This window comes from Myotis yumanensis, unplaced genomic scaffold (assembly GCF_028538775.1).
Source record: "Myotis yumanensis isolate MYYU_CA2020_CCGP unplaced genomic scaffold, mMyoYum1.0.hap1 SCAF_2, whole genome shotgun sequence".
NCBI lineage: Eukaryota > Metazoa > Chordata > Mammalia > Chiroptera > Vespertilionidae > Myotis > Myotis yumanensis.
The window spans coordinates 205640943-205713031 of NW_027223753.1; the positions used below are offsets into that span (position 1 = coordinate 205640943).

At 40.5% G+C, this 72089-nt stretch overlaps 2 pseudogenes; one reads left to right on the plus strand and one right to left on the minus strand.

The window, feature by feature from the left end:
- Positions 1-23457: 23457 nt before the first annotated feature.
- LOC139002304 (elongation factor 1-alpha 1 pseudogene) lies at positions 23458-24853 on the plus strand (annotated as a pseudogene).
- A 20858-nt stretch (positions 24854-45711) lies between these two features.
- Positions 45712-46001, minus strand: LOC139002305 (ATP synthase membrane subunit K, mitochondrial pseudogene; annotated as a pseudogene).
- Positions 46002-72089: the final 26088 nt, after the last annotated feature.

Genomic DNA, 72089 nt, shown 5'->3' on the forward strand with positions numbered 1-72089 from the left:
CTATGTTGATCTTGTGCTTACCCAACTAAATTTTCTCTTGTAAAAGTTTATTAGTAGAATCTCTTGGGTGTTCTAGATGAACACTCACATCGTTTGATAATAATAATAGCTTTATTTTTTTCTTTCTAATATTATACCTAGTTTTAAAAAATATTTAAACATTTTTTTTAGTAAAAATCTTTTCCTAGTAATGAGTACAGAGTGTGTCTTTTGTGGTGTTATAGCCCTTAAATGCTTAGTGTTTCTTGCTTGCTCTTATTTGTGGTTGAGGTTCTAGATGGAACTGCTCATTGCTTTTGCAGTGTATTTTTTCAGCCCAAATGAGGATCCCTGTTTGTCTGGCAGTGGATGCAAACTCTTATCATCTTCAGTGAGTCTATAGGAGGAGTGGTCCACAGCATGGCTAGGAGGGCATGAAGAAGGCTTTTATTCTGAGAAGACGGGTCCTGGTAGGTCCCTCCTGGCAGACAGAAACTCTCCCTTTCTTTTTGCTCATTAGCCATCCCAGTGGTCTTGCCTGTCAGACTTCTTAGGAGGGGGCACTCATAATTCTGTTTGCTGTGTTTTCTGCGCCACTCTCCAGGGAGTTACTGAAAACTCTGCCACACTCTCTCCCCTGCCTCCACTGCTTCTGATGGTGGCATTATCTGCAGTTCTGCTCTGAAGAGCACTATTTTGGGATGTTTTATTTGGGACATGCTGCCAATCTCTGCTGTTGCTCTGTTACTTCTAGAAACCCCTATTTTTACAGTCTGGTGGTGACTTTTGTTTCTAATGTTGTTATGAATTTGCTAACTGGATTCCTTTTTGGGGGGAAGCATTGGATTGTATTTAGGCACAGACTTCATTTTAGATCCTTTTTGATTAATTTTAATTCTCGATTAGGGATGGTGTCATCCAGGCTTGCTATTTGTCCAAGAGCTGAGAGGAGAGGGAACAGGGAGTGACTGGGAGCGGCACCTTCCTTATTCACTATTTAAAAGAATAAAAAAATTTTTTCTTATTGTAATAAGGGTCACTATATAGCATAGAAAACACAGAAAAATAAAAGGAAGAAAAAAAATCATTCACAATCTTATAATTACTGTTGATGTTTAGCTATATTAACTTTCAGTCTTTTCCTTATGCATATTTTAACATTCTTGTGATTATATTCTTTATAGTATTTTATATTTATTTTTCAATTTACGTAGTAAAAAATATTTTCTATATGATTAAAAACACTTGTGATTAAATCCTTACTTTAATAACATCAGAAGATATAATCAAATGAATCCTACAAAGGGAATATGTCCCTGTGTTGGGCCATTTGGGTTAATTTGGTAGTTGGCTGTTTTATATTTAAGAAGGAAATCTAATTTATATATATATATATTTATTGTTTACTTTTTTAAGATGTAATTTACAGGGCAATGTACAGATCCTAAGTGAATGATTTGATGGGTTTTGATCAATGTTTACATCCAAGTAACCATCACCCCAATCAGATAGAGAATATTAGCTGGACTCATTTTAATAATGCAGTAACGAATGCCTATAAAAAGCCTCGCCATATTTGGATTATTTATTTAGGCTATGATCCTAGAAGTGAAATACTGTGGCCTCATTTTATGAAAAACTTAAAGGACATTTTACCTTCAAAAGCTTTCCAGGGGGTTGGATCAATCCCAATCCCTGCCAGGCAGCAGGAGCACCAGCCTTCCTCAGGCCTTTCTCTGAGATCCCCGTGACACGTTGTGACTGGCTCCCAGCAGGGAGGCTCCACTGTTTATCCCTGAAAGCAAATTGCGACTCGGTCATGTCAATACCTGTTTCCACCGACTGTGGCTTTGTGTGTATGTGTGTGCATATTAGCGTGTGAACACTTGCGATTTCTGCTTCCAGTGGCCTCGCAACACTCTCCCCACAGGCAATGGTTACCGTAGCCCAGCCGTCTTATCCCTGGCACCACTCATTCACGCCACATCTTCCTGATGGGATCACTCGGTGGCGTTTCTTGGTCTTCTATGGAAGAAGCTGAGCCCCAGTTAACTTCTCTCCTGCCCCAACTGATGCCAACACCTGCCCAGTCTGCTTTCCTAGCCCTTCTTTTCCCGTTTCCATTTCCATTCTCACTGCCATATGTTGGCCCTTTATGATCACTTACGTAAACAGTTTCGGTTGGTTCCTTCCTCCCTATGCTAATCTGTCTGCCCCATGGCTGCCACATCTGTCACACCCAGACATTTGATTATATTACACTGCTGCTCAAAATAAGATTCTATTGAGTGAGGCTATCTATCTATTATCTATCTACCTACCTATCATCTATCAATCATCTATCACATTTTTTCGTCCACTCGTCTGTGGAAGGACACAATGGCTGTTGTCCATGCCTTGGCTATTGTGAATAATGTCCATGGCAGTAGAGATACCTCTTTGAGATAGCAATTTTGTTTTCTTTGTACATATACCTGGAAATGGAAGTGCTGGGTCATATGGTAGTTCTATTTTTAATTTTTTGCGGAGTCTCCCTACTGTTTTCCGTAGTGGCTTCACCAAATTACATTCCCACCCACAGTGCACAAGGGTTTCCTTTTCTCTACATCAAGCATATCAAACTTGTGGCCCATGGGCTGCATGCCTTGTTTATTTGGCCCGTGTTAGCCTTTGAGTTTGACATGCTTGCTCTACATCCTTGCCAACAATTGTTATCTCTTGTCTTCCTTATGGGAGAATTCCTAACAGGTGTGAAGAGAGATGTTTATTGTGGTTTGATCTGCTTTTCGCTTATGATGCAAGCAATAGCTGGGAAAGTACAGAATACAGTCCCTCTCCATGCTGGAGACACAGGAGGAACAGGGAGAGACAGGGAGGTGGGCACTGTTGCCCCCTCCCTCTGCTTTGCACCCAGGTGTGTAACTGCAGGGGCTGGGGAGTGTGTGTTCCTGCACTCATTTAAAAAATGCTTCTTTGTTTGCTACAGTCCTGGGGGATGTGGGAATGCAGGCCCTGCTGGCTCTCAGACTGGTCCCTTTGAGCCTCCCTTGGTGGCTGAGCTGAGGGTTGGAGCACTAGCTATGTGGACAAGCTCCTTCCAAGGGGATGCTGGAGAAGCTCCTTCCAAGGAGATGCTAGAGCAGTGATGGCAAACCTATGACACATGTGTCAGAGGTGACACGCGAACTCATTTTTTTGGTTGATTTTTCTTTGTTAAATGGCATTTAAATATATAAAATAAATATCAAAAATATAAGTCTTTGTTTTACCATGGTTGCAAATATCAAAAAATTTCTATATGTGACACGGCACCAGAGTGAAGTTAGGGTTTTTCAAAATGCTGACACGCTGAGCTCAAAAGGTTTGCCATCACTGTGCTAGAGACTTGTTTTTTAATTTTTTTTATTGATTAAGGTATTACATATGTGTCCTTATACCCTCACCATATACCCCCCCACCCCACTCCTGTTTATGCCCTCACCCCCCTCGTGTCTGTGTCCATCGGTTAGGCTTATATGAATTCATACAAGTCCTTTGGTTGACCTCTACCCCTTACCCCCACCCTCCCCTACCTTCCCTCTGAGGTTTGAGCATCTGATTGATGCTTCTCTGTCTCTGGATTTGTTTTTGTTCATCAGTTTATGATGTTTATTATAATCTGCAAATGAGTGCGATCATGTGATATTTATCTTTCTCTGACAGACAATGAGGTACCATCTCACACCTGTCAGAATGACTATCATCAACAAATCAACAAATGACAAGTGCTGGTCTGCTGGTGGGAATGCAGACTGGTGCAGCCACTATGGAAGGCAGTATGGAGGTTCCTCAAAAAATTGGAAATGGAACTCCCATTTGACCCTGTGATCCCACTTCTAGGAATATATCCCAAGAAACCAGAAACACCAATCAGAAAGGATATATGCACCCAGATGTTCATAGCAGCACAATTCACCATAGCTAAGATCTGGAAACAGCCGAAGTGCCCATCAGTAGATGAATGGATTAGAAAACTGTGGTACATCTACACGATGGAATACTATGCTGCTGTTAAAAAGAAGGAACTCCTACCATTTGCAACAGCATGGATGGAACTGGAGAGCATTATGCTAAGTGAAACAAGCCAGTCAATGAAGGAAAAATACCACATGATCTCACTCATTCATGGATAATAAAGAACATTACAAACTTTTGAACAATAATAGATACAGAGGCAGAGCTGCCTCAAACTGATTGTCAAACTGCAGTGGGAAGGCCAGAGAGAGTTGGGGGGCAGGAGGGAGGGGAGTAAGAGATCAACCGAAGGACTTGTATGCATGCATATAAGCATAACTAATGGACATAAGACACTGGGGGGTAAGGGAGGGTAGGGGTTTGTCAAGGGCGGGGGGGAAAAAAGGACACTTATGTAATACCCTTTGTAATACTTTAAGCGAAAAAAAAATAAAAAAAATAAAAAAATATTAAAAAAAAATCCTACTATAGAGTAAAAGGAAAAAAAAAAAAAATGACAAGTGCTGGAGAGGATGCAGAGAAAAAGGAACCCTCGTGCACTGCTGGTGGGAATGCAGACTGGTGCAGCCACTGTGGAGAACAGTATGGAGTTTCCTCAAAAAACTAAAAATGGAACTCCCATTTGACCCAGTGATCCCACTTTCAGGGATATATCCTAAGAAACTAGAAACACCAATCAGAAAGGATATATGCACCCCTATTTTCATAGCCGCACAGTTTACAAGAGCTAAGATTTGGAAACAGCCTAAGAGCCCATCAGCACATGAGTGGATTAGAAAACTGTGGTACATCTACACAATGGAATACTACGCTGCTGTAAAAAGGAAGGAACTCCTACCATTTGCAACAGCATGGATGGAGCTGGAGAGCATTATGCTAAGTGAAATAAGCCAGTCAGAGACTTGGTTTTCTTGTTGGAGTGAGGAAGAGGGGGCAGTGCCCACGGCCTCATTCAGGCTCTGGGAGGATCACAGTCATCACCTCCAGGCAGGCTCATTAGAAGCTGAACTCTCTGGTTGCAGCTTGCAAAGGATGCATCAAACCCCTTTTAGGGAAAGACTAGGAGATGGGCGTTTCTGCCTCTCTCTCTGCTTTGGACCCTGAGGAGATGGCCCATAGTAACAGCCACTTTGTTTGCTATAGTCCTGTGGGACTTGTGGTTGAAAGCCCCGATGGCTGTCAGAGCTAAGAGATTTAGGGAGGCCATCCCTCCGGCGGGAGTCTGAAAAGTCAGGGAGCTAGGTGTACAGTGCACACCCCCTTCTCCCCAGGGAGAAGCTGGAAGTTTGGGGTACCCTCCTGAGTGTATGTCCTGTGTGGGGGTGGGGTGGGGTATATGGCGAGAAGGTATCTTAGCCTTTCCTACCAGTTTTGATGTGGGCATTTTCTCAATCATCCCATGTGTGGGCGTCCCTCATGAGTTTCTGAGTTTCTCTCGGGGGAATCACTTCCTGTGAAGCTATACATTTGGTGCATCTCTGGAAGGAGATAAATTCAGGAGCCTCCTGTGTCGCCATCTTGGTCTGGAATCTTAACTAAATGTTTATTGACGAAGTGAGCCATATGGGGAGAGGAGTTGGGATCTGGACTAAAACATTCAACTTATTTTAATTATCAGGAAAACACCTCAGTTTAGCATTTGTCCTTTTAAGAAAGTACTTACCATTTGAGACAAATGGCAAGCTGTTTAAGAAGTCCGAGGACTGAGACATTTCTGTGGGAGACTCTGGCTGGGCCTCTACCTCACCTCTAGGACAAGACCCTGGAGGTAGTTTAGAGCTTAAAACAGACATACAGAGATCAGTAGAGAGGTCTATTTTCTCTTATTGCCGAAAATGTACAGGAAAATGGAATTAGCTTCTGCCTGTAGTATTTCAGCCATGTCTAAAGGTAAGCTCCCTGTCCGTAACCTTTTCTCACCATGGGTAGTCATTTTAAGTAAATATTTGTTAAAATATCTCTCAGCTCAATCTCTTCAGCTGCTAAAATAGTAGATTTAAAGATAGATTTCCTTTTCTATGGTGGTCTAATATTTGCTAAACTTGTGTGTGTGTGTGTGTGTGTGTGTGTGTGTATGTTCTTACATCTTATACAATCTTGGCAACACTTGTAGTTTTTGTTTATTTATTTTGAAACTTCTTTTCCACTATCACAATTTAAATAGACTTAAAACTTACATTGTATGCCAACTATATTTAAAAAGAAATTAAAAAAATGAACATATTAGAAAAATAAAATTATTGATCTGGAAAATAAATATACAAAGCTCCCTGTGTGAGAGATGGCCATTATGTTGCCAGCTCCTCTGTGATGTTTCTAAAATATGTCAACACCCTATATAGCGAATAGGCATTGTTTTACTCTCCTGCTTGTTATCAAAGAAAAGGACCCCTCCCCCCTAGCAAATAATCTAATTCCTTACCCCTCCATCCATTTCAGAACTGGGAAATGTGTAAGTGATAAGAGCTGCACATAAGGGGAAGACATGCTGTCTTCCCCGAGGCCTGGGCACTCATCCTGGGGAACAGCGGAGATGTGTGCCGTCTTCTGCCCACCTGCACGGTTCAGCTGAATAAATTGGCCTCATGGAGAGGGAGGTGACAGCAAAGAGGGTTCCTGCAATGTAGTGGGACTGTCGCAGCTTAGTAAGGGGTTGCCAGGGAAGCAGTTTTTTAAAAAAAGGGGAGGAGAATTGTCAAGGTTTGGCTCCTTGTGAAATTTGCCTGTCAGAACAGATGATGCATTTGGGCGTAACATGCTCCCGGTTCCTTCTGGCAGTTTTCTCCCTCATTTTCAAGACTTTCAGAATTTTGCTGAAACATAATTTTTGTATGGGCTTCTCCTCTCACACGTTGCTCTATTGAACATGAGTCCTGAGAAGGGAGAGATTGTGTGTGAAATGTCCACTCAGGGCTTAGAATCAGGCCAGTCAGAACAGCAAGCCCCTCCAGCATCTTCCCACTCTTGTTTTGAGGGCAACATCCCACATGTGCGTCAGTTGGTCTGAACTTGGAAGAGGGTTTGACATTGTTCAACCAGCTCAGAGGACTGTTGGCTTTTTTCTGGGAGTGGCCTGTGAAGTGACATGAAGAGATATCAAGGAGGTGTGATATGGAGGTAATTAGGATGTACTGTCCATGAAACCACCTGGTCTCTGAAATCTTGGGGACTTTTTCTGTTTTAATAGCAGGTGAGCATTTAAGAGCAGCAAATGAAACATTCACCCAGAAGAGTTCATTAGCAGATGCCATCACATGACTGACATTGTATAGTGCTTCAGCCATTGAATCCTTACCATTTTGTTAAGGAAGTCGATATTATTATTCTTATTTTATAATTGAAGCTCTGAAGATCAGAGAGAGTGCATCCATGGTAAGTGATGGCATCTGAATGAAATCTGAAATCTGGTCCATAGAGTTTTCTAGTGTCTAATCTCCCAAGCAGAAAAAAACACACCACAAAAAAAAACAAAAAACAACTCCATCTCTAAAGCACATGGCTTTGCTTTCTCTGAAACAATGGATAGTAGGTGGTGAGGCAGGGGTGGGGAGTGGCAGCATTTATATAAACAGAGGGAGAGATGCCTGTTTAGATTTGGAATCTCTGTTATAAATAGAGCATCTTCTTTGATTTTATTTCATAGTTAAATGATACAAGTGAGTGGAAAATGGGCCCCATTCCAAGATCTCATCTCTAATTTCCTGCTAGAAGCTCTAAAACAAAGGTGACTTATCATTTACCTTAATAGACTGTGCTATGTATGTATCCACAGACAGCAAAATTCCAATTAAAAGAGTATTGATTTCTCATCAATTAATGCCATCCACTCAAAATCAATGGTCACTGAACTTCTTTCAGTGATTTTTATCCTCAGCTTTCTTGGTTACTGTAATTGAATGCCCAATTACCATGGACGGTTCTTTTGCTATTAACATAGTTTTCCATTTTAGTCTGCTTAGCACCATTAGTCATTGCAGATGAAAGTCGGTGGAATCTCATAAACGTGAATGCCTTGCCTCACCCGCTCCCAGAGGTAATTTACATGCCCTTCTTCCTCTGATCTCCAAAGCAGCTAAACATCTTTAGTTAAGCTATAAAGAGAAATAGAATTTCTCTGGAATAGCAAAAACAAAATAAAAACAACAACAAAACAGCAACAACAACAAAACCAGAAACTAAGGCAGAGAACATGAACTATGTCCTGGGGATCAATGACATGATTGCTACTGTCCCTCTCTGAGGGGCTCCCCTAGAGTGCTATGCTAATTCAATCTGAAAGGAAGACAAATTGGGAAGCTAGGAGATGTCAGGCTGAAGTCTGGCAGGAGAGAAAGAGGAGCTGGGGAAGCTCAAGGAACAGGCATTTCAGAAGACAAATGCGATCACTGTGTGAGGCAGGGGTGAAATTGATCTTCCAATTCAATGGCTGGCCTGAGACTGTGAAATCACCTGTGGCCAATCAAGATATTATTGTGACTCATGCTAACTCTTCAGACTCCCGGGATTTCATCCTACTTCTTCCCATTGGTGTCCCAGCTGAAGTCCATTAAGGAAAAGCAATTGAGCAGTTTCTTCCCTCGTTGGCACTTCTATTCTGAAGAGAATTGTTCATTTATTTAATTAATGTGTGTTTTCTGCATCAGGGGCTCCTGATGGGAAGGAAAGCAGAATTCTAGAAGTGTATCAAGTGGCAACATTACTTAGGGAGCAGGAAACTCAGGTTCTAACCCTAGCTCTGTCACAAATTGGTTGCAGGTCATTTCATTTCTCTGTGTTTGCTTTTCTATCAAGAAAATTGTACCAAATAATTACATCTGCAGTTTTACTTGTCTGATCAGGGGTAGCCTCAGATTTCTCATCTGTTAAGATGGGAAAAAGGATATGTCTCTCAAAGTGTTTATTCTGCTTTCTTCATTTTTTTTCTATCCCCTACTCTCACATCCCTTGTTTCATCTTCTGTGATCTGATCAATTCTTTGGGAGACAGGGCCCTGCAGACCACATCACCAGGGTTTCCTTGCCAGTTAGTTGGCTTCTAGTTGTTGTCAAAGAGAGACAGTGGTGGGGATTGGAGGGTGAAGGAAGAGAGCGGTGAGATATCTCTTCCAGGTTTCTTCTTGCTGTAAGCCATATTTTATGGTCATGGCTCAGCCCCTCAACTACAGTTTTTGTTGATGGTTCTGGCTTCATACTTCCAATTCTAACCCTCTGAAACCATCCCCAGCTCTTATATCTTTAGGCCTAGGAGTGTTAAAGGCTTACCACTATTTCTGGTCTCTGAATTTTTAGAGTTGGATTCTGGTTCCTGGTGGAACTCTGGATGATAAAAGGTTGTTATTCTTTTATTCTTCAACAAATATTTATTGATTCTATTATAATTCAACAAATTCAAGTGTTTACTGCTATACTCTTATTACATAGCCCAGAACCTGGCATATCAGATCAAGAAATATTTTTTAAAAGACTACTTACCATATAGACACTATACTCGCCCTTGGTGATTAAATGGTGAACAAGACGGACAAATTTTCTGATCTCATAAAGCTTTCAACCTAGCGATGAGGACTGAGTGAGATCATACCTATCTACTGAGCAGACCCATCTAAGAAATAAGCTTGGTTTTTTTCCTCCTCTGTCAGTTGGTCATAAAGAACCCTTCCTATTGGCCAAAGGTGTAAGTTGTGGGAGAGGTGATGCAGCAACAATCATCATAAGTCACTTTATTGAGCAGCTTACTTGTGTGCACTGTCCTGGCTTGCACATGATCCAGGATTTACCATTTTCATTTTATAGTGGTCTGTTGCTGGACTTGCCCAAACTTTCAATTTAGTGACTGTGATAGCACCCAGTTCTTGATGGTCCAACTACATGATCTCTTGGGGTCTTTGTATCAGCACTTTTTATTTTTTAGTCCTCACCTGAGGATATTTTTTCCATTGATTTTTTTTAGAGAGAGCGGAAGAGAGAGAGAAAGACAGAGAGAAATATTGATGTGAAAGAAACACATCGATTGGTTGCCTTCTGCACCAGCCCTGACCAAGGCCTGGGCTGGGGAGGAGCCTGCCACTGAGGTACGTGCCCCGGATCAGAATCAAACCCGGGACCCTTCAGTCCGCAGGCCGATGCTCTATCCACTGAGCCAAACTAGCGAGGGCTATAAGTCTTTACTGCAGACGTAATGGCCTTGCTCTAGAATCCTGTGTATCTCCATTGCGTTTCTCCTATTTGGAACTGCCATGAACTCCACATGTCGTAAATGTTTCCCTCCACGTCCCGCGTGGTTCAGGGTTCAGGATCTGGAAGAGGAGCCGCACACAAATGAAAGAGAAAAGACAAGAGATAATTTTGAAATATTGAGGGGCCAGCCGGGTAAGTCCAACTCAAGAGGAAGGACTTCCACCCGTGCTCAGGCCGCACCGACCTTTTATAGTCAGAGGTAAACAAGGCAGTGGTTACCATAGTTACACAGTTCTTGTGAGTTTCACCTATTTTGACCATAGTTACACTCCCTGCACTTCCCTCAGCCCATTAGCTTCCCAGGTAAGATCTGGGGACTGTTATAAGGTCAAGCCTAATTATGCTAAGAGGACTGTGCCCTCTAAGCTGGGACTTGTTTGTGACTTTGCCAGCATATCAGTCCAAGGCTCAACCCTATATCAGTTTCCCACATCCACACGGTATTTTTTTTTTCTTACCATCACACACACATACCTCTCTAGGATCATAGGGCCTGCCAAGCTGTGGGAAGCATATATTGGACATGCTCTTAGCTTCTCTCAAAGCTACCAGCTTTCTTTGCTACCTGCCAAATAGGTCAAAGTAGAATTCCCCAAATGGGGCCCTGTACTGCATCTAAAACCTGAAAGGCTTTGTAGAGCCAGATTGCAGTGTAGTTAATAACATTCTACTGAGAATGCATAAGATGAACTAGAATGAACACTAGAACCTGAATACATTTTCTCTTGCATATCAATTTTCATTCAGTTCACAGACCAGATATTTCCAACAGTGGTCAAAGCCATGGTAAAATTGAACGTTCCAATAAATATTAAAAGCTCCAACAGTTTCAGCTACATGAAATGTAACATTTTGTTTATGCTTATTATTTGGCACAGCTCCTGTTGTTCCTGAGAGTGTTTCAGAATATGCTTCTTTAATTTCCTTTCTCTGCCATTTTTACTTCATTTGTTCTACCACATTTACTTTTCTGCAGTTAGCTGACAATATAAATAGAAGCATAAGAGGTCAGAAGTCTACCCCAAATGCTACTCCAAGCATGGACTAGTGATTTCAAATACCATGACTTCTGCGTTACATTTTTCTCTCCTTCATATTCCTAATGAGGCTTACCTGCTTTGGGTCTCCGGAAAGAGGCTAGGTGGAAAATTTTAGCAATTCTTGCCCTAGAGAGTGTTGAAGCAAAATCTAGTATGCACTGTTGAGCAGGTAGAAAATCTAGTAGATAAAACGGCAAAGCTGTTAAGCTTCACCCGAATGAATGCTTTAGTTGAGCTGGCTTGGCATCTGCTCTGCAGATTGGCTATGCAGTTTGGATAACATTTTATTATCATCTTTTCCTTGGAAATTATGCTAAGATCATGATCTGCCGTGAATTTTAAAAAATATTTTCTTTTTATGAATCAAAGACCACTGTTTTCTGAATAGTTTTCCCATTGGATTGGGATTTTAATCGGCTGGCAGAAACAATTACTAACATGAAAGAACCTTCTTTTTCTGCTCAAAAAAAAGATACGGGCGATTGTTAAACTGTATTGACTGGTGACCTGGGACTCCCCGTCCACTTAGTGAAGGAACAGGGTCTTGTCTTACTTGAGGCTTTGCTCTGCTGTGTCACCTGCTGAAGCACGTGCTCTGCCTCCCAAGTGCATCACTGACAGTTCCTATTATCAAGGGCAGGTAGGTCAGAGTCATTGGCATCTGTGTGAATGATGAGTCCTGTTTCATCATAAATAACCTGCATATTTATGGCCCAGACTACTTGTTATTCTAGAACCTTCCTATTCATAGATGCAATAAGAACAGCCCATATATCCATTTTGCCATAGTGGAAAATAACCTCAAATCTCACTCTCAATATTTTAGTAGCAACCCCTCCTCCTCTCACCCCCAAATTTTTTTTTTCCAATGTTGGATCACCTCATAGAAGGGAAACGAATTCTCTGAATTTCTAAACATAAAAAAATTTTCAAATAGTCCACATAGCAACTGAAGAAGAGGTGGTGCTTTACCCAGTCTTGGAAGACACCCCTTAAATTAATCTCTGGAGCACTGGGCAATATTGAGAAGGAACATTCTAACTAGGTGAGAAAATTTACAACACTAGCTTCAAAATCACAGAGGATGGCCACCATATGTTTCCTGGGAGTGTTAATACTCTGCACAGGGATCCCTGCTTTTTAAAGGGAGCTATGTGGAGGCTGGGCAACAGCTGTACCACTACCCTTAAACTAGAACTCCCACAGTCAGAGACTAGAGAAAGCCCCGAAACACAAGAGGGAGGGAGCACAAGCCATATTTCTGAGGCTGTTCTCAGAACACATCATTATCTGGCTTTTCTGTTTCAGTAATTTGTAAGCAGGCTGCCTCCTCTATAAACAGACCAGCAGGAGAGCAGAAAGCCATGTGAGTTATTGCATCTCTACTGGCTGGGACCCTGGAGACAACATCAATTTTAATGCATTACAATGCGGGGCTGTCTTGGAGGGGATGCTATTTGGAATATGACCATTGGAAAAGCCTGGGCCACTTCAAGAAATGAGGAGAGATGTTCATTTCATGACACTTACTTGCCTGGAATGTTAGCTCATGGTTTTAGCTATCGTTTCCAGCCAGACTTGGGAACAGAAAGGCCAAGTAATAATGCAGTAATTTTTTGCTCTGTCCTGCTATGAGCACTACTTATTTCATACATGGTTATGGTAAAGGCCCCAGGCTGAATTCCAGCCATGCTCATCCTCTGTGGGTATGACTTGAATCCTGAAGGAGCTCTTTGAGAGGGTAGTGGAGGCCCTGAGAGTAGTATGTGTCTATCACCTGTACCCTGGCTGGGCCACTTGGCCTTATCCTGGACCCTATGAAGAGGAGTTAAAATAAAATATAGAACACATATTAGCCCTAACCGGTTTGGCTCAATGGATAGAGCGTCGGCCTGTGGACTCAAGGGTCCCAGGTTTGATTCCGGTCAAGGGCATGTACCTTGGTTGCAGGCACATACCCAATAGGGGGTGTGCAGGAGACAGCTGATCGATGTTTCTCTCTCATTGATGTTTCTAACTCTCTATCCCTCTCCCTTCCTCTCTATAAAAAATAAATAAAATATATATTTTTAAAAAGAACACATATTAAAGAGTTGTCTAAAACCTCTACATGGTATTGAATGCATGAAATATTGCTTCGAGGTTTTACTGCAAGGGATAGCCTTAAATGAGGGTGAAGCATGCTTGCCTATTGACAGGTCAGTAGGCACACGGACCCTGTACAGAACAAAGTAAGGTGGTGTAATGTCAGGTCAGGCCTACCTGGACCTGGCTGTGAGGGAAACTGAAAAGGCCACCAGCCATGCTGTTGGGCACTGATCCTTGATGTCAACACAAAAAGCACTATGCCCCTTAGGCAGGGACTTGGAGGCAGCCTGGCAGCTTTTCCGTGTTTCCTCTGTTATTCGTGGTTCTCAACTAGTGGCAATTTTTCCTGCCAGAGGACATTTGGCAATGTCCAGAGACAGTTTCAGGAGTCACAGCGGGGGCCTTGGTGGGGGATGGAGGATGTTGCTACCTCGATCCGGTGGGTAGAGGCCAGGGATGCTGCTGTACATCCCACGGTGCCCAGGACAGTCCCCTCCTCCCCTTCAAAACAATGAATTGTCCCGTCCAAAATGTCAATAGCACCAAGATCTATGGCTAATTGGAATTTATGACTGTATCACTATAGTGGTTTTGAACCAGAAAGGAGAAATATGCAGGTGTTTCTGGACAAATGAGCTCATCCATTCCACAGGCACATCTGAAACATCCTGATGGGGACCCCAGAGCTCTGTGAGAGAGGGTTTCAAAGGGAAGACAGATACTCCTGCCAAGAAAGGCGGGTGGCGAGCCAGATAACTGTGATCTGGGAAAACATGGAATGCTTATAAGTGTCTCCTGCATGTCCAGCTTTGTTCAGATTTAAGCTTTATTAGCATTTAATTTTTAGTCCAATAGTCATGATCCCTTTGTAGGCTTTCACAAATCTTTTGTAAGAGCTGGACCTTATCCGGAAGGTCAAATACCTGATGCTAGGCATTGCCAGTTACTTGGCAGTTTTATTCCTTCTGTAATTCAGTTGACACCTCTTGACCATCAGGCATTCTAGACATAAAGGAGACAAGAATAAGACAGACTCAGTTGATGCTCTCCTGGAATTAAAATCTAGAGGGAAAAGATGCCTGTAAATGAAAAAATATTTGAGTTATGAATTCATCACTATTTCTGAAATGGACCAGTAAGAAAAATACACAGTATAATGAAAGTGTATAAGGGCGATTCTAACCCAATTTTGGCTTTTAGATAGTTTTCCCCAGTGAATGGATGCCTTTGCTCTGCTTGCTTGGGCTTCCTTCCAGCCTGGCAACGGGGTGTCAAGAACCAAACCCAAGAAACCAAGGCTGAAATGCATGGTATTTTATTATGTTCCAGCCTTGAAAGTCAGATTGTCTGATTTCTGCTATCATCTTGGATAAGGTGGTGATATGGGATTTTTGGACTGGAAACTCGTGGTGTTTCCCTGGGCCGATGGTCTTCCAGGCTCTTGTCTTGTGAAGTCGAAGAATGAAACCATGAACAAAAGATGGTATAGCAAAGGTGGAAATTTATTGAAGATCAAGTACAGACTCCCACATGAGGAGGGGGTGGAAGAGTCCCACCGAGTTTCTTTTTCCATGGTTTTTAAAGGCTGCAGTTTTTTGTGCCTTGATATCCCCTCTGATTGGTTGCTATTCCCCTTTGATTTGGTCACTATAGTAACTCCTGAGCTCAAAGGGCAAAACCTCATATGGGACATGTGAGGCCCTCCTCCCTCACTGTTCCCCTATTCTCTCTGGGCTTTCTTCCTCCTTCTTTATTTTGTAAATATAGACCTTTGGCTACTCCCAGTTCCCTTATCTTATGGAAATGTAACTGCTGCCTCTCCCAACTCCCTTGTCTTATAAAAATGTACCCTTTTGCAACTCTGTAGCCCAGTATTTTTTCTATGGACCCACTTAATTTAAAAAATTCCCTAAGCGTGCCTATTTCACCCCTAAAAATTCCCATTTCAGTAGTCACGAGGGTCCAATAAAGTTGAAAAGACTGGGCGACATTGGAACTAGAACTTTATGGGAAGGTATGTCCAGATCCCATTGTAAGAGAAAAACAAGTAGGGTGGGAGCTATTGTTGTAGCCATATTTGGAAAATGCAGTCTGCTGTAAGCAAAACAAGAATGAATAAGTATAAACTAGGGTTTAAATCACTTCTCTTTTTTGAACAAAAAATAAATCTAAAGAAATATAGAACTAATGTAAAGATTCCTCTAAATATAGATAATATTAAATCTATAAAAATAATCAGTGAGTGAAAAGTTACAGATTCTAGGAATCTGGGAATTCTAGAAATACAATAATAATTTATTAAATTTAGTCTTAGGTTCAGATTTTAGATTCTTTGAAAAATTGTGTAGGTTCAGGCAGGCCCCAAATGTTTAGGTCCATTTAAGATCTCATAGTCGCCAACAGGTTGCTATAAGCTCAGAGTAATTTTGGAAAAACAAAAGGGCTTTGTTGTTAAAGATATGCTATTTCTTTGCCTTTTTTTTCTCCACTTATGAGAATGAAAACTTCTTAATCTTGAACAAACCAAATGGAGAACTCAGTGTGACTCCATTGCAATGTTGGGGCAGGAGTGGGGTGGGGTCGTGGCCCCCTGTGGTGTAATTGAGGTTGGACAATGTGTGTGGAGAATACAGATGGCTTTTCTCACTGTGACCAGCTGCAAAGGTGTTTCATCTGGGTGAATTCATGACAGCAAAAACATTAACTTTGCCTTCTCTGGGACCATTTGTCTTTGGTTAGTTAGTTATTTCAGGAGAACAAAAAATGCTGAACTCCTTTAGTTATGTAATTACTAAATTATTTGGCTTATGTCTCCTCAAGAATGTAAGACAAAGCTGTTTTTTTGCAAAACAGTAGTTTTCTTTCTTCCTAACTCCCCCCCCCCCCCCCGCCCCCTTTTTTTCCTGGTTAAAGATTAAATTATATAAGTAAGAGAAGGTGTTAATGTTTACCAGAGCCACTGGGAATCAATGCATTTTTGTTTTAAGACACCTTGTAGTGTACTTCTCTCATGGATATTTGGAGAAAGAAGAGGAAAGAGCTGAAGGAAGTAGCTTTGATGGTGAAAATTGTCTTGAAATCATTTTTTTGGTTGCAGAATGTTATATTAATTTAGGAAATAAGCTTTGCATTTAAAAAAACTTTAATTTAGAATCAAACTACATTTAATAGAGGAAAAGCTAAATGTGTGTTTTTGAAATTTCTAAAATATTACATTTAGACAGTTTTTCTTGTAGTTGCTCAGGGAACAGGCTTCCTTTTTCTGTACATAGAATGGCTTAAAATCTCTTTTCTGTTCCAGTCTGTCTCAAAGCTCTCCCTGAGGACTAAATCTTTAGAGACACAGAGAAGCAAATTTTCCTTTTGCAAATTTGTGAAGAAGAGCATTCAATTAAAAAAATTGCCAATCCAAAATAAAAGATGCAGTGGAAATACAAGGTCCTTTGCACTTCATAGGCTAAAGAAAATCAGGGAGAGGATGACACAGTATAATTAAATAAAAGAGGGGGATGTCCATGAATCAGTCAGGATAAGGAGATAAATCAAAAGACTAAAAGAATAAAAAGAGCCGAAACCGGTTTGGCTCAGTGGATAGAGCGTCGGCCTGCGGACTGAAAGGTCCCGGGTTCGATTCCGGTCAAGGGCATGTACCTGGGTTGCGGGCACATCCCCGGTGGGGGATGTGCAGGAGGCAGCTGATCGATGTCTCTCTCATCGATGTTTCTAACTCTCTATCTCTCTCCCTTCCTCTCTGTAAAAAATCAATAAAATATATTAAAAAAAAAAAAGAATAAAAAGATTTTTGTATGTATAAACCTTTTTAAAAAAAAACAAAACAAAACAAAACAAAACAAATCTGTGTGTCTAGAAGAGAGTAACAGTGAAATACTAAGTGGGGGTATGTGGAAAAGAACATTTCTAGAATATAAAGAAATAGTAGATATGCACAGTAGGTATCTGAGCTGCACCCAGTGTATGTGCTAATATCAGGGCCTCTTTGCTCTTCATTTGAACACAAGATTAATAGAAGATACTAAAAACAAAAATTTACCCTCTCTCAAGCCAGTAAAAGTGTGAGACAATTTTTCTAAGTCATTTAGCACCATGACCAGATGGTTAAAGAAGATAAATTTTAAGAGCTGATTTTTAAACTTTAGAGGAAACTGCTGCTGGTGTTCAGTTCGGTGCACTTCATAGTGCACATTTGCATATGAGAAATGCTTCCATAATATTGTAGTTAATTTACTGGGTAAACAGCATGAATATGTATTGTGGCTTTATGGTGCCAAACAAAACTGGTTGATTTGATAAAATTATAAGTAAATTTGAGGATGGAGGAGAAAAGACTAATAAATCAGTTATATGTCAAGTTGCAAAAGAAAGGAAATACTGGCCTACTCCCCAACTCTCTCCAACTTTGCAATTGGTTGAATGTACATTGTGCAGACAAAATGTGACTGTGCTACTTCTTGGTTATTGATTAATCCTCCTAAAAAAAAGTAAGCTACTTGGTTGCTTAACTAATTCATTTTTTAAATTGGCAAAAAAAAAAAAATCCTTGAAAAAACACTAGACGTAGGTAAACACAGTCTAAATGCACACTCATATAAAATGTAATCGATATTTGGAAAACCACTCTATCAAGGCATCTATTAAAGTAGTGAAATAATAATTAAATTCTCTAATTATTAGAAAAAATGACTGGCTGACTAATTAAGCAAAAAATATCTTTCACAATGCATAGTTGATTAAATGGATCTGTTACCCAACCATTTAATGGATGGAACATTAAATGAAGGAACAAAGCTTTCCGGTTAATACTATCCACATGACTTTTAGGCAGGCACGGCCTCTGTTATGTACATGTGAGTTTGTTTGCAGTGGACATTATTGTTGCTTCTCCTCTACTCTAAAGAAGCCACCAATCCTGATAGTTGACCTGAGCTCCAGCTTCAGAAGTGGATAGTAATTGGCTTAGCTCACAGTGCAATTCCATCTCCCTGGTCACAGGAATTGGTCCAGAATGCCACATGACATGAGCTGTTCTAATCAGGGTGAAGCCTGTGGCATTTTTTCAAAGTTTGGGAGAAGTTATCTCTTCTTCTGAATGATGTTGCATCTTAATGTGAGGCCTGGAACTGCTAATGGTACTTGGCTGTCAGGAGGAGAGCCAGTCTCAGAATAAAGCTAAGGAAGCACCAGGATGAGCAAAGCTCAGTGAATTGTAGATAAACAGGCTGGAGTCCTAATCAAACCATACCAGAGCCCTAAATAGTCTCTGTACTGCATTGAGCCAGTGCATTCCAGTGTAAGCCAGTTTGTGTTGGGTCTTCTCTTACTTGCAAATAAAATAACCCCAAGAAATCCAACAACTCAATAGCACCAAGTCCAAGGACCCTTACTGGCCTTTGGTCTACTTTCCCCTGCCCACTCTATATACATACAAATGCCCATACCAACTTCTTTTCCAAAGCTGTTTTTAAGTTTGAGATATAGAGAGGATTAAGGGTGAAACAAATTCTTCATATTTCATATCTTAGCTTTGGAAAACCTTCAAATATTTGTAGTTAGCCAACATTATTTAACATTTTATTTTAAAATGATTATAGACTTTTAGGAAGTTGCAAAAGTAGTATATCTTTTACCATTCACAAAAATTAACTTAAAATGGATTAAAGACTTAAATGTAACACTGCAAACCATAAGACTCCTAGAAAAAACACATTGAAAAAAGTTACCTGATATGGGTCTTGGCAATGAATTTTTGGACATTAGTCCTAAAGCATAAGCAACAAAACAAAAATCAGTGAGTGGGACTACATCAAACTAAAAAGCTTCTGCACAGCAATAAATAAATAAATAAATAAGTAAATAAAAATAAAAAAATAATAATTCAACACAATGCTAAGATAAGCTATGGAATGGGGGGGAAAATAAACCTCCAATCAGCCATATGGGATCATACAACTCGATAGCAGAAAAAACAAATAATCCAATTAAAAATGGGTGAAGGACCTGAATAGGCATTTTTTTCCCCAAAGGAGATATATGAATGGCCAATAGGTACAAGAAAAGCTGCTCAACATCACTAATAATTAGAGAAATGCAAAACAAAACCACAATGAACTATCACCTCACACCTGATAGAATGACTATCATCAAAAAGACAAGAGATAACCAATGCTGGTGAGGATGTGAAGAAAAAAGAAACTTTTCCCACGGTTGGTGAGAATGTAAATTGGTATAGCCACTATGGAAAACAGTATGGAGATTTTGAAAAAATTAAAAATAGAGCTACTATATGATCTAGCAATTCCACTTATGGAAATACATCTGAAAATGAAAACACTATATAACTGCATTCAACTTTCACATCAGTATTATTAACAACGAGAGGCCTGGTGTACAAATTTGTGCACCAGTGGGGTCTCTTGGCCTGGTCTGCGGGATCAGGCCAAAACTGGCTCTCTGACATTCCCCGAGGGGTCCCAGATTGCAAGAGGGTGCAGAACAGGTCGAGGGACCCCACCGGTGCACGGGGCTGGGGAGGGACACAGAAGGTTGGCCAGGTAGGGAGGAACTGTGGGAGGGCTCTAGGGCATGACCGGCCTGTCTTGCTCAGTCCCGATCAGCCAGACTCCAGCAGCAAACTAACTTTCCAGTCAGAGTGTCTGCCCCCTAGTGGTCAGTGCACGTCATAGCAAACGGTCGACCAGTCGACTGTCTGCCCCCTGGTGGTCAGTGCACATCATAGTGAGCGGTTGAGCGGCCTTGGCATACCATTAGAATATTATGCTTTGATTGGTTGAACAGCCTACTGGACAACTGGGCACTTAGCATATTAGGCTTTTATTATATAGGATAGCCAAATAGCCAAGGCATGGAAACAACTGGTGTCCATTGACAAATGAATGGATAAAGAAAAATATTATACATATTTTGCCAAATGTCAATTATATTTCAATAAAACCGGGGGAAAAAACAACAAAAAAGCCCCAAATATTTTGAGTAGGAACTAAAGGGGATACTCATAACATACTTTGATATTTATGTGCTGCTTTTTTTTTTCATATTTCTAGTGCTATTTTTCAACAACCAAATGAGGTAGATCTTTATTGTTTCGTTTGGTCCAGTGCATGGGAGAGGGCTTCAGGGTGGTTAAAAGAATGGCTAGTAGTTTGGGGGAGAGGCTCAGGTAAAAGCCAGAGACACCAGGGGATGCAGAGGGCTCCTCGAAGGCCTCTGAGCTCCAAAGGCTCCTAGTTGTGCTTGAGGCTGAGCCTTTCAAAGAGATACTCACCCAGCCCAGCCTGGGGGCCGGCAGCCTGTGGAGGTGAGTCAGCTGTTGCCCATCTTCTTGATGAGTTTCACCTCCTCACCCCAGAAGTGGTTCTCCAGGAAGTCACAGAGCTGAGGGTCTGGGGGTAGAACCCAGGGCCTGCAGCTCCAAGAGGGCCTGGGTCAGGTTCCTCTCCAAGGCCAGGGTGGCTTCCATGGGCCCTGAGTTTTACCAACTCACCTTGGGAGGCTTCAGCACGTCCTGGCAGGGAATGCGGCCACCGCGCTGGTTTTGCAACTTTCAGAGAAGCTCAGCGCCCTCGGCTTCTTCTCCGCCAGCTCATGGAAGAAGTGGCCCACGCCCTCCAGAGCCACATCTTCATGGTCGCAATAGAAACCCCAAGAGAGGTAGGTGTGGGAGGCCCGCAGAGGCGGGGGGACAGGCGGTGGGCAGCAGCCTCCACCTCGGTGGAATTATTCTGACGAATTTGGGAGCTCATGGTTGGTAGTTGTTTGGCTATAAGGAGTTAAGGTAGAAAAGAAGCTGTGTGTGTTGGCTGGTCCCTGAGGTGGTTCTGAAGGTGGTGACTGGATAAGACGCAGAAGGGAGACCGGAGGCTGGGAGAAGGGTGTCCCTGGGTCTGTTCCATTCAAACACTGTTGAAGCAGGAGACAGGTCCGGGACCGCTGAGGGCACTGCCCGAATGAAGTAGATCTTATTCTCATTTTACATATGAGAATACTAAGAAATGGAGAAGTTAAGTAAGTTTCTCAAGGTCATACACCTTTAATGGAAGAGAAGGATTTAAATCTGTGTAGTGTGGCTTCAGAGTCCACATTCTGAGCTGTCATATTATCTGATCCCTAGAGGACTGCAGTTAGTATGGTGGCGTTTTCATCTTGAGGATGTCTAGAACATGAAACTATGTTTAAAAAGAAGAGCAGTATATCGTGTGTGTGTGCACATGTGTGTATGTATAGGCACATATCTGTTTAACTTTTGTGCATACACAACCTAACTTCATTCCCTAACTTGGTTAAGGATTTTGTGTTGGTTCCATAATGGGAAAAAGATCCTATCAGGCATTAGTGGGCTCTAACCCTTCACTGTTTCCTTTCAAGCTTCACTTGGATCTCTTTACAAATTAATGTGTGTACAAATAGCATGAGACAGCCATCACGTGCGGATGCTGTCTCTGAGAAAGGCCACAAGACGACAGTCTTAAAACTTTAATGAGCAGAGAGTCCAACTTGGCAGCAGTTTGCATATCATCATGAACTCTCTCTAAAGTGGATGTTTTCTTGTGTCATTTTTCATTTCTCTGAGAGCTTAATTTAAGAACTACTGTGCACCAGTAGTTGAAATTGTTACTTTATTCTTTCCCGCTTTATTTCTTTCCCATTCTTCTCAAATGTTTTCTGTAAAAACTGGTCTGAAAAGAATGTTGGGCAAAACATTATTGAATGCTACAATGTTCTAAAAATCAAAGCCATCCTTGCTGGCATAGAATAAACAAAAGATATTTTCCACTATAGAAATATGCTTTTCTTATTTTGCAATAGACACATTGAGATATATTAGCTGCTTCATCCTTCAAATAATTTGAAAATTTTATTCTTTTCATACATAATGTGAAATGTCTTAAGGAATTGAACACTTTCAATTTGGATGGGTAAATCTTTTAAGGAAAACATGCACACAGAGGATAGTTTTTTGCCATCCCTTACAGATTTCCTGTCCTTTTTTGGATGTTGAGAAAATGAAAAATGTTAGCTTATTTGTTTGCAGCAATTACAAAGCTTTGAAGTTGTATTTTCTCTTTTAATTATAATGACTTACTGAGATTTCTGAGACAGATTTTTTTCCCCACCATCCAAACTTTAGTTCTCATTTTCTACCCATTCTTCTGCTAATTCTCCCTTACATTATTTCATGCTAGTACTTGTTCGACTTTTAAAGGCTACCTTTAGTTTAAGGATGTATACAATATGATGACAAGAGAGTTTTGAGGGTTGGTGGAGTCATGCAACTTATTCTTTTAGTAAACATAGAAAAACATTGGGGCACATTCAGATGTACACAAAATAGGAGTTCTAATATTTTATGTATTTGGTAAATATGAGAATGCTGGAAATGCATAGCAATGGTAGTCCCAGTTGGAGTGACCTTCCCTTACAACTACATTGGCTTTAGAGACAGTCTGTTGGCATGGCCCCAGAGAACCTCACTTACCCCACAACTGCAAAACCTTGAGCTCCAGTGCTTTCATCAGGGTCATTGTGACTCAAGGACATAAGAAATGGAGGTACGGCCATAAAAATCACTTCTGTATATATTAATAGATCTGACTACAGCAAAAAGAGCTGGATTTTAAGTAATTTTTCATTTGTATCAGAGAGATGAATATTTTATTTTGAACAAAGGTAGAGAGTTAGTATGTTAGGAGATTGACAGAGACAGCCAATATGATCTATTCTTTTGTTTGGATATAAATCATAGGTTGCCAATAATAGATTTTTATCATTTCTTGGGGTAACATTTATCCTCTTGGCAATGTTTTCATGAGGGCTTTCAGCAGACATGCTCTTCTTCACTTGCTTTCTCAGTATACTCCTGGTTCAGTGACTTAATCACATAATACAGATTATTTAAATTAGTAAGACTTATCAAGGAGTGAGCAATCTTGATATTTTCTCCTAGTGCTTGAAATAATGCACAAAATTCCTCCTCTGTTTTAAATGGAAGATGTGGCTTCTTCGAAATGGGTTTGCCGCCACCAGAACACAGGTGTTGTGAAAACCACCACTAAATCAAACCCCAAATGGGAAAGGAAAAGAATCACATCAACATCGTCGTCATTGGACACGTAGATTCTGGCGTCTACCACTCCTGGCCATCTGATCTACAAATGTGGTGGGATCCACAAAAGAACCACTGAAAAATTTGAGAAGGAGGCTGCTGAGATGGGGACGGGCTCCTTCAAGAATGCCTGGATCTTGGATAAACTGAAAACTGAATGGGAGTGTGGTATCACCATTGATATCTCCCTGGGGAAATTCGAGACCAGCAGGCATCATGTCACCATCATTGGTGCCCCAGCACACACAGACTTCATCAAAAACATGAAGCACATGTTCATCAGGCACATCGCAGGCTGACTGTGCTGTCCTGATTGTTGCTGCTGGTGTCGGTGAATTTGAAGCAGGCATCTCCAAGAATGGACAGAGCTGTGAGCATGCCCTTCTGGCTTACACACTGGGTGTGAAATTGCTGATTGTGGGTGTTAACAAAATGGATTCCACTGAGCCGCCCTACAGCCAGAAAAGATATGAGGAAATTATTAAAGGAGTCAGCACCTACATTAAGAAAATTGGCAACAACTCTGACACAGTAGCATTTGTGCCAATTTCTGGTTGGAATGGTGACAACATGCTGGAGCCAAGTGCTAATATGTCTTGGTTCAAGGGATGGAAAGTCACCCGTAAAGGTGGCAATGCCAATGGAACCACGCTGCTGGAGTTCTGGATTGCATCCAGCCACCAACTGGTCTAATTGACAAGCCCCTGCATCTGCCCCTCCAGGATGTCTACAAAATTGGTGGTATTGATACTGTCCCTGTGGGCTAAGTGGAAACTGGTGTTCTCAAGCCCAGCCTGGTGATCACCTTTGCTCCAGTCAACGTTACAACTGAAGTAAAGTCAGTTGAAACGCACCATGAAGCTTTGAGTGAAGCTCTTCCTGGGGACCATGTGGGCTTCAATGTGAAGAAGGGGTCTATCGAAGATATTCCCCATGGCTATGTGGCTGGTGACAGCAAAAATGACCCACCAGGGGAAGGAGCTGGCTTCACAGCTCAGGTGATTATCCTGAGCCACCCAGGCCAGATCAGTGCTGGCTATGCACCTGTGCTGGATTGTCACATAGCTCACATTGCTTGCAAATTTGCTGAGCTGAAGGAGAAGATTGATTGTCCTTCTGGGAAAAAGTTGGAAGATGGTACTTAGTTTTTGAAATCTGGTGATGCTGCCATCGTCAATATGGCTCCTGGCAAGCCCACGTGTGTTGGGAGCTTCTCTGACTGCCCTCCTCAGGGCCATTTTGCTGTTCGTGACATGAGACAGACAGTTGCTGTGGGTGTCATCAAAGCTGTGGACAAAAAGGCAGCTGGAGCTGGCAAAGTCACCAAGTGGGCCCAGAAAGCTAAGAAGGCTAAATGAATATTATTCCCTACACCTGCCACCCCAGTCTTACTAAGTGGTGGAAGAATGGTCTCAAAACTGTGTGTCTCAATTGGCTATTTAAGTTTAATAGTGAAAGGCTGGTTAATGATTACAATGCATCGTAAAATCTTCAGAAGGAAAAGAGAATGTTTTGTGGGCCATTTGGTTCTTTTGTGTGTGTGGCAGTTTTTAAGTTATTAGTTTTTAAAATCAGTACTTTTTAATGAAAACAACATGACCAAAAATTTGTCACAGAATTGAAGACCCATTAAGATAACAAAGTTTAATGAGAAAAAAAAAAACAAACCTCAAAAACAAAATAAACAAAATAAAGGGAATATGTCGATACTGAATTGAACAACTTACCTGGATGATATGAGATGACACTCAGTCAATAGCGAATTTTTAAAAAATGATTTAAAAAATAGTCAATAAATATTTTTTGAAAATAGGGAATTTTTTTGGGGGGGATAACATTTTTATTAGATGTAACTTTTCTTCCTTTTTGGTAATAGTTGGAAAATTCAGATCAATGTGGAAACATATACAAGCAGATTTAAACAATTAACAAAGTTCAAACTACCTCTGAATGCTTGCCTAGGCCAGAGTATGCCAGCATTAGGCACTGTCAGAAGATTGCTCCGCTGGAGGAGTTGAGGAGGTGGTGAGATGGGGAGAGAGATGCATGAAAAATTTATATATCCTATATAATAAAGAGGTAACATGCAAATTAACCCTCATGCCCTCACCAGGCCGGCAGGGGGGTTAGTGAGGAACGACCAAACAACTGAACAAGTAGGCTGTGTGGGGTGACCAGGCTGGTGGGGGTGCTATGAGGGGTGTCCAGGCCAATAGGGGGAGTAGTTGGGGGCAACCAGGCCAGCAAGGGGGGGAACAGGGGCGACCAGGCTGGTGGGGGGTCAGTTAGGAGCAACCAGACCATCAGGGAGGGGGAAGTTGGGGGCAACCTGGCCAGCAGGGGGGGCAGTTAGGGGCGATCAGGCTGGCACACAGAGGCAGTGAGGGGTGATCAGGCCGACAGGGGGGGCTAGTTAGGGGCAACCAGGCAGGCAGGCAGGGGAGTGATTATGAGCCAGTGGTCCAGGATTGTGAGAGAGATGTCTGATTGCCAGTTTAGGCCCGATCACAGGCAGTCGGACATCCCCCGGAGGGGTCCCGAATTGGAGAGGGTGCATGTTGGGCTGAGGGGACGCATCCCCCCCATGAACGAATTTTGTGCACCAGGCCTCTAGTCTCTCTGACTATATATAAAAGCTAATATGCAAATTAGCCAGGACTCCATAACAGTCACAACAGGCTCAGGAGGAGGCTGCATGCTCAGGGGGGCCTGCCCCTGGCCCCAGCAGGTGCCGTGCAGGCCCAGAGCAAAGACACAATACTCAGGGGGCCTTCCCTTGCTGGGAGACAGCGCGCCAGCAGTCCTGCCTCTGTGTGTGAGTTGCAGAGGAAACACCATTTCTTATTGCTCATTGGCTAAGCTCCCTATACATCACTCACAGTGTTCTTGGTAACTTGGGTAATAAGAATCCAAGGGTTTTTCCACCTCACTCCTGGAGGAAAAAATGAAGGTGGATAGAGCCTCAGCCTGTGGACCTCAGGGTCTGGGTTCGATTCTGATCAAGGGCATGTACCTAGGTTGCAGGCTCCTCCCTGGCTGGGGCCCAGGTCAGGGCTCATGCAGGAGGCAAGCAATTGAAGTGTCCCTCTCACATTGATGTTTCTCTCTGTCTTTCCTTCTCTCTTCCACGCTCTCTAAAAATCAAGGGAAAAATATCCTCAGGTGAGGATAAAAGACAAAAAGAAAGAAACATCCTATGAAAGAGACATCTTGAGAATGCCTAAAAAAAGTTGTCATTTTTTCGTGGTGAAGGGACTGAAGTCTGTGTTGATGTAAACACCGTGGTGGCTGCAGCGGCTGGCAGTGGCAGCAGCAGCAGGGTGATGGGGGTGGCACCTTCCCCTGATCAGCCAGTCGCCTCCTGCAGAGGGAGGACAGACTGTGGCTGACATGAGACACATGTCCCTGTGGGGAGCGGGCCTAAGCCATCAGTAGGACATTCCCTGAGGGCTCCTGGACTGTGAGAGGGTACAAGCTGGGCTGAGGGGACCCCCCCCCCCCATGCACAAATTTTGTGCACCGGGCCTCTAGTATATATATAAAAGGCTAATATGCTAAGTGTTCCTCCACCTGTCTGACCAGTTGCTATGACACATACTGACCACCAGGGGGAAGATGCTCAATGCAGGAGCTGTCAAGCTGCAATGACTTGGCAGCGGTAGTTCTTGGGTGACACACCCCGAAACTGGAGAGGAGAGAGCCTGATTCCTTGTAGGGCCATGCAATTCCACCTTTGGCTGTGGGTTATGTTGTTGCTGGGGCACTGTTGGCCCCAAATCTGGTTTACTGCACACTTGTATTTGCATTTCACACCCTGTACGACAGCAACTTTGCAGAGTGCCCTCTCACATTCTGGGACCCCTCGGGGGATGTCGGAGAGCCGGTTTAGGCCCAATCCCCGTAGGCCAGGTCAAGGGACTCCCACCTGCCAGAGGGACCCTGCTCACTCTGCAGATGCCATGGCGGGAAGGCCCATCTTGCCCAGTCCTGCTCTGCTGGCCACCTTCTGATTAATTTCCTCTCAATGTGCATGAATCCATGCACCAGGTCATTAGTTAACTTGAGAATTAGATACATCAAATTGTATGGGAACACAGAGGAACGATTTGTTTATCCAGGTTGAATAATTGGGAAGGATAAAGAAGAAACACCATGAAGAAAAACACAGAAATCTGAGTGTTCATGCCACTGATCTGAGGATGGAGAGCAAATGTGCTGAAAAATATTGTGTGTAAGAGCAGTGGGAGAGGACCCAAGTGCTGGACTAGGAGAACCCTGGGCCAGGCTGAGGGAGTCCTTGCTGTACTGGAAAGGATGAATTGTAGAGGGAAGAGTGGTTGAGAGGCTTTATCATGGATGGTCTTTCTCTTAATTGAGTAGACCAGTGGTCGGCAAACTGCGGCTCGCGAGCCACATGTGGCTCTTTGGCCCTTTGAGTGTGGCTCTTCCACAAAATACCAACTTCTGCGCATGGGCCACGAAGTTTCAATCGCACTGTACATGAGCGCCTGCACGTGGTATTTTGTGGAAGAGCCACACTCAAAGGGCCAAAGAGCCACATGTGGCTTGCGAGCCGCAGTTTGCTGACCACTGGAGTAGACTAATGAATTGGCTTTGATAAAAATACTGAATTTGATTGACAAAAATATCTACTCGATGTGGAATGCTTATTGACAAAAGTTTGCATCAAACCTTATGTTAGAAGGCATGGCTTTGCACCCCTCCCCCGCCTAATAATTTGCTTTTACTTCCAAGCAGATAATGGTTTATTTAAAAAATGATCACAAATTCACTTCTCCTGACTAACCAGTTTTGTGACATTTGTATACAAAAAGAAAAAAAAAGAAGAAAATATTGTTTGACCTCAATAAAAATTTTTTTACATAATAGATTTTGACAGAAAATTGAAAATATTATTCAATTATTATATAAAAACTGATATTCTCATGGACAAAAAATTTCTTTTTATCAAGAATTGTTATGTTCTTAAGGAAAATAAACATATGTTCCAAAGCCATAACTTTTTGCTAAAGAGAATGCAAGGAATGCCAGTTTTCCATGATGATGTTATCTAGAATTTTAGTTAGATCAATAAAAGAAGACTTGCTGTGATTAAGAAATAGCAAAGCATTCGGAACAAGATAAATTGTAGTTTCCAAAAAGAAAAAATTTTTAACATACTTCCCTAGTTATTCCAATGCTCTGTGTGCACATGCAGAGCTTAAAAGGCAATTTACTCAAATTCTTAAAGTGATAAGCAGTCCTAACATGAATATGTTTCCTCCCTAAAATCACCACTGTTTTTGTCAAGTTTGCAACAGATTAAATAAACTTTAATACTTGGGGATAAATGGTGATTAAAGGATACTTGACACTGGGTGGTATACAGTTGGTATCTTATAGAATTGCACGGATCAAACATATGTACTTTTATTAACCAATGTCACCCCAATCAATTCAATACAAAGAAAATATAACTATTTTTATGCTAAGTGAACAAAAGATTTATACACATTTTTTAAAAACATATTTTTATTAATTTCAGAGAGAAAGGGAGAGGGAGAGAGAGATAGAAACCTCAATGATAAGAGAGAATCATTGATTGCTGCCTCATGCATGCCCCACACTGGGGATCAAGCCGGCAACCTGACCATGTGCCCTGACCAGGAATTAAACTGTGACCTCCTGGTTCATAGGTGGATGCTCAACCACTGAGCCACCCCAGCAACTTGGCCATGTGCCCGGACTGGGAATCGAACTGTGACCTCCTCATTCATAGGTTGACGCTCAACTACTGAGCCATGCCAGCTGGACAACACATTTTTGATATAGCAACCAAATCCTCTTTCCCTAAAAAAAAGAGAAAAATAATAGGAAAAAGGTTGGATATATCAGAACAAAGTCAACAAAAGGCAACAAAGACTTATATGTATGCAAAAGAAAAATTGTCAGCATTATTTTACAGCTGTGTGCCCTATTTGGTAGGTAAAGAGCTCTAACAAGAATTTGGACCTCTCCCAGAGGGCTTGCCTGGTGTACTGTGCACAGACAGCTGCATGATAGGTCAGTAGGATTCATGCTGTTGTGCCAAATGCCACACCTCTCAGGCCTAACAAGTAAGTGCAAACCTAGCATGCAAGCAAAAACATTCCCACTCAGAAACCACTGCCTTCCTATCTGGTATTTCTTACCTTGTGTCCTGGGCAGGAAACTCCAGTACAGAACTCTGCTATTGTCCCAAACCTGGAGTCATCCCTGCAACAAAAATTTGAGTGCTTCTGTGTTCCAGGAAGAAGCTGTAAACAGCGCACGCAAGGCTACCACTCTCAGAAAATTTATGAGACAGACATTAATGATAAAGTTCAGAAAGAAACAAGATAATCACAGATTATGATCATTGCTATGAAGAAAATCGATAAGGTGATGCCTAAGAGAATAACTGGTGTAGAGGCCTGCTTTAGAGAAAGTAATGAGAAGAGTCAATAAAAAGTGACAGTTGAATCAAAGACCTAAAAATAAATGAAAGCCAGGGGAAGAAGAATTCAGTTGAAGAACAAAGCCCCCAAAGGAGGAAAGGGCCTTTTATGTTTTCCAATAGACATTAGCATTTCTTTTTTTGAAAGATATTTTTATTGAGTTTAGAGAGGAAGGGAGAGGGAGAGAGAGATAGAAACATCAATGATGAGAGAGAATCATTAATTGGCTGCCTCCTGCACACCTCACTCTGGGGATGGAGCCCGCAATCCTGGCATGTGCCCTGACTGGGAATCAAACCCTGACTTCCTGGTTCATAGGTCAGTGCTCAACCATTGAGCCATGCCGGCAGGGCAGTGAGCATTTTTTAAATGCCAAGCTCAGTGCCAAATGTAAGTCATATCCTTGATGTAACAAGGTGTTTTGGAGAAGTAGGGGAGACACATATAAATGCTAACACTTAGGTTGCAAGTGAACCATTGGTGAGTTAAGGGTAGCATTTAGATTGATAGATTCAGAAAAATTATAACTTTTATTTGGGTTGAGGGGAGATGGGAGAGAGAGGAAAGGCAACTGTCCAGGAAGGAGTTAAAAATATTGGCATACTCGAAGTTGATGCTGTTTGTTTGAACCAATCAGCAAGCAGTTAAGTTGAATGATTGTTTTCTGTGTCTATATCAGGAACATGAAAATGCCACATAAAGACCAGTTGCCCATCCAAATTATTTAGGGCATCCTTGCCGTCAAGTACTAATCAGAACTTTCCCTGGATTCACCATTTCTGGGAGACTTTTGCTCAGATACATCTTGGTAAGATTTCTAGTCCAGGAAAGCCTAAGTGAAATGACCGACAGCAAGACTTGATAGCTTTTGTTCAGTAATTGTCATGGGAAATACCTGGTCCATTGAGAACCCTTTGTCTTGGCCATGTTCTGAGACCATGGGGTGGCACTGATGTCAATTATATTTCATCTTAGCTTCCTGTAGCTCGTGTCATTTGAGACAGCTTGACCTTTGAGAATCTGATGAAATTGGTCAGAACTCCTTCCCAATGGCGGTGGCAGACCTCAACACTGAGCATCATATAAGGCTCCAAGGTGGCTCACATTTTCCCAAGCATTTTTTCTTGTCTCAAAGACTCTGATTTTGCTGAAGAAATTCAGGAAATGGCTCATGTAATCATCTCAAGAAGAATTCTGATCCTTTTCCTCATCGAATTGCTCCCATAGAGGAACACTGAGCACATGGACATTTGTGAGCATCGCCTACCTCCCTGAAGACTTGGGTAAAGGAAAGGGAGGTTCCACTCCAGCTTTACAGCAGGTGATTTTACAGCCTCACAGCTGCTGAGTTCACTACTTGACTTTCTGTTTCTATGGGGTCCCTTGGGCATGTCCATTAACTCAGATGCTAAGCTTCTGCCCATTCCTTGTCTCTTTTTTCTTCTTCCCTTTTTACTTCTTCCACTAATTCCAACAGAATGCTGCAAAAATGCTTGCAGATATTTACTCCCTCGATGAGGACTTGGCACTACCAGAATGGGTGGCTGTCTCTATGATGAGACGCAAAAGGCTTGGAAAACAAGGTCTGCAGTCCTCACTATTGCAGCCATTCTTTTGTCTGACTCATGACCTCTGAAAGGGCCTTGTTAATCTGGGTGTGCTGCCTGAAAGAAGAAAACCCCATAACCATTTTTTTTCATGCCCATGAGCCATTAAATTATTTTTTAAAGGGCAAGGTAGTTCTCCAGATTGGTTGGAGATTATGAACATACATGGAGGGAGAACAAAAAATGTCACATGGGCCCGGCTGGCATGGCTCAGTGGTTGAGCATTGACCTATGAACTGGGAGGTCACGTTTGGATTCCCGGTCAGGACACATGCCTGGGTTGCAGGCTTGATCCCAAGTGTGGGGTGGGCAGGAGGCAGCCAATCAATGATTCTCTCTCATCATTGATGTTTCCATCTGGCTCTCCCTCTTTCTTCCTTTCTTTGAAATCAATAAAAATTTTCGATTTTTAAAGTATGGGTCAAGCCACTACTGGGAAGATAGCATGATCTACATGGGTCTGTCCTGATAGCTGGAGTGAGAGGGTGTTCATTGCAGCACACGGGGCCCTTTCAGGCACAGAGTGGAAGGAGAAACTGCAAAGGACAGGTTTGTGCACCTTATTGTGTGTGGCACAGTGCAGGAGACACATCTACTGGCTTGGAAATTTTGCTGAAGGCTGACTCTTTTATCTCATAACCCAGTCTGATGCAGTGACCCTGTCTGACATGAGAGGGATTTTGCAGACAGATTTCCCTGGGATCTTGCCGAAGTGAAGCATCTTGGAGAACCTTATAATATAGTTAGAGGCAAGAATCTGGACTAAATAGAGAGTTTGCTGCCGTGCTTTTCATTTGCCCTTAAGAATTTTCACAATCAATATAATCTATAGGACCCTCTGCAAAGAACTCAGTAGCTCACCTTACCTCTTTCTTATTGATTTACTTCAATTTCTAGTTTTAGCAGAGGGAGGTTAGTCATTAGTCTTTCCAAATGCAGCAAAAACAGCTAGTTAAAAATGCTAGGCATCTCAATGGAAGGAATACAAATTATTTGGTATTTTGCTTATCTTCAGAACATTTAGCAATTCTCTGTCATTAAACAAAAAAACATGAATCATTGAGGTTAAGGTGCAATAATTTATGTATAAATTTCTGATACTGCTCCTAAGATTTTTAAAAAAATATATTTTATTGACTTTTTACAGAGAGGAAGGGAGAGGGATAGAGAGCTAGAAACATCGATGAGAGAGAAACATCGATCAGCTGCCTCCTGCGCATCCCCTACTGGGAATGTGTCCACAACCAAGGTACATGCCCTTGACCGGAATCAAACCTGGGACCCTTCAGTCCACAGGCCGACGCTCTATCCTCTGAGCCAAACCAGTCAGGGCTGCTCTTAAGATTTTTAAAGTATGGTAATTTGATCTTTATTTTTCCATTAGGTTATACATTTTGGGAAAACTGTTACTGATTCTTATATATTTAAAGATAATCATTTATGAATTTATATCTAAAAATTTAAAACATACTGAACAGGGTTAAAACAAAGTAAAAAGTGTCTTGAATTATCTCCCACTACTCAGATAACTACTTGGATAACCACTCAGAATGATCTGCTATTAATACATTGTTCTACTTCTTTCTAGTGTTTTTTTTTTCTATTGATTTATTGGTACACATATAAAAATACATACTACCCTACTTGTATATGGTATATGTTTATACCTAAACTAGGTTTTTAGTGTGTTGAATAAATAGTTTTAAATGAGGCTTGCACCTAACAATTTGGCATTGAGTACTCTGTTGTAATGGATGGGGATACAGACTTAGATTCTGGCCATCATGGGCTACATTCTAGTGGGACAGGCTGAAAATGAACACAATAAATCATTAAGATATTAGACTTCATAAATACTAAGGAGAAAAAAAGTAAGGGAGTTAAGAAACGCTAGTGGAAGAGGTGGGTTATAGTTTTAGATAGCATGGCCAGGAGAGACCTTAGTGATTTGAATAACGACCTGAAGAAGGTGAGGGAGTGAGGCATGTTAATATCTGTAGAAAAATAGTCCCATTAGAGGAAACAGCAAATATATAGGCCCTAATGTGTGAGCATAACTGGAGCATGAAGGAGTCTTAGGAAAGCCAGGGTGCCTGAAGCAAGGTGAGGGAGAAGAGGAAGAGAAGTACATTCAGAGAGGTAACAGAGGCCTAGATCACACAGGAACTTAAAAAAAATCTCATGATCAAAAGGATTGTTCTGGATGCTGTACTAATAACATAGCCTTTAGTAGGATAGGGTGGAAGCAGAGACTGGGGAGGAGGTTGTGCAACAATCCAGGTCCAAGATGAATGTGGCTTGGACCCTGAGTCTTGGTTGAGGAAGTGTGGAGTAATGTTCAATTTCGGATATATTCTGAAGGTGTAGTTGACAGAATTTGCTGATGGAGGAGAGAGGGGAGGAGTTATGGACAGTTCTACTGGGTTTGGGCTGAGAAACTGTAAGAATTGAGTTTGCACCCTAGCTGGTTTGGCTCAGTGGATAGAGCATCAACCTGTAGACTGGAGGATTCAATTCAATTCCGATCAAGGGCACATGCCAGGGTTGGGGCATTAGGAAGGTTGAGAACCACTGGTCTAGGTGGATCTCCTGTGCCTGGCTAAGGTCACAGAGAGAGATCCAGACAGCAAGCTGAGCCTTTATTTTATAGCCAGAGGTAAACAAGGCAGTGGTCACCATAGTTACAATGTTCTTGTGAGTTTCACTTGTTTTGGCAGCACTTGTTGCATCTCCTACAGGCCATTAGCTTCCCAGATAAGATCTAGGGAGTGTTATAATGTCAAGCCTAATTATGCTAAGAGGACTGTGCCCTCTAAACTGGGACTTGTTTGTGGCTTTGCCAACAGGTCAGCCTGAGGCTTAACCCTATAGCCGCTCCCTACAGGCTGGGATTAAGTGCTGTGTGCTAAATTTTGCCAGGCACCAGACCCAGTGAATTCTGTTTCTGTAAGCTGTTTTCAGTGAGCTTGGAATTCCATGAAACTAGAAGACAATGCACCAGTTTACTCAGTTGTCTTTTTTACATGAAATTTTGTGTGCAAGGGATCTTCATGCTTTTAGAGGGACATAAGGCGTGCAACTTTGGTTTGGTTGAAGAAGTCTGTTATTTTTGCACTGTACCTTACAGCTACTATGTTTAGATTCTGATCATGAACCAGAATTTACCATGGTTATTGTCCAATTGTTAAGATGGAAAGAAATGCCACCTCATCAGAGAGATCTTTCCAGACACTAAAATAGCTACTCTCTCCTATTATTCTCTGCTAGATTCTTTCACACAGCTAGAACCATTCATCGTTATTTAATTATTTGACTATCTATCTATCTATATATCTATCATCATTTACTTATATTATTTGCATTTGGGTTTGCCTGAAATTTAAGCACCCCTTTAACCACTTTCTATAGTGTTGACTGTATGCCCCTAGTTTGCACCTACAACCAAGTGGTTCCTCCTAACCCAGATAGGTTACTTTCCAGCATCCTTCCCAATCCTGTGAGACCCTTTGGAATCCAGCATGTCTTCAGAGAAATGCCCCCACAACAGGACAGTTACTGGTTCCTGTAAAAGGTCTAGCCCTCAGCTGCTGCCGTTCTCCATTATGGTCTTGTTTCTGGCTTGCTACATCTTATCCTATTGCCTATGCTTTTCATTTTAAAGGCCATCTTCTCAAACATATATAAAAATTGTCAGGGGACTAAAATTTTCATTTGCAAAATGATCAGGGAGTACTTTGTGCTATAATCTAAAATGCTTCTAATAGTTAACTCTTAGGGAAGTCTGGCTCTTGATGCAGACATGGTATATGCAGCAGACATCTGCCCAATTACAATATTGGCAATAGAAAAGCTTTTTTAAGTCCACACCTCATAATATGCTATTGCAGGGAAATGCTTCCTTGCGGTTTCCTTAGAATCTTGTCTTTAGCTCGACAACAAAAGGCAATTCTCCATTTCTATGCAGCTATTTAGAAAATTGAAATTCCCCTTTTAAGTTCAAGAGGACAAAAGAATAGTTAAAGGTATTTGGTTTGAGATAATCACAATGCCCGTGAAAGCCAAAGTTGTTTCTTATAATGCAATAACCACTGCATTTTAAATGAGAAACACAGATAAGTCTTATTCTGTGCAGAGATGAATAGTTGTATGAAAACCAAATTTTTTGTAAGTGAAATTACATTTACATTTTAAATATGTAATACACATAGGTTACTTATAGGATATTTTGTGTTAGTAAAATGTCTATTTTATATAAATAATTGTTCAATACTATTTATAAACATGAATTCAGCTCTTTAACTACAATAGTGAATTCATTTAAAAAAGAAACATACATAATATACATAAAATCACACAAATTGATAACATAATTTCAGGAAGAATAGAAACAATGCCTGCTTGTAAAGGGACTGATAGTTCTAAAATTGCAAATATGTTTGATATTTGAAAAAATATCCATAATGTTCACATCAAACTTGTTTCTTAGGAAATTTTAACTGAAGAATTTTGTCCTTTTATCACATGCCATCATATCCATAACTGTTACTGTTGAAGTAATTTTGAACCCTTGTCTTAGTCAGTGAGAAGTTAAATTCATTCTTTAAAATTGACATAAACCAATTCTCCCTTATGAACTAAGACTAAAACTTTCAACATTGTCTCCCTCTAGCAGGGTTTCTATTGATTAAGTAAACAAAGAGATGATGAGTAAATATAACCTAATTACCACCGTAAATCTCTCTTTTTTTATTGTATGGAGTCTGATTATGAAGGTCAAAACAGATTTAAAAAATGAAAACACCTTTTACATCTGGAAAACACAAAGCAAACATACATTTATATTGTTCTTATCTGATTAGAAATTACACATTATCTAATCTAATAAAAGAGAAACATGGTAATTAGCGTACGACCGCTACCCTTCCCATTGGCTAATCAGGGTGATATGAAAATTAACTGCCAGCCAAGATGGCGGCCAGCAGCCAGGCAGCTGGAAGCGAACATGAGGCTTGCTTGCTTCAGTGACAGAGGACTCCAACGTTCCCCGCCTGCCTTGCTGGCCTCTGAGCTGGCAGTTTGAAACATTGTAACAAATATAGAAGCTAAACAAAACCCCAGAAACCAGCTTTCAGCCAGCCGGGATCTCAGAGCTGGAGTTATACATTGTTTCGATTATAGAACCCAAACAAACCAGATACCTGCTTTCAGCAGCGGATGCCTCAGAGCTAGAGCCAGAGCTAAAGCTGGCCCAGAATAAAAAAAAAGAAAGAAAGAAAAAAAGGAGCGGTTGGGAGCTTCAGTCAACCACCAGCCTGAAAGCAGCCCTCAGCCCCTCACCCAGACTGGCCAGGCACCCCAGTGGGGACCCCCAGTCTAAAGGGTGTGTAACCAGCTGCAAACAGCCATCATCCCCTCATCCAGGCTGGCCAGGCAAACCAGCCAGCCCCTACCCATGCACCAGGCCTCTATCCTATATAGTAAAAGGGTAATATGCCTCCCAGCACCGGGATCAGTGGAGCAGTGAGGCCTCCTGGCACCGGATCAGTGTGACAGGGGGCAGCGCCTAAACCCCCTGATCGCCCTGCGGCTCTGTGTGTGACAGGGTGCAGCGTCCCAACCCCTGATTGGCCCTGCTCTGTGTGTGACAGGGTGTGGCACCCCAACCCCCACCCCCCCACAGGCCCTGCTCTGTGTGTGATGGGGTAGAGCCATAACCTCCCCATTGGCCCTGCCCTGAGTGTGAGAGTGGCAGCGCCCCAACCCCCTGATCAGCCCTGCTCTGTGGGTGACACAGGGTGGTGCCCCAACCCCTTCCCCCTCATGGGCCCTGCTCTGTGTGTGATGGGGTAAAGCCATAACCTCCACATCGGCCCTGCCCTGAGTGTGAGAGTGGTGGCGCCCCAACCCCCTGATTGGCCCTGCTCTGTGGGTGATAGAGGGCGGCACCCCAACCTCCTGATCCGCCCTGCTCTGTGTGTGACAGGGGGAGGTGCCCTAACTCCCCTATCGGCCCTACTCTGTGCGTGACAAGGGGGAGCTCCCCAACCCCCTGATGGGCCCTGCTCTGTGCATGACAGGGGGCAGCGCCCAACCCCCTGATTGGCCCTGCTCTGTGCGTGACAGGGTACGGAGCCCCAACCCCCTGATTGGCCCTGCTCTGTGCATGACGGGGGCAATGCCCCAACCCTCTGATTGGCCCTGCTCTGTGTGTGACAGGGGGTGGCGCCGCAACCTCCCCATCGACCCTGCCTTGAGTGTGACAGGGGGCGGTGCTCAACCCCCCAATCGGCCCTACCCTGAGCATGACTGAGGGTGGCATCACAACCTCGCAATCCGCCCTGTTCTGTGCATGACAGGGGGCGGCGCCCCAACTCCCCAATCAGCCCTGCTCTGAGCCCAACCAGGGGCTGCACCTAGGGATTGGGCCTGCCCTCTGCCACCCAGGAGCAGGCCTAAGCCAGCAGGTCGTTATCTCCTGAGGGGTCCCAGACTGTGAGAGGGCACAGGCCAGGCTGAGGGACCCCGCCCCCCCGAGTGTACAAATTTTTGTGCACCGGGCCCTAGTTCTTATTATAATGGGAAATTGCATTCATTTAAATCTATACATATTGTAGTGTGTTGAATGGTGGCCACCCAAATGATATGTCCATGCTTTACTACCAAGAACCTGTGAATGTGAATTTATTTGGAAAAAGGGGTCTTTGCAGATGTAATTAGTTTAAGGTCTCTAAGTGAGATGATCCTGGATTATCTGGATGACCCCTAAATCTAATAACAAGTGTCCTTGTAACAAAAGACACAGAGAAGAAAGCATGTGACTACAGAGATAGAGATTGGAATGATGCAGCCACAAGCCAAGCCACCTGGAGCCTCCAGAAACTGGAAGGGACAAGGGGGATTCTCCCAAGAGCTTTTTGAGGGGGTGCGGTCCTGTTGACTTCTTGATTTCAGACTTCTGGTCTCCAAATTTCGAGATAGTAAATTTCTCTCTGTTATTGTAAGCCACCAGGTTTGTGGTAATTTATTATGGTAGCCCCAGGAAACTAATACACACGTCATAAAGGCAGAGAACAATAAGCTACAGAAAACAAATGACCCATTGTTATTGGTTCATCATGCTGGGCCTTGGAGAAGACAACAAGACATTGGAAATGTTCATCTCTTGTGCTTTCCATGGGAAGGAAAACTCTGATAAGTCTTGCACCTACTTCTCCTTCCAAGATGTAAAATATTTAGTTGTTAATTTTTATTGAAGTATAGTACACATCCTAAAAAGTACACAAATCTCAAGTGATGAGTTTATTTATTTATTTCTTTATTTTTTTTTTTAAAGAATTAGATTATGCTGATGATATATATTTTTTTAAATATATTTTATTGATTTTTTACAGAGAGGAAGGGAGAGGGATAGAGAGCTAGAAACATCAATGAGAGAGAAACATCGATCAGCTGCCTCCTGCACAACCCCCACTGGGGATGTGCCCGCAACCAAGGTACATGCCCTTGACCGGAATCGAACCTGGGACCCTTCAGTCCGCAGGCTGATGCTCTATCCACTGAGCCAAACCGGTCAGGGCAAGTGATGAGTTTTTACATATTTATGTAACGCACACACTTGAGTAAATGTAACAGCCACCAACATGAAGCTATAGAACATTTTTGGCATGCCAGAAAGCTCCCCTTTGCATCTAGTCTATCAACACTCTCCTGTCCACAATTCCCTCCCAAAAAACAAATCTTCAGACTTTTTTCCAAGACAGATTAATTTTATTAGTTATTAAACTTTATAAAAATGGGATCATACATGCTCTACTCCTTTGAGTCATTTTACTCTTGATTATATCTTTTTAAAAAGTTCCTGTTAGTTATATTAAGCAGTAATTCTTTTTTTTTTTTTTAACTGCTAGTCCAGTGAATATTCCCCAAAATATTTACTTATTTTACTGTTAATGGACATTTGGGATGTTAGTGTTTGATTATGAAAAACGTTGCTATGAATTCTTGTCTTGTTTTCTAGTGGACACATGCATTCATTTCTCTTGGGAATATATGTGGAATTCTTTAGTTGTAGTAGGCATATATGTAGTTTGAATAGGTACTACCAAGTACTATTCCAAAGTTATTGTATCATTTCATATTCCCACCAACAATATATGAGAGTTCCACTTGTTCCATATCCTTGTCAACACTTAGAATTGTTAGCCTTTTAAGTTTTAGCCATTCAGGTAGGTATTTGGTGGAATCTTATTTTGGGTTTTGATTTTCACTTCTCTTAATGTATTAAGTAATAACGTTAAGCATCTTTTCATATGCTTATTGGCTATTTTGATAGCCTCTGATAAAATGCATGTACTTATTGAAAATTCCTTTCACTTTTTACTCATGCAAATCAGGGGCAGAAATAGTCACTCCTTCATAGAGGAAATTTAATTTTTCTATGCACTGATTTATTCCCAGAGAACTTTAAATCTTCCTGCATTTTGTGTTCATCTTTATATATATTGTGGATTTGACTCTGGTTCTTCAGTTTTCCTATCTTAATTTTAGTTTTTAAAATTTTTTTTGAATAAAAAACTATTTTTATGTTGTCTGCTTTTATAATGCACAGTCCTTTGGATGGGTATATAAAAGATTTATTACTATAGATCAATTATTAATTAATATTAATTTACTTTAATATAATTTTATAATATTGTTAATATTATATCCATATTATTATTTTTTATTAAATTTTATTGGGGTGACATTGGTCAACATGAACATATAGGTTTCATGTGTGGATTTCTAAGTTACAAAATCTGTACATAGAACCATGTGCCCACCACCCAAAGTCAAATCTTCTCTTGTCACCTCATATTAGGGTCCCTTTCTCCCCCCAACCCTTCCCTATGGCAAACACCACACTGCTGTTTGCGTTCATAACTTCCAGTCCATCCATGTTGTTGTAATGAATATGAGAATAAATGACTTATATGAAGTTGGCCACCAAAGATTAGTGCTCGAGCCCCCCCAACTACTCAGCTTTCCATTTTTCATTCAGCTGGATTTTGTGATCTGTATAAAAACTGTTCCATATTTTGCTTTTTTAAAATTATTTTTGATTATTTTTATTAACACATTGTGTTAATAGAAAATGAAGCCATTGTAAGTTATTAAGAGAAGTACTGTTTCATGGTTGTTTAGAATATCATGGTGTGTATTTATGCCTTGGGCCAAGAGACCCATCAACTATTTAAAATTCATGTGTTCAGGACATTTGGTATATATTATGTAAAAATAAATCCCTTGGGGAATAAATAATTTGCTTTTAATATTAAAACACTTTATCTTCCTAATTCAAAAGGTTGCTACTAAAAAGCTAAAGCTGAGATTTGCTTAGCTTCTGGATTTTTTTTTGTGTGTTGTTTTATTGAGAGAAAAAAGGAATTGCCTAATGTTGGAGTAAGCATATGGCCTTCACTTGGGAGCATTCATAAGATTTTAATAGAAAGTGTAGAACATTAAAAATTGGATTTTAGGTGTTACTTTCCTGGCCTTGGTTAGAGGACAAAACAATTAAACAGTAGTTTTAGGAGCACTCCTGATGTGTAATATTTATTTTTATTTGCTGTTCATTTATATTTAGTGCAAGTTGTAAAACTGTACAAGGCTAGCAAGTACCAGTAAGTTTAGAAGTGATAATGGGAAATAGCTTTTAATGAAGATTTTTTTAAAGATTCACTTTGAAGTGTATTAAAGACATATTCAGCTGAGTAAAGCAGCATCTATGCATCATAGACTTAATTCATACATGTGCTTGAAGAAAGATCCCAAAGATCAATACCTGAGAGGAGCCAGACGAATGAAAACACATGGTAGATGAGGCTTGTTTTGTACAAGACCAGAGAAGGAATAATTAAAGCTTGGTGACAAATTAATACGGTCTGCTTTACATTTTGCCTACTATAGTAAGGTTACATCTATTTCCAGAATTTTAATCAAAGCCAGTGAAGAAGAAAAATAGGTTTTCAGAAAAAGGAACCTTCAGCAAAATATTGTATTCTCAGTGGGCTATTATCTCTACTTTACAAGGACCTCATCTTGGAGTTTTGTTTTGCAAACTACATACCTAGCCTATGAAGTTATGTTAAATAATAACATCATGACACTAAAACACCTTTAGTTTTTGCCTTTAAAAATGTTGGAATATATATTAAAAAAAGAATAACTGGTTCTTGATACATTTGGCGTTTAAAAAATATATAGTGGAAATCACTCTAGGCATTTTAAAATAGCATATTGATTTCATGGGTATTTGCACATGAAACACGAATAAAGGGTGATCTGAAGTGTAGTCGCTGTTCCCTTTGACAGTGTGGATTGAGGCGGTTGGTCTGGCTGGCTAGGTGAGTGTCCTCTGCTTTTGTCATAGCTCCATGTGTCCTTTACCAAAGCTTTGCAAGACATGTGAGAGACATCAAGGACTATGAAAGAACACTTGCAAAACAAAGCAGGATCTTTCTTCGGTCAAGGATAGATAGCAGGGGCAAACTGTGGGTACTGGGCCGGCTGAGTTTAATAACACACACTGAGTAACAAACAGCAAACAACACAGACCTCAGAATCAAGAAGTGGTTGTGACTCTGAGAAACCAGAGAGCTCCTGCTTGGTTAAAATAACCCAACTTCAATCAATTGCACAAAGGTCTATTGCTGCAGTTTGATAAAAGTATTTTAGAATTATACTCACCATCACTTTCTTGGGACCTTTTTTTTCTCTATTTAATAAATTAAACTGAATTCCTGAAGCCCTGGGGGGCTTTGTACTTATAAATAACTTTATGGCTTTATTGATCAAACGTGGTTAGAATAGCCATAGTTTTCAGTACAGTAAACCTACTGTCAATAACTTACTGATCATAAAGCTAATGTCTTTCATCAATGTCACAGCCTCGGTTTGAATGTATTCCATTGGAGACCATTATTCGAAGGGGTACCTACTGAGTCACGTAACTGGAAGAGTAATAAAGATGAATGGTATGCACTATCCATTTTCACACTCCAGCGAAGGCACCGGTGGGTACAATTTAAATGCAGTCAGAAGATAAAGGTCATGTAATATAACATGTTTTATACAATGATGAATTATTGTACACTTTGAACAAACTGATTTCTATATTTATTTTGGTTTCTAACTATGTAACAATTTTAAACAAGAGTATTTTCTTTTAATTTTAACCCTTGAATATCTAATTTCTTATATACTGTCAAAGTGAAATAATAATACTGACCTCATTTATGCTCAGTGCTAAAATGTTTATGTATTGAATTTAGATTAGAAGGAGATTACATTAGTACTTTCAAGGAAAGTACAGAAGCATTTTTTAAATGTAATGTAAACAAAAATATATATATTAGTTATTCTTTGTGTTTTTTATTAAAAATATATTTCTATTGACTTCAGAGAGGAAGGGGAGAGAGAGAGAGAAAGAGAGAGAGAGAGGAGAGAAAAACATCAATGATGAGAGAAAATCATTGATTGGCTGCCTCCTGCATGCCCCACATCAGGAATTGAACCTGCAACCAAGGCATGTGCCCTGACTGGGAATTGAACCATGACCTTCTGGTTCATAGATTGATGCTCAACCACTGAGCCAGGCTGGCCAGGCTCTTTATGTTTTTTCAAGCATTTCCTTTCCTTGACTGTGAAGTGAATAGCAGCAAACATTCCTTACTCCTGACCTTGATACCAATTCTGATTCAGCCAAAGGGCAAATTGGGAGATTTAGTTCCACCAGGAAGTAGAATGTGATATAATTATGACAGACACTGTCCTGGTAATCTCTGTGCCTGGACAACCAGTGCATCCTTCTGTTGAGGCAGCCCAGGTCGTGGGGTTGGGTTTGTGTCTCTGTGTCTCTAGCACTGCAGTTTCCTGTAGCGCCTGGAACCCAACCCTGAATTCCAGCTATGAGGCCCAGGCACCGATGACTCCCTTGTGATTCTCTATCATCCTTCCTGTACTGCCAGCTACTGGATTGTCATTCCCCTCTGGGCATCATTGGGAGACAGTCTGGTCATTTACGTTCCTATTGGTCTATCTCCCATCCTCTCTATTGACCGTCCTTAGCCTGTGGGCATAAGGGGACTTCTCTACATAACCCTAAACAAAATATATCAATTTATTGGCTACTCTTACAACAGAGTTGAGTATCGAAGGGTCTCACATGTGGATTTCTCCTCTTCCCCTCTCTAGGTGATACTGAAATCCTAGTGTTTTGTGGTGGAGCCTGTCTGAGACTCCACAATATTTGTATAAGCATTTGGGGTTTTTAAAATTCTTTAGTATCATGATTTGAATCCCAGAGGTACCAGGCAAGTGACTCCCCAGAACATCATACAGCCTCATTTCCACAGCCCCGTGTTAGAGAAATGATCATCATCACAAGGTCAAAAGTATTTGACAAGGAATTTTTCTCCTTTGCTAGATCAAAATGATCTCTAGCCATGAGATATGCTCATGTAGAATTAATTTCTGATTAAAAATGATATGTATGAGTTCTGGTTTTATTTGCCTTCTTGGCAATAAATGTCTCCATAGAGGAGTTACATACTCAGTTGCTGCAGTATCACCATTGTCCATATTTTGCACAATGGCATCATCACAGTGGGACTTACATTTCTTGTTTCATTTTTGTTCCTTTTCAAACAATTTTATGTCTTATAATACAATGGTCGTTAAAAACTTTGAAGCGTGAATTGAAAGCCTTACAAATTATTATGATGCGTTCAACTGAGAAGGGAAAAAGTGGAAAGCATTAAAAAAAGGTAGCTCTTGTCTTCAAGTTAAAACTAGGGGTGTGGGCTTAGCATTACAGCACTTCTCCTGGATAATTTAAATAATCAATAGTCATAAAACTGAGCTCAAAGGTGAGCCCTTCTCTGGTACACAGGAGGAGGAGTGATTAGGGCGATTAACTAAAGGCATTTTCTCCAGATTTTATTCTTGGCTCTGGCATAGATTTTATTGCATTTCTTTTCTAAGCCACCATCCACTGTGTTACAAACACATCTCCCTTGTTGTAGCTAGGCAGCTGTGAAATGAAGCATAGTCTCTACTCTGTTGAGGGAGAAAATCATTTTCAAACCTCTTATTTTACATTCTTTTGACATGTGGATAAAAACAGTCTACACCCCCTGGAAATTATTGTTTTTCAGTTTCATTTTCAGACCTGATCTCTGCTTTCCATACTCACACACAATCGCGTTTCACATTCTGAAGATTATTGAAGGGACTGCTCGCTGGCCCTTAAAATACATTCTTCAAATCTTGTTTTTTTTCTTGAGTAACGTCATCTCCATCTCCAGCATATACTAATGGGTGGAATAGTCAAAGGTATTTGCCTGAAAATAAATTAGTCTTGAAAGCTACTTGATGTTGTTCAGATGATATGAACTGGCATTTAAAAAATGTAGTACGTTCATGGGCACGTAAGTGAAAATTGGTTAAACTAGCTGTCTTAGGACAGGATGGATTGTGCTGCAGTAACAAATGAGCCCTAGAATCCTGTTTAAGATATACGACAAAGGTTAAAGATGAAAATAGATTTGTGTAATGATTCCAAAAACTGTTTCGGCTCAGGCAACTCTCTAGGAAAGCTCCTTTCCCTGTGGTGACCCAGAAACACGGGCCATTTGCTTCTGGTGGTCCTTCCATTTCAGCACCTGGCTTCCATGGTTGGTTCTTAAAGAGAAGATAGGCGCCAAAACCGGTTTGGCTCAGTGGATAGAGCATCGGCCTGCGGACTGAAAGGTCCCAGGTTCGATTCCGGTCAAGGGCATGTACCTGGGTTGCGGGCACATCCCCAGTAGGGGGTGTGCAGGAGGCAGCTGATCGATGTTTCTCTCTCATCGATATTTCTAACTCTCTATCCCTCTCCCTTCCTCTCTGTAAAAAATCAATAAAATATATATATATATATATATATATATATATATATATATATATATATATATAAAGAGAAGATAGGCTATTGAAGGCCACAGGTAGGAAGTGGTCTATATTACTTCCACTTACAGTTCAGTGCCTAAAACTGGCTTTATCAACCTGGGCACTATGGTATGTTAGGCTGACTAATTCTTTTTTTTTCCAGGTTCATAATTTATTATATAAATTGAGTATCACATGATGAGTTGACATTAGCTTCACCAGGCATGGGAAATTAACAGATGAGGTACAGTTTATAATCTTTTCATGTTGCTTTCACAGCTGAAGTTTTTTTGGACCTTAACTTGAAGTATAAAACCAGCAAAGCAATGCTTCCATGTGTGGCCATTACACAATTCATTCTACCTGTGATAGTATAAGAGTTGAAATACTTTTTGATACCAGTGAACTGGAATTGGGCATCAGCTTTTGGACCTGCCATGATTTCAATCTTGCTAAAAAGCCGAGCTGACTAATTCTTTATTGTCGACTGACTGTCCTGTGCATGGTGGGAATATATAGCAGCATCCCTGGCTTCTTCACACCACATGCCAGTAGACCTCCGACAGCTGTGATAAGCAAAGGTACCTTTAGACATGTCCCCTGGTGGTGGGGGGGTAAGGAGGAAGCAAAATTGCTCTCAGTTGAAAACCATGGAGCCAGAACTGCTCATTTAGCTGTAATGGAAAGACTTGGGAGAAAATGGTCTTCTTGTGTTTATTAGAAGAAGAGCAGAACTAGATGTGGATATGCACTAGTCATTAGCTAATGGAAATAGAAACCTTTAGTCATTTTACTTTAAACACGTGCGAAAATGTTACTATAATTTTAACATAAAACACATACTATTACATGTCCAAAGTAAAATGAACACTTCTTAAATTGTTAATTTGACTTTATTAACTGTAAAAAGAAACATTAACAGTGAAAATTCATTGAAAAGATTATTAAAGAAGCTGAGATTATAATTATTGTAGTTGATGACAAGAGGCTTAAAACAAATATTAGCTATATTGTAAATATGACTGTTTAGAGAACAAATTAGTGTTACTGTGAAAACTTGTTTAGCATCTCTGAGCATATGTTTAATGTTGAAAATAATTTTTTAGTAGACATTTCTGGGATAGATTAATTCAATGTATACTTGTTTATACACATTGAGTTTGGTAATTTGTTTTGTAAATGTGTTGATAAATTACATATTTTAGTTATGGATTAAATAATATATATTAATCATATGGTAATTAGTCAAAATTCTTCCAGTTACAAGGATAGAAACCTAGTGAAACCATCTTCTGGGAAAGATAGAAGGAAGGGAGAAGGAGAGGGGAAGAAAGAGGGAAGGAGAGGAGAGGAAAGAGATGGATTTATTAGAAGGAACTTCTATTGTACAATAACAAAGGACGGTTTTTTGTTCATGTCACATTCTGGTTGTGGCTCTGCTCCATCTATATTCTTATTCTGGGACCTGGGGATCTCCTATCTCAATCTTGTGGCAGAAGAAAAAAAATAAACATATAACCAGGTGGTGGTTCTTAAAGTTCCTGCTTGGATGTATCATAAAAAGCAAGCCAAGAGGCCAAGCTTGATGTTAATGAGTGAAGGAAGTATCACCTCTCATAAGGAAGTACTGTTCTATTGTAAATCAGCGAGCTGAACATAAGATGCCTCAATAAGCCAAATTAATTTGGAGTCTTTTATTACGCTAGCGGGCTCAGAGGAATATTGCTTCCAGAGTCTGAGCAAAGCAACATGGAGGAAGTTTTCCCTTTATACTTTTCTAATGTCTTTGTCTCCTAAATATGGGGCTTCCGGTCCCTTTTGCAAGTTTTCAAAAGAGCCCTATGTATGCTTAGCAGATATCTTGCAGGAAGCCTGTAGCCTTGAGTACAACACAGTTCAGTAGCCTTGAATACAGATAACTAAAAGGCACCTGGTATGGGGGTAGCTAGGGTCGGCAGTGGAGCGGCTTGCAAGGTCAGACAGTTGGGCGAGCACGTTTTACAGAAGCCAATAATAGCAGAATTAATTCCCTTAACAAAGGACTGTCTATGTCGAGTGGACATTTCAAACAGCAGTTTTTACAAAATAGAGGTTACTATGCTTCAGTACTGCAAGCAACATGACCACTGGAGGATGTAGAGTCCTCTAGTATGGAGGGCAACAGATCATTGTGAAAAGTAATAGAATCACCAGAGATATTGAGATGGATTCCTGAGGATGAGCATAGGCCTCAAACTGGGGACACAATTGTAACCATCTCTGCTTCTTTCTGTTTTAGAGGCATTCTTCCTAAATTTGGAAAGCAGGATGAAGTCAATAGCAATCCTAGGTTACACTTCTCTTATTGGTAACAAAAAAGAGAACTTCTGTCCTGGGATTAGTTCTGAACACCCCTGGAGGGCTTATTTGTTGGAAGGAGATTTTGGCCTGGTACTGGCACAAGAACAGACATATAGATTAATGGAATAGAATAGAGAATCCAGAAATCGACCCAAACCACTATGCTCAATTAATATTTGACAAAGGAGGCAAGAACATACAATGGAGTCAAGACAGTCTCTTCAATAAATGGTGTTGGGAAAATTGAACAGATACGTGCAAAAAAAAAAAAAAAAGAAAGAAAAAGAAAAAGAAACTAGACCACCAACTTACACCATACACAAAAATAAACTCAAAATGGATAAAGGACTTAAACATAAGGCAGGAAACCATAAAAATATTAGAGGAATCCACAGGCAACAAGATCTCACACATATGCCGAAGCAATATCTTTACTGATACAGCTCCTAGGGCAATGGAAACTAAAGAGAAAATAAGCAAATGGGACTACATCAAAATAAAAAGCTTTTGTACAGCAAAGAAACCATCAACAAAACAATAAGAAAGCCCACTGCATGGGAGAACATATTTTCCAATGTTATCACCAATAAGGGTTTAATCTCCAACATTTATAGAGAACTCATACAATTTAACAAAACGAAGATGAACAACCCAGTCAAAAAATGGGCAATGGACCTAAATAGATACTTTTCTAAAGAAGACATAAGGAAGGACAAGAGACATATGAAAACATGCTCAAAGTCACTAATCATCTGAGAGATGCAAATTAAAATGACACTGCGGTATCATCTCACACCTGTCAGAATGGCTATTATGAACAAATCAACAAACAGCAAGTGCTGGTTGAGGATGCGGTGAAAAAGGAACCCTTGTGCACTGCTGGTGGGAATGCAGACTGGTGCAGCCTCTGTGGAAAACAGTATGGAGTTTCCTCAAAAAACTAAAAATGGAACTCTCATTTGACCCAGTGATCCCACTTCTAGGAATATATTCCAAGAACCTAGAAACACCAATTAGAAAGGATATATGCACCCCTATGTTCATAGCAGGACAGTTTACAATAGCTAAGATTTGGAAAGAGCCTAAGTGCCCATGACCAAATGAATGGATTAGAAAACTGTGGTACATCTATACCCAGTGATGGCTAACCTTTTGAGCTCGGCGTGTCAGCATTTTGAAAAACCCTAACTTAACTCTGGTGCCGTGTCACATATATAAATTTTTTGATATTTGCAACTATAGTAAAACCAAGACTTATATTTTTGATATTTATTTTATATATTTAAATGCCGTTTAACAAAGAAAAATCAACCAAAAAATGAGTTCACGTGTCACCTCTGACACGCGTGTCATAGGTTTGCCATCACTGATCTATACAATGGAATTCTATGCTGTGGTTAAAAAAGAAGGAATTCTTACCACTTGCAACTACATGGATGGAACTGGAGGGCATTATGCTAAGCGAAATAGGCCAGTCAGAGAAAGATAAATATCACATAATCTCACTCACTTGTGGAATATAATGAACAACATAAACTGATGAACAAAATCAGATCCAGAGACAGAGAAGCATTGATCAGACTGTCAAACCTCAGAGGAAAGGCAAGGGAGGGTGGGGGTAAGGAGATGAGATCAACCAAAGGACTTGTATGCATGCATATAAGCCTAACCAGTGGACGCAGACAACAGGGGGGTGAGGGCATGAGGGGGGTGTGTGGGCACAATGGGGGGGTAAGGACATATATGTAATACCTTAATCAATAAAGAATTTTTTTTAAAAAAATTAAAAAAACAATAAGTTATATCAATATTATTATTAGCATAAAGATAGCCACAATATAATTTATGCTAAAAAGCATAAAGCAGAACAGGACATATAGTATGATAAAATATGTGTAAAAACAAACAAAAAAAAGAAATTGAACTTGTTACAGTTAAAGAGCTTATGCAACTTGATTTTGTGAAATTTTTTTGTCATGTCTTTCTCATTTTATTGGGATCTTCAGGGAAGAGCAAAATTAAATTCAAACATTCAATTGATCATGTAAAAAAAAAGACTTTGCTATGTAATAACAGGGTTGATTAGCCATGCCTGTGTGGTCACTCTACGTGGTTAAAAGTAGAACACTGAGACATTGTCCAAGTCACATCTGGAATGGGGTGGGGAGAGTATTTCCCTAAAGGAGGGTAGAGATGATGTCAGAAGCAGGTGTAGGTGCTGGGAAGACCAGAAAAGATGCCTATTGTATGTAGAGATGATATCACTAAAATTCAGTAGACCAGAATATAAAGAAACAATATAAAAAGTCTTTAAATGTTTGTTCCACTAGCACCATAGTTACACAAAAGAACTTTGCCATAATCAAGATGTAAAGGTTATAGAAAAGCTTAAAAATCAATTTAGGGGAAAATTAATTCCCCAAATGTTCCTTATAAACCTTTGAGTAGGGACCCAGAATAATAAAAGCTTATTACCCATTAAAGTAATATTGTTAACTTGGCAAAGAAGATAACTTAAACTTGCTTTGCTCTTGTTCCCAATTATTATTGCTTTCCCCTCCAAAATTCTTTTGATGTACTGAGATTCCTTAATGTACAGAGTTGAAAAAGGATCAGTGAACCAACAATTACATATTGTAGCCATTTCCAGACATGTTGGAAATAAAGAGGAGCTTAAATTATAGTCATTGACTTTGAAGTGTTTGCAGGTTAGATGTAGAGATAGAAGCATTGAAGTGAAAAGATAATAGCACATGGTTCTGTATGACAAATACCAAAAAGGGTAGAGACACTGAGCCGTTCACAGCCAGGGCCTTTTCATCCATTGGCCAAGGTAGTGCCGGAGATGATAAGGGGCAAGGCAGGCTGTTGGAGCTAATGCAGGACAGTGCTCATTGTGGTGCAGGCTCCATTCCCAGGGAACATGTCTGTCCAGGCAGCCAGGTGGATGGTTGACAGCAGGTTCTGAAAATTTAACTTTGCATATTAAGGCAGTGCTTCTCAACCCCGGGGTGATTTGGCCCCGGAGAGAACATTTGGCAATGTCTGGAAATAATTTTGGTTGTCACACCAAAATAGATGGTTGAATTGTCCTACATTGCACAAGTCAACCCTCCCCCTCACCCCCCAACAAAGAATGATTCAGATCAAAATGTCAATAGTATAAAGGTTGAAAAATCCTGCATTAGCAAGTTCTGTCGAGATGAGGTAGATCTGGACCAGGGTGAAATATAGATAAGAGAAGAAATATATATTAGAGTCATTGCAGTGAATGAACCCAGGGTGCATGATTGGGTAGAGCCTATAAAAACCTTGTCCTGAAATTCCCCATTTTTATTTCTTATATTCCCATTTGGGCCCATAATTGGCCATCATTTCCTTGACTGATGAGATCCTAACAGGGCTATTAGAGTTAGAAGGCACCCTAGAGGTAATCTAGATCCTGGGTCAGAAAAACTCAAAATGTCTTCAATGGCTACAGCAGTAACTAAATATACAGCGCAGTTCAGATGCAAAATTAAAGGGAGACTCTGTCAGCTGAGAGAACTGAAAAACAAAAGAAAACACACTATCCCAGTAGCAATGAGATTACCTAGGACCTGGATCTTAGTTTCAAATACCATTCTCCAATAAAAGGAACCAGGCTCTTGGAGAAATGGATGATTCTAGGCCTGGGGAAATGTAAAATTTAAGTCTTGAGCATCTTATAGTGCCAGCAAGTAAGAGTGCTACCCACCCTCTCCAACCCACGTACCTGCATTGCGTATGTCAAAAGAGAACAGGATCCAATGGAAAAAGCTTCAAATAGCAAATGCTAGAACAAGTTGAACAACAAAAGAAAGTAGAATTGGATTATAACCCAAAGTATAAAATAAATTTCCATGAGTCCATGCTGATATAATTAAGCAATAGAATCCATTAATAAAGGTGGAGAAGAGACAAATATCCCACGTAGAAGAATTCCAAATAATTTATGCTGATATTTCACTTCTAGGAGAATAATGACCTACTCCATAAGTGTGTGCTGCACATAGTTGTTTCTAAAGTACACAGTGTGGAAAGGAGGAAAAATGACTAATTTTACAATGAGAAAGTCTGACAAATACGACTTCAGCCAAGTGATCAGGTTGATATGAACAGTCATAAATCACGTTGATTGTATGTACCCTTGATATAATATGATGAGAATGGCACTTCACTTCTGCAATTTTCCTCCCAAAAACCTGTACTTCCAGTCTGTTTAAAAGAAAAACATCGGCCAAATTCCAATAGATGAGCATTTGACAATATCTGACCTTACTCAAAACCATCAAGGTCATCAAAGGCAAGAAAAATCTGAGAAACTGTCATGGCCCAGAGGAACCTAAGGAGACCGGATGATTACATGTGATGTAGTATCATGGATGGGATCCTGGAACAGAAAAACGACACTAGTCAACAAGTAAGCAATTTCAAGTAAACTAAGGACTTCAGTTAATAATAATGTATCCATATTGGTTCATTATGCATGACAAATTCACCAGACTAATATAATCCTATATAATAAAGATGTAATGTGCAAATGGTCATTACGCAGTGAAGTGTAACAACCAGATCACAGATCAGCAGGAGGGTGGGGCAGCGAGCTACTGGTGAGCTACTGGCACACGGATTTGTGCATAAGGCTACTAGTATAGTAATAATAGATGAAATAGGGTAATAACAGGGGGTATATGAATACCCTTCTAAAGAATGTATTTTATGTTCGTGTGCTATGCTCATTGCTCATTTACAAGAATATCAGTTCATCTCAAGTGCATTAATAACATCAAAGTATTCACCCTATCTGGTCAATTTTTCTGTAAATCTAAAACTATTAAAAAAATGAAGTCTTTTCATTTAAAAACGATTTCAGGGAGGGAGTAGGGCTATGATGTACTAGAAAGTCAGTATTCTGCCTACATAGCATTTGCAGGGCTAAAAACATTACGGATGGGGCTTGCAATTAAACCTGGTCCATAGCTGCACAAGTATCAGTTGCAAAGTCGGGCTCCTGGAAGCCAACTCCCTTCACTTCCGGGAGGTGCTCTTTCCTGGGAAGCCACCGCTGTGGGCGTGATGCTGACCCAGGGAAGCGGGGCAGATGTAGTAACCGGAACAGTTCATCTTTGTTGTTCATTTTTAGATACAGTATATGTGATTAGGCCAACACTGAAGCTTATTACACCAGAAAAACAGAAATGAGGAAACAGAATTCTAAACACCGCCAAGTTATTAGAAGAGCAGCTTTAACATTTGTCAAATGTTTTTAAGCAACAAGGCAATAATATAACATAATTCTTTACCTTGTCATGAAGTTCACAGCAGCTAAGATGGATGAACAAGGAACAGTAGGCTTGTGGGGTTTAAAATATTTTTCTTTACAGTGCTAATAAAGAAAGAATAAGTGCAAAATCTGGGCATTGATAAAAATCTGAAATTGAATGATACACGAGGAGATATTTAAGTAGGAGTCAACTTGCAGGCTAATTTCTAACATAACCAAGCTGTAATTTTATGACTATGGACATGACAGAACCTGATGATGAATTTAGGGAAATGTTGCTGTGTTTGAATACTTTGATGTTATTAATGCACTTGAGATGAATTGATATTCTTGTAAATGAGCAATGAGTATAGCGCATGAACATAAAATAGATTCTTTAGAAGTGTTATTAATCATCAGTTTGAAAATGGACTCCTTTTATTTTGAAAAATTGGCTATAATTTTACAGACTTTCAAAAGTCAATTGTTGGTTTTAAAAAAGGCATACTTAATGGGAAGCAAGCGTGGTTTTCCTTTCATCATCAAATCAAACGTTTTGAGCTTCCCAGACTGCTCCAATTCCCCATCTTCCTTCTCTGTCTTAAAAATTGGTAATATTTGTGAGCACTTGCTGTGGATGATTTTATTTAGTTTTTAATGCAATCCTCAGAGGAGGCATTATTGTTTTACTGCTTTAAAGATGTGGACTGAAGATGACCTAACTAGTAAGTGGCAAAACTGGGAAACAAGCCCAGGCTGCCAGGCTCCAGGGAAGATCATGTACTTGTCCTCTGTGTTCTAGGGGCACACTTTAGTTGTTTATAAAAATGAAAAACTGACCATATCATATCCACTTAAAATCCTGCAGTGGCTTCCATTTCCTATAAGGAGCAAGATTCAGGGAAGTCTTCCTCTAGGAACCTTTTGCTGCTCATCACTACCCCCCAGAGGAGACCACATGGCCTTGTTGTATGTTCCCATTTATATCTTGTGATATTTACTTTATAGCACTTATCATGAGTACAGTTATATATATATATTTGTTTATCTGTTCAATACCTTTGATCCCATAGTCTGTAAGCTCCCTCAGGACAGAGACCACATAATTCATCTTCGTCTCTCCAGCATGTAGACAGTTTCAGGGACATAGTAGGCCATGAAGAATATTTGTTGAAGGAAAGATGGTAAAGAGGAATTTATTTAAATGTAACATCTGGATAGAATAACTTAGACCCTTACTCTATTCGCAGTCCATGTGGGGGACTATCTTATATGGTGAGACTCTTGTTACTTTCACAATTAAATGTCCTTGGGTAGAGTTCTAAATAAAATTGTGTTTTACTGATGTCTATTCTTCATGCAGTACTATGAAAGTGGGGAATAAGGATATCAAAGTTTACTATGTATACCTTTATTATTTTATTCTGGCATTACCACACAAAAATATTTAATTGCTATAATCATTGAATTACTATTATGGTTTTTTTTGGTTGTTTTTTTACTTCTATATATATTTTAAAATTCCCCAAATAATAAAAGCATAGATACATATACTTATCCTTATGATCTGTCTATATGTCTATCTATCTATCTATCTATCTATCTATCATTTATTTATCTAAATGCATATGTATGTACATGTGTACCTAGATGTGGGGCGGGGGTGGGGGGGAGAGAGAGAATAAAATAAACCCTATATACTCATTGTCCAGCTTCAGAGCTTATTAATACATGGCCATTCTTGTTTTATCAGTACCCCTACCCATTTCCATGTCTACATTGTTTGGAATCAATTCCCAGACATATCATGTTGTAAATATTTCAGTATGTATCTCTGTAAGAAAAGGACTTTAATATCTGATACAATCAAAATACCATGATCTCAAAAAATCTAATATTTCCTTAATATCATCAAATGTCCTGTTAGGGTTCACATTTCCCCAATTGTCTTATAGAACTTTTTAGTTACTTTTTAGTTTATATGAACTGGGTTCTATATAAAATCCCCATATTGCAATCGGTTGATATCTCTTTTAAACTAAAAGATTGCTTGCGATTTTCTTTATTTGAGTATTACCTAGAGTCAAATAAAACATTCTCACTTTAGAAAGAAATAGCTTAGCCAATAATAGTAAACCCAAAGTTAATTCCATGTTTGTATTCACCCTGAAGAATTGTTAGTTCTATTAAATAACTAGTGTTCCGAGTTGTTACTTGTAGTATTTTACCGATTTAGAATCAGATAAAATGATCTTCGTCAAAATCCATATGGCCTGACATCAGGCAATTGGAACCAGGATGGAGGGAACAGAATTTTGTGAAGAAAAAGCAAGTTCCCCTCCAGTAAGCTGGATAAATTTTTTCAAAAAGCGTGTTGTTTTGGCTTTTCCATGGCTGACGGGAAGGACTAAAGAAAAATGTGGATTACCCAAAGAGAGAATCATGGCAGTCTTTTATAGTGTCAGAGGATGATGGGATTTCTCATTTTTTCTCTATTGCTAGCTGAAGCAGAGTGTGAATGGGTGATGGAGTAACTTACAAAATAGAGAAATAAATCCTGCTAGTCTAAGAAGTGCACTGAATGGCAAGATATAATCTTGTTGTGAATGCTTTGTTCTCTGAGAACAGCATGAGGAGTTTATTGATTGAGAGAAGGCAGAGTAAAATAAAAAATTTCAAGGATATTTTCAAAAGTTTTCACATTATGGACATTTTGGATATTGTGTATTTGCTTTGTCTGGATAGCTGACGTCTCCCATTTTTCATAATCTGTATATGGCTTGGTTTATGCTGAACAATTCCCTTCTCACACCTATCTATTTGTCACTGTTTATCTTCACATTTTCCAAGGATTTCCTTTACTCATTCTGGTTCCATCATCCACTCTAAACAGGGAATCTGCTACTGACCACTATGAGTAGCTTTTCCAGTAGTGGTAAAGGGACGATGCTAAATTAAAAGCCCTAATTTCCAATACAGCTAGTTAGGGTTATAGCCGTGGCTTTGAAACGAAGCAAAGGAATGTTTTCTACATAAAAATCAGGTGCTAAGCAATGCACGCTGATTCTAGCCCAGTGTTCTTTCATTTGTTCACTCACTCATTGGACTGGTTCTTGATTACAGTTACTTGTTCATCTTAAAACAAGATGAAACACTGATGTCTGAGTCTTACTCTAGAATCTGATGTAATTGTTCTGCACAGGGCCTGGGAATCCATCTGTTTAAAAGCACCCCTGTGTCCAGGATAGAGCAAGTTTGAGCATAGTTGTTTTAGATGCTGGATACAATGGCAAACCACCCAGATAACATCCTTGCTCACGGGAAACCTACGTTCTGGAGTGTAAAAGGAGGACCATCAACACATGGAGAAGATAAATTCATCTAGTGCCAAGTTCAATGAGAGGACTGAAATAGAGGGAAAAATATAGAGGTACTGAGAAGGAGCTACTTTTGAACAAGTGGTCTGGGAAGCTGTCTTGAGGAGGTGAGAATGGAACAGAAACTTGAATGAGTTTATATGCTCAAGAGAAGAGAAAAAGAGAAGGAAAGTTTTTTTTTTTAAAGATTTAATCTTTATTGTTGAAAGTATTACAAATGTCCCATTTGTGTTTTTTTCCCATTGATCCCCTCCACCCAGCACCCGCCCATCCCAGGCCTTCACCACACTATTGTCTGTGTCCATGGGCTTTGCATATCTATAATAATAAAAGCGTAATATGCTAATTAGACCACACAGCTGAACGACCTTCCAGATGTCCTTCTCGATGACCTTCCAGACGAAGCCTGGGCTGCGAGGGCCAAGCCCCTTGCACGATTTTCATGCCTCTAGTATGCCTATAAATTCCCCGGTTAATCTTTCCTCATCCCACCCCCCAACCCCAGCCTTCTCTCTGAAATTCATCAGTCTGTTCCATGGTTCTATGTCTCTGGTTCAATTTTATTCATCACTTTATTTTGTTCATTAGATTCCACATATGAGTGAGATCATGTGATACAGCATGGATGGACCTGGAGAGTATTATGCTAAGCAAAATAGCCAGTCAGGGAAGGAAAGTGATTTCTCAGAAGATGGATCAAAATATGTAAATCTCACTTATGTTAGTGTTGAGTTTTATTTTCCTTAGAAGGTTAAGGGTCAGGACTTGAACTTTTAATAGTTTAATTTTATTGGACACCTACCTTCCTTATGTCAGGCACTGTGCTAGGCATTGGGGGTACAGGATGAGTAAGGCACAAGAAATGTTTAGTCTTGGGCAGCACGAATGAACATAATGGATACAGAATGGGACGTGCTAGCACAGAGGGAATGACAAGAAGGAGCTCTTGGCCCACCAGTGCCTTTCAGGCTCCCTTGGGCACATAGGGGCCTCTCAGCCTAGTTTCTATTTAGCAATTCTTTTCACCTGTTTTGACTTTTGCCTTTCATGTTTTAGAAAAGTGGTTTTAAATGAAAGATAGAGTTGATATATATTAGGCAACTGTACTGATCTTTGGGTAGAATTGATCAAGTGAATAATGTAGCATAAGAACATTTATTTTCCTATCGTGCACTGCTAGGTTTTATAGTGATTCACAATGAATATGATGTAGTTAGTTCCTTGGGTAAATTTAAGGAAAAGTAGGTAAAACAGAGATTATAAGTGCTATAATAAGGCATGCAGTGTGTGGGCAAGTGGAGGAGGGAGTAAAGAATTTAAACTGATAATAAACCTTGTTGGGGTCCAAGGTACTCCAGGGGGATAGTGCTGGCTCTATTTATTTTTGTTCTATAAGATGGCATAACCAAGATGGAGTGGTTTTTGGTGGAACCTCACTATTAAGGTGATAACTTTGATCAATAGTTGATTATTTAAGAACATCTTGGTAGATAGTTAAAGGAATGCTTATCTACACTAATAAAAGAGAAACATGGTAATTGGCGTACGACCGCTACCCTTCCCATTGGCTAATCAGCGTATCCTTATGCAAATTAACTGTCAGCCAAGATGGCGGCCGGCAGCCAGGCAGCTGGAAGCTAACAGGAGGCTTGCTTGCTGTGGACTCCAACGTTCCCCGCCAGCCTCTGAGCTTCAGTTGGAGACATAGTAACATTTACAGAAGATAAACAAAACTCCAGAAAGCTCCTGTCAGTCAGCCGGGATCTCAGAGCTGGAGTCGCAACATTGTTTCGAATACAGAAAACAAAGGCCAGAAACCTGCTTTCAGCCGAGCCTCAGAGAGAAAGCCGGCTCTCAGCTCCAGTGACGGCCATGGAAGGTAAATAAATGCCAGAATAAAAAAAAAAGAAAAAAAGGAGAGGTTTGGAGCTCCAGTCGCCCGCCAGCCTGAAAACAGCCCTCAGCCCCTCACCCAGACTGGCCAGGCACCCCAGTGGGGACCCCCCACCCTGAAGCAACAAGATGGCAGCTAATTTGCATACTGAAGGCAGGCGGCAGCAGGCAAGGCTGTCTGTGGTCTGGGACCCGGATCTGTGACCCTGCCGGGCGGGATCAGTGGAGCCTCGAGGCCTCCTGGCACCGGGATCAGCGTGACAAGGGGCAACGCCCAAACGCCCTGATTGCCCTGCGGCTCTGTGTGTGACAGGGGGCAGCGCCCCAACCCCCTGATCAGCCCTGCGGCTCTGTGGGTGATAGAGGGCGGTGCCCCAACCCCGATTGCCCTGCGGCTCTGTGTGTGACAGTGGTGGCACCCCAACCCCCCCACGGGCCCTGCTCTATGTGAGACGGGGTAGAGCCATACCTCCCCATCGGCCCTGCCCTGAGTGTGACAGGGTGTGGCGCCTCAACTACCCCCCCCCCCCCCCCGCCAATGGGCCCTGCTCTGTATGTGACAGGGGGCGGTGCCCCAGCTCCCCTATTGGCCCTACTCTGTGCGTGACAGGGAGGAGCTCCTCAACCCCCTGATTGGCCCTGCTCTGTGTGTGACAGGGGGCAGCTCCCCAACCCCCTGATCAGCCCTGCTCTGTGCATGACAGGGGGGAGCTCCCAAAACCCCTGATTGACCCTGCTCTGTGCATGACAAGGGGGAGCTCCCCAAACCCATGATGGGCCCTGCTCTGTGCATGACAAGGGGGAGCTCCCCAAACCCATGATGGGCCCTGCTCTGTGTGTGACAGAGTACGGAGCCCCAAGCCCCGATGGTCCCTGCTCTGTGTGTGACAGGGGGCAGCGCCCCAACCCCCTGATCGGCCCTGCTCTGTGCATGGCAGGGGGCAGCGCCCCAACCCCCTGATCGGCATGCTCTGTGCGTGGCAGGGGGTGGCGCCGCAACTTCCCTATCGACCCTGCCTTGAGTGTGACAGAGGGCGGTGCCCCAACCCCCCAATCGGCCCTACCCTGAGTGTGACTAGGGGTGGCATCACAACCTCCCAATCCGCCCTGCTCTGTGCATGACAGGGGGCGGCGCCCCAACTCCCCAATCGGCCCTGCTCTGAGCCCGACCAGGGGCTGCACCTAGGGATTGGGCCTGCCCTCTGCCACCCAGGAGCAGGCCTAAGCCAGCAGGTTGTTATCTCCCGAGGGGTCCCAGACTGCGAGAGGGCACAGGATGGGCTGAGGGACCCCCGCTCCCCCCCGAGTGCACAAATTTTTGTGCACCGGGCCTCTAGTCTTTAATAAGTGTATTCATTTGGGTTTTCTTTCTATATCAGCGGTTCTCAACCTGTGGGTCACGACCCCTTTGGCGGTTGAACGACCCTTTCACAGGGGTTGCCTAAGACCATCCTGCATATCAGATATTTACATTACAATTCATAACAGTAGCAACATTACAGTTATGAAGTAGCAATGAAAATAATTTTATGGTTGGGTCACAACATGAGGAACTGTATTTAAAGGGTCAGAAGGTTGAGAACCACTGTTCTAGATGGTCTTTTCCTTGTGCTGCATTTTATTTCTAGTTCAGAAGCAATTCTGAATGCTTTTTTGTGGTTCATTAACACCCTAAGGTAACATTCTGTGTTTGGCTTGAACAGAAACCATGAATAGGACTTAGAGAAACAAGCACAGATGAAAACAGGAGTTGGATATTAATAGTAATTTCACGACACCTTTCCCCTCTGGGAGTTTAAAGCATCTTTAGAAAATATAAACAAGGATACTGAGAATTCCCAGTGGGAAGGTGACAAAACTCATTGCCTCCACTTAGAAAGAGGTTCTCCCTGAGAACCTCTGTGGAAAAGAAAAGTGTGGTGATATGACCATTTCATAAAGAATGTTAAGGCAGAGACCATACAGTTTCATGTCTGTTTCTCCTGGGCCTTTGAAAATTTGTAGCCACAGAGCGGGGAACCAACAGATCCAGATTGTATGGAATTGAATCATTACATATTTCTGTTCAGTATTCAAAATCTATCTTCTAGGCCAGCCGTGGGCAAACTACGGCCCGCGGGCCGGATCCGGTCCGTTTGAAATGAATAAAACTAAAAAATAAAAGACCGTACCCTTTTATGTAATGATTTTTACTTTGAATTTATATTAGTTCACACAAACACTCCATCCATGCTTTTGTTCCGGCCCTCTGGTCCAGTTTAAGAACCCACTGTGGCCCTCGAGTCAAAAAGTTTGCCCACCCCTGTCTAGGCCAATCTTTTCCTGAAGTGAAGAGTATTATGTAGTTGGTGTTTTCTTCACCTTGAACTGAATTATATTATTTTCTCACAATTGCTCTTTTTTATTTGTTTGCAAGAAAATTTTCCATCTTGTTCAGATTACTACTTGAGTCCAAATCTATAATTCTCCTTTATTGTCAAAAAGAGTGAATCTCTGTCTTGTACTTTATTTTTGTCTACGTCCGTTTCCTATAGCTCAAGAGTCATCATTTGGGCGAAGTCTGTCCCACAAAAACAGCTATTTTGTTCAGTTCATTGCAAAAGCTCAACCTTACTTTTATACTTGGTATATTATAAAGTTACTGTTTTATTTATTTTAAAGGAGATTGAAAGCAAAGTGGAGAGTGATGCAAGTAATGGAAATTTGATGGCTATGTATTTTCTAGAAATTTTTCATCAGTGAGTAAAGCAAGTAAATAATGTGGTTCTCTCTAGATTTAAAATGTTACCACTAATGGCTTATGTAAGAGTAGATTTCAGATTTAATTCTAGGGAGCAGTATTGAAAGCACACTATAAAGCTTTTACCTTTCATTGTAGTGAGTTGAGCTCTAAGAATTCACTTTCAAACGTGAACAATATAACTGAACAACATAATGAAAGCCTTAACATAAATAAGCAATTGACATTTGCAAAAGAAGAAGCAATATAACAATTCATCCATTTAGTTGCTTAATACATATTTATCAAGGGCATAATATGCACTTAGATGGGTTTGTTAGAGGTTTCCTGACTTTGAATATTACTTGGGCCCATTTTAACTCACATTTTACAATGTTAAAGGAGAAAAACAGCACTCAACTGAAAGAATTTTCACTGTGTGCTTTTCTCTGTTTTGGTTTCCCTTCCCTCACTATATTCTGGGCTTATTTTTCATGATTTGCTTCAAAGCTTTGCTAGAAAGGCCTTACAGTGGAACATTCTGTCCCTCACTAACGCACGGGCATTAGTGAGGGACAACCAAAGAATGTTCATTCAACAACATTCTCCTCTATGGCCTTCTTGTGCTATGGAGGCCTCAGAGAGGAATACTTGAATAGCCAGCCTCTCTTGCAGCTAGAAGTGGCCAGGTGACATAGTGAGGACTAATGAGATATAGAGAAGAAACTGTCTGCCTTCTCTTCCTCCTCCTCCTTTCTACCTGGAATGTGCAAAGATACTAGGAGGTCAAGAAGCCACTTTGTGACAGTGAGGGTAATAATCACATACTAAAGATGGCAGAGCTGGCATATAGGAGGTGCCTAGTTCCTTGATAACATTATTTAATAAATATACCAGCCATTGATCATCTCTTCCTAGATTTTTTTCTGTAAGACAAAATAAATTATTTAAACAACTGGATATTAGGTTTTCTGCTGTGCACAGTCTAGTACATTTAACTAATATACTCAATCCATCCATTCTATATTGGGGTGAATTCAAGGTTCAGCTTTCTCCAAGTTTAGGATGTTGGAAAAAAATCCAATTGGTTAGATATCCTCCTTTCCCCCTCCTCTTCCTTCCTTTCTTCCAATTCAAATTCTACTATTAGTACTTAATGTAATACATTTCTCTGAATTTCTTGTTTTGAATATGTTACATATTTTAAAAGATGTGTATAATTATGCATGATAATATTTTCAGAAAGCCTATGCAATCTTCTAAAAAAGTATGTTTACCATCTGTATGGCTTGATGGTTGATATTATGTCATATGATACAAATGTATCCTTAAGACTTCAGGTAAAGGTCTCACAGAAAAAATATGAATCAATATATGAACATGTATATTTTCAAAATACCGTGTGAGTATGACAACCACATTGCCAGTCATTTTCTCTGGAGATAAGTTAACATGTGTTGAATAACAGTGAATCTTGATGGTATAGAATAAACATTTCAGGGACCGTGACAACAGGTTCTAGTAAGAACTTGAGTAAACCTAAGAAAATTGTTTAAACTTCTAATTTATAAATAGAAATATTCTTCAGTAGATTGTTGTGAGAATAAGTCAAAATAATAGATTGGAATAATACAATGTAGTACATAAATGCAAAATATAAAACTATTAACTACTAATAAAAAGTATAGAGTCTGAATGTCAGCATTACTTAAACTCAAGGGAATTTGTTGTCTATGCAGGTGGGATTTAATTGTTTCTCTTATACATTCCTTTTGGGAAATAATATCAATGAAGACATTAAAGTATGAATAAAAACCCCATTTTTTCCTAACAACATTTCCAACTCAGATTTTGTGGTGAGTTTCCTAATAAAATCGATCTGTGTAATATATGCGGTAAATAAAGCATGGTGAAAACATTAAAATATTTCTTTCTGGGCTGTGATTGGGCTACTAAGAAAACTAGCTTCCAGGAAAGTTGGCAGCAGAGAAAATTATTCTGGGGGAGGGAAGTTCTCTCACAAATGAATGCATTGCACACATTCACTTCTTAGGAAATAGAGAAGCAAGAATAGTAGTTCAGCCCAGCTAGTGTGGCTCAGTAGTTAGCATTGAACCAGGAACCAAGAGGTCAATGGTTCCATTTCCCATCAGGGCACATGCTCAGCTTGTGAGCTCGATCCCCAGTGAGCTTAGAAGGAGGCAGCCAATCAATGACTATGACTTCCTCTCTCATTAATGTTTTTCTCTGCCCTTTTCCTTTCTTCTCTCTTTAAAAAAAAATCAATAAAAATATATTGGAAAAAAAAGAATAGCAGTTCAAAAGAAATGGAATCTGCTACCCTATATAATAAAAAGGTAATATGCAAATTAACCCTCATGCCCTCACAAGATGGCTGCCTATCACCAGGCCAGCAGGGGGGTTAGTGAAGGATGACCAAATGACTGAACAGCAGGCTGCGTTGGGTGGCCAGGCCAGCGGGGGGGGGGGCTATGAGGGATGACCAGGCAGGCAGAGGGGGGTGATTGGGGGTGACCAGGCCACCGTGGGGGGCAGTTAGGCGTGACCAAGCAGGCAGGCAGGTGAGCAACTAGGAGCCAGCGGTTCAGGATTGTGAGAGGGTGCAGGGTGGGCTGAGGGGGTTCCCTCTCCCGTGCAAAAATTTCATGCTCCGGGCCTCTAGTAATCATATAAAGAAGCCAAAACACTAAAAGAAAAATCTTTCTTGTTAACTTTTTGTTGTCTTAGTGCTTCATTCTAGCAAGAGGCATGGGAGAGACAAATAAGTCGAGGTGGCAACTTCCCCAGCTCAGGTTTGCCTACCTAGACTAAAAAGACAAGTATAATCCAGATGGAAGCCCTGCAGGTTGACTTGAAATGCACATAGATACAAGTGCTTCTTTGGGAACGGGGAAAGCCAGCATGTGTCCTAACTCACAACTGTCTTAAGTTTGGAGAAGAATAGAGTTTTCTCTTTAAAATGTGTGTTCCAAAGCCTTCTAACCTGCTTTTATAGCAGGTCTGTCTGGCCTGAAGTGACCCCTTATTAAGATAGGAATAGTTTTATCCTGGGTGGCTTCTAGATGAAGTATTTTTTTGCATTGGTCATGATTATTTTGTGTTAAATATATATGGATTTCTTAAAATATGTCATACTAGGATATCTAGCTGGGCTTTGTAAGAGAATATATTGAACTAGGTCATCTCCACAGGTATTTCCCATGAACAGTCTATTCCATTTAAAAATAAAATGTGAAATTATATTTTATTTCATGGGTTACATTTTTAAGACATATCTCATCTCTTAAATTCATAAAGATTTATTTACTACAAATCACTGCATGCAAATTGAGTAATTTATGTAATTTGTAATTAAATTAAGCTCCACTTATTTCAAACTCTAATACATTTAAATTTAAATTGCATTTTGGAAAAAGTAAAAAGGACTGAACAATACATTATAAAAGAAGATGATTTTAAAATATTGAAATATTTTATGTAATTGTTTTCCTCCCAAGTTCTATTCATTAAGCTGATTTCCTTAGAAACTTTAAAGCTTTGCATTCCCACACAGACTTCCTATCAGAGTATGCATGTTCTTGCTGAAAACAAGAATCTACACATTCTTTACACATAATGTAACATTTAGTGAGGCTTCACAGTACATTTTTGCATTTCTTATCAGGATACCTCAGTATCTGATACTTACTAATGAATGCTCCATGTGTGTTTATGGCTTAGAGCATCACAATTGGAGAGAACCAATCTCATTTCAATTATTAATACTTGTTTTGCATGTATGAGACCGAGTATTTATTTCCTATACAGTCACTATAAAGCTTGCATTTGCTGTTAGTTCTCATATCTCTTAGCTGGTGGCTGGTAAATGAGCAATAATCCATAAGAAGATCTGTTATAATTGGGGGAGGGTGAATAAAACTTTTTCTGAACTACCTAAAAATAAAACCATAATGGTTAAGTCATCCAAACAATTCATTATGATTGATAACAAAATGACTAGATTCAATTGGCTACTAAAATAGTCAGTTATTTGACTAATGTAGTCAATTAGTTTTCTTCCCAAAGTGACTTGAGATAGTTGAGTGTCATTGTTATAATTGACATGAAGAACGGATTTGGAATTAGGAGTGTGTGTGTGTGTGTGTGTGTGTGTGTGTGTGTGTATGAAGCATATATAAACTAGAATAAAAATGCTTTTACTTCAAGAATAGTGAGTCAAATATACATTACACATTGTGCTCTTTTGGCAACTTCAGATCTCTTGTTCTGTTCTTGGTGGCAATGCAACTAAATGATTGCCCATAACAGACAACTAAATGGTTGCCCATAATATACAACAGTAAGTATTGTAAAGTGCTAGTGTCACCATAAAACCATACATAGTTTTAGCTATATACAGATATAGCTCTGAGACAAGAATACACATTAAATGTCTTTAAAAAGTCCCAGCAGGCTGAACATGATATACAATAATGGTTTTAATATTATTTGAACATATCTCCTTCACAAAGCATATAGAGTAGTGAGGTGATTTTACCGTTATGCTAACACATAGAGTGAACTTACACAAACTTCGATGGTATAGCTCATTATACACCTACATATAGCCCATTTCTCCTAAGCTACAAGCCTGTATTGCATGTTACTGTACACAACAATGTGAGATTAAATCAAGCATAAGGAAAAATGATACAGTCAAGAGATGTGTGAACCCAAGATGTATGAGGCTAAGGCATACTGTTTTACAGCACATTTTTGCAAGTACAAAGAGCATACTAAAATAATGATATTAAGTATAGTACAGAAAATCAACATCAAATATTATGGACTGTACACAATTGTACGTACTGTACTTTTTCAGGATTGGCAGCACAGCAGATGAGTTTACACCAGCACCACCACAAACATGTGAGTAATGCATTTTGCAATGATGTTATTATGAAAGCTACAGTGTCACTAGGTGATAAGAACTTTTTGGCTCCATTATAATCTTAATGTGACCACCATCATGTATGTGGTCTGTCATTGACCAAAATGATGGCGCCTGACTGCATTGTCTAGACCTCAGGGTATTAAAAGTAAAATAGTTATGAGAAAAGAACAGAGAAGCAGCAATGAGGAAAAGAACAGAGAAGTCCTTGTAATTTGAAAGAGGTGGAGATAAGATGAAGGTAACTAAAGAGACCGACTTTTAAATGGCCATGTGGGTGAAGACCTAGTCAATGGCAAGTGAAAGAGATTATTAATCTTGGCTGAGAAGCTGCAGTCATTGTGAAATCTGATGGTCCTGCCCAGAGTTACAATTTCATGACTCAGTAGGATAAATTGAGTGGAAGAGTTTTAATATACATACATGAACCTTTAGAAGAGAGGAAGTTATATATTTTTTAAGATAGTAGATAAGTAATAATAGGACATCTGAGCAGATTGTAACATTTTTCTGTAGACTATTGGACTTTGCCCTATCCATGTTGAATGTAGTTTTTCCCTCCAAAATATACTCTCACATATCATCCTTGAATAAAACATGGATAACCCTTTATAAAATATCAGCAGTTGCTTCACACTGTCCTTGAAGACAAGTGCATAAATAATGCTTTTGTTGACAGCTTACTATTGCCATTTCATTCTAACCCATCCACCAGGGTTCTGGGTATTTGTTCTTGGCCTTCTATGCCTTGGCTCCAATTGTAAATCCCCTTGTCTCATGTGATAGTTGATATCTAGCATTTCAGACAACTCCCAGTGCCTATTCCATCCTAGTTTCTCAATTCAGACCCCTTCAAAAGTGGATCTGGCCAGGTCTAAGCATGAGCTTACTGTCCATTTTTTTACTAGGTACATCTAGTACCCCTAATTTTTTTAACTTAAATCTTTTTCTCCTTCACAGATTCAGTTTTCCTTCTCTGTGTTAGTATTTCTCACCTTCACCTCCTTTGGTGCTAGCTGGGCCCTTCTCTCAAAACTTCATCTCTTCACAAGTGTTCCTAGCATACTTTCCTACTTATGCATTATCCCAGCTGCGAATTCCTCCAGCCATCTCCTATGGAAACAGATGTTTATCAAATGCAAAGAGATACCAATGTTAGAATACATTAAAAGAATTTAGACTCACAGCTTATTTTCAGAAGATTGACATTAACGGAATGTTAAGCTTCTATTGGGTATTCAAATAACTAGAGTAAAACCTAATGTTATGCAGACGTTTATCATAAAGAATACAAACATCAAATTAAGTCCCTGAATGATAAGAGCTGCATATTATAATACTCTGTAGTGACATGATTAAGTTATGGTCATTCAGTCTGTTTCCTGGCACTAACATAAAAATGAGCTTCCCTGGGCCGTGGAAAACTGAATAATTTATTTTGGTCATTAATAGGGTAGGCCAGTATTTATCTTTATGGATTTATATTAAATATTAACTAATTTTGAAAATTATTAATGCCACTGTTGCAAAGAGATAAAGACAGGGGAAAACCCATAGCCAGATTGGAGTTAAAGTAACAAGGACACAGATGGTACATTGAACCAAAAGTCAAGATAATCATTCTATCTATGGAAGCATCATTTGGAGAAAAACCAGGGAGATAGTCCTTAAAGTCAGAGTCCTCACCAAGGAGCGCACTTGTTTCAGACACTGTCTGTCTAGGAGAGCACCATTGGATGAATATTTCATGACAAAATGCATAATCACTATGGATTCTCAAGACTGATTAACATCATACTGAAATGTATCTATCAAATTTAATCATTGTGGGGATATAAAATATTTAAAGCAAATTAAATATATAAACCATGTATTTAAAAATATAAATAAAATTTATTTGCCTAGATACTTTTAAATTAGGGCATTTTTGGAACTACTACACCACTTTAAGACTTCTGAAATGCTAAAATGTATGCTTCTTATTCACTATGGGCTCTGCCTAGGGAATAAAATGTAAATGTAGTTCTTCTTTCTGCTGTATTGCCTACTAGCGGTTTGTAGTTTGATTTTCTTCAAGAGGAAGACATGAAAAATAATGTGAACCAGTGACATACTGGAGTTAGGACAGCTGAATGTTTTGACTTTGGCTTTTACTGTAATTTTAAGTAATTGTACCGAGAGGCATCACTTACAATAATATCACATAAGATATAGCTTCATATAACCAGAACATTTCATCTCTTGTGTATATGAATAGGAAGTTATTTATAAGGAGAAGGATAAATAAAAAAAAATCTTCATATACCCAAACATTTGTCCCCAGTAGCCAGCAGTGGGACCTGTGATACTTCCCATGGGTGCTAATTCCAGAGAGCCAATAGCACCATGAGATGAAATAGCCCCAGAGTCTAACTTGGAGGCACAGGAGTCCATAAATAAGCACCTGGAATCCAGAAATCTCATATTTTCTACTCTTCCTTATAATACCTAACACCACAATAATCATACAGTATGCTCAATATTGATAAAATGAAATTATGAAGCTCTTCATAGTCTTTACAATTATAAAGGCAGTCAGATGGTGGCTATGGTCTAAAAGAAAATATTTTTACAGATTGTGAGAAAGAACTCTCTGGATCAAACAAAGTTCATTCATTCATTTATGAATTTATTTTTCAGGCATTTGTTGAGTACATGATATGTGCTCTCAAATAGTAAATATGCAAATAATGTAGTTACAGTACAAGAGTAGTAGGTGCTATCTTTGTGTAGGGCTGATATTCTGGTGGTAGTCTCAGGAAAGTCTGCACCAAATATTAAAACATTAAATTGCTTCTTTACGTGTTGATAATCACTGTTGCAGGTCCTCCAAATGACACTTTTCTCTCCTGTTTCTCTGACCCCTTCTTAAGATACACTGTAGCTCATTGGGTCTAGCAACTAAGAATTAAGATTTGACATCTGGCACAGTCCGGGGTCTCTATGACCACCCCCACCCTTCCCCCAGCCACCACACTAGAACAACTGTGATTGCAAATCCTGATTGGTTGGTGCCATCCTGTTCTTAATCATTTTAAATATTTCTCCTGCGCACCTGGTGGAAGAGCAGTGTTTTTCAAACTTCATTACGCTTTAGAATCAATACAGGTGACTGAACCCACCTGATAACTCTCAAATGAGCACCCCCCTTGCCCCGCCAGAACAACAAGGTGTACTAGAGGAACATAGCTTAAGGGTATTGCCTGCTATTCAGAAAGAAACTCATCAGTTAAATAATCAAACTGTTGTCAAAGCTAAAGAAGAAATTCCAAGCCAGTGGGTCTCAATCTTGACTGCTCATTAGACTCACTTTCACCTAAGGAAAAAGACAAAACACAAACCAAAAAATAAATCCACAAAAACTGATATCAGAGTCTTGCCCCCAGAAGTCTGATTTAATTGGTTTGGGGTATGGACTTGACACTAAGCTTTTTTTTAGTGCTCCCTAAGGGGTTTTATTGCAGCCAAAGTTGAGAACCACTGCTTTAAGCAGAGACTATAACTAGGTAGAACATCTAACCTTGGAAATAAGTAGAAAATGCTTGGAAATAAAAAAAAAAAGTGAAAGTATGAAGGTATGTTGACAACGAGATGTGTATGCGAGAGGGAAAGAGACTAAATAAAGAGGAAATCATAAAAATAATCTCATAACTAGACTTCCTTAAGGTTTTCCTAGATTCTAGCAATTTTATCATTGTTATTTTGGGCTTTCTTCAACATATTTCTGGGTGATTGACAGATTTGGCAATTCTGATCATAAAGGTCCTGGTCTATAATATGTCAGAGCTTTTAGCATTTATAAAAACAGCTCACCAGCTCTGCTTCCTTCTGTCTTTGCTGCTTCTTTCCCTAACTCCCTCCTGAAGGCCCAAGTGTTTCCTGGTGACCTAAAGATGGTCCTTCCAGTCAGAGCTGTGAAATCAACTCTACTGTTTGGTGTGGCTTGGAATGAAGTTGTGGTGAGAACTAGCTCCAAGATCCACGGCCCTGGGGGCAAGCCATGGCTGCTTCTGCAGCTCCAAACTTGTTACAGCTTTAGTAAGTGCTCTTCCTCTAAATGCTGGCCCATTCCCTGGAACTGGGCTTCGGTTGTGTATCAACTTTGCATTGTGACCGCATTCCAGCCAGAAATAACCAGGGGCACACTGCTGGACAAGTTGGTTATTACTTGCTTCAGTGAAGGAGAACATCTACCATAGGAAACCATTCGGTGTCTCAGTAGAGGGTGTGAGCAAGACCCTCTTACAGGACTTGGGCTTTGGTTGAGTCGTTGGGGGAAAGTCTAAGAAACCAAGTGTTCACTTTAGGTCAGATGCTCTCAGAAAGTAGGGGCAAATCTATGATAAGGTATCAATAAATCTTATCTGTGTAGAGGGCAGACTATAAAGAAGTAGCAGTCACTCATTTTGGTCATTGGTAGGTATTTGATGGGTGACACAGTGACCTTGGTTTCATCTGTGTATAGACAGCATTATGAAGTAGACTTCTTTTTCTCACTTTACCCTGGTCTCTGCTGTTGTTATTCTAGGAAATCAGTGATGTCTAATAGGATAACAACGCGGCTTAGCTCAGCATGCAAGACCTCCGGCTGGATGTCAAGGGCTATCTTTTTCTTTTTCCTTTCTCAGTAGTCTGCATGGTTTTACTGCCCAGAATCCCAGTTTCTTTCTAAAATGGAGACACTGCCAGAATCCAGGTGTGTTGGGGCTGATACTATGCCCGTTTCTAGGCTGGCCCTCTTACTGAGAGAGGTGGCCATGGTGGTTCTCAAGCCAACAGTGAGGGTGCTGCTGAGGATGGGATAATGTTCTGAAACCTTGAAATCTGACATCCTGTCATAGCCTGCCTCCTTGGTTCTTGCTTGTCAAACCTTTTCCCCCAATATTTGAACAGGGCCCACTGGTATCACCTCTTGCTTCTATCAGGCCTGTTCTGACAATCCCGTTGGACAAGACAGTGACTCTGCCAGCCCAGCCTGTGTAACTGGGGTAGTAGCACAGGGCTTGTTGTGGTGACTCATTTGCCTCCTTTTCAGTACACAGCCTTCTTCTTCTGGCAAAACAGTGCTCTCCAGCCTCCATGTCTCACATCTAAGCAAGTCCACACGGGAAAAAAAGATTTACACTGAGCCAGAATGTATCTCTTTGAAACTCTCCTAACTTTGTCCCAGTTTTATCTGGAAGTCCTTCGATTTTGCTATTGATTATGTGCCTGCTAAATGAGTAAATCATCTCTCACATACTAGAAGTCAGACATAGGTAGCCTTTTCCTTTGTTTAGGAAGTTTGGAAAGTTATAAGCCAATGTGGACTATATAAATGAAGACTGGGAAAGGGGCATGGAGCAGATATGAAAGAAAGAAGTTAATTAATCTATACTAATAAAAGGGTAACATGCTAATTAGACCCAACGTCTTCCAGACATCCTTCCGACAAAGCCACAGTGGTGGGGGCCAAGGCAGAGGTGGATAGGGGTGATCAGGCCAGCAGGGCAGAGCAGTTAGGGGCAATCAGGCAGGCAGGCAGGTGAGTGGTTAGGAGCCAGCAGTCCCAGATTGTGAAAGGGATGTCCGACTGCTGGGAAACCAGCAGTCGGACATCCCCCGAGGGGTCCTGGATTGGAGAGAGTGCAGGCTGGGCTGAGGGATCCCCCATGCACAAATTACAAACACCGGGCCTCTAGTAGAAAATTAAATTCATGATACCTGCAATTTCAATGATGAATGAGAAAGGAGACTCATAGGCCTTTATAGTTCCCTAATCATTCTAACTTATGTTCCTGCCCAAAGCAAAAATATCCTCTGCCTCTCTGACATAATCACACAGCTATCATGGAATATTGGATGGTCCTATCATAAGAGATATGAAATAGAAAAACTATAACTGAAAGGTTATTTATAATAGGAAGAAATTAAAGCAATATTAAACTGATCTCTGTAAAG